Source organism: Seriola dumerili, unplaced genomic scaffold, assembly GCF_002260705.1.
Source record: "Seriola dumerili isolate Sdu_G_001 unplaced genomic scaffold, Sdu_1.0 BDQW01000155.1, whole genome shotgun sequence".
Classification (NCBI taxonomy): Eukaryota; Metazoa; Chordata; class Actinopteri; order Carangiformes; family Carangidae; genus Seriola; species Seriola dumerili.
The window spans coordinates 1,242,588-1,314,676 of record NW_019174410.1 but is presented as its reverse complement, the minus strand read 5'-3'; the positions used below and the strand labels follow the sequence as shown (position 1 = coordinate 1,314,676).

General features: G+C 45.1%; 1 protein-coding gene across 6 annotated transcripts; it reads right to left on the bottom strand.

Annotated features, from left to right (window-relative positions):
• Nucleotides 1-17,896: 17,896 nt before the first annotated feature.
• On the bottom strand, nucleotides 17,897-52,854 carry lnx1 (ligand of numb-protein X 1). 6 transcript variants are annotated; one of them, XM_022751521.1, is made up of 11 exons: nucleotides 52,614-52,853; nucleotides 48,169-48,669; nucleotides 29,968-30,221; nucleotides 27,495-27,650; nucleotides 25,187-25,395; nucleotides 24,669-25,097; nucleotides 23,256-23,390; nucleotides 21,357-21,534; nucleotides 20,203-20,449; nucleotides 19,424-19,582; nucleotides 17,897-19,258 (listed from the first exon to the last, which is right to left on the bottom strand). In XM_022751521.1, exons 2-11 carry the CDS (start codon nucleotides 48,621-48,623, stop codon nucleotides 19,123-19,125), a joined length of 2,358 nt encoding a protein of 785 aa, XP_022607242.1. In that variant the 5' UTR covers nucleotides 48,624-48,669; nucleotides 52,614-52,853; the 3' UTR covers nucleotides 17,897-19,122. The 6 variants fall into 6 exon arrangements, with proteins under 6 accessions (XP_022607242.1, XP_022607243.1, XP_022607244.1 ...); XM_022751522.1 differs by having other exon boundaries at nucleotides 29,974-30,221; XM_022751523.1 differs by lacking the exon at nucleotides 23,256-23,390 and having other exon boundaries at nucleotides 52,614-52,854.
• Nucleotides 52,855-72,089: the final 19,235 nt, after the last annotated feature.

Here is a 72,089-nt window from a genome sequence, read left to right as displayed (position 1 = left end):
GGGCTGTTAGACTGGGCCGGTGGTGCTTTACAGCCCAGTTACAGTCTCCCATCATTTATGTATACACTCATGAGCAGATGCTTGTCATGTTAGTAAATATAGCAACCAGCACTAGCATGCATTTTGTTTCTATTTATGGACCAGGTGCAGTTTGCCTTTGAGCGCTTTTGCCCATGTAAAACCGCATCCTTGCCCTAATTCCCTCCCACTTAGTTGAATGGTTGATGAGGATGGCCACTGGAGGTCCTGACTGTCAGCTGAGGTTGACTGGCAGAACTGGCCACTTAATTAAAGACCCTTGATGATGTTCCCCTCCACTGGCAAGGATGCCCTTCAGGGGAGGTCATGTGGATCTGAGCGCTGTGTGGCATCTCTCTAAGTGACAGAGCTGGATCACAGCAGAACCAGGATGTCACAGACAAATACACACTCACACACTCTATTATCTAGTACATGATGTGTTAAATGGGGCTTCAGCAAACGTCTCATTCTCTGAGACTCAGAAAATGTGATGCTTGTTTAAGGAAGCTCTTGTTGTATTTGTTGATCCGGGTATGATGTTTTCCACTGGTGTTGCCTGCCATGCGATATACTGTAGCTGTCCTTTGGGATGAGGCTGAGATTTAGTCACATTTTTATTCCACTGTTTTAAATAAAAAAATTAAAATTTAAAATGTGTATTTCAGAGTTGAAGTGAGCAAAAGAGACATTAAGGAGCTCCAAGCCCTTCCCTATTGAGACGCCATTAGATATAGTTGTTATTCCTGTTTTCTGTATGTTTTTCTCCACTGTTGATTAAATCCTAGTGACAGAAAGGGGTTAGTGTCCCATCTGTGTGTGTGTGTGTGTGTGTGTGTGTGTGTGTGTGTGTGTGTGTGTGTGTGTGCGCGCGCGCTCAATGGGGGTGGGTTGGTGGGTGAGCGTTGTGGGGGGGCTTAGGACAGTGAAGGGCTGTTTTGTGAGGAAGGCGAGATGACCCAGATAAGGAGGTTTAATGCGTTAATGGACCTGCAGGGGGTTGTAGTAGGGACATAGGGAGTGAGATTAGGACACATTAACGTCCTGTTTTTAAAATTATTATATAAGTGTATCAACATTTAGTTTTGCATGAATGTGATGTAGACTGTTTATCAACAGAGAGTCAAGTGCCACCACTGATCTGACCGGAGGACGACCTGGACCCAGCGGCAGAGTGGAAGGGCACAGTTGTGTCAGTGATGAAGGAAACAATACTCAGGTTGTGTGTGTGTGTGTGTGTGTGTGTGTGTGTTAGAGAGACAAAGACAGACACTGAAGCTATTAATACCTATGTTTACTTTGCAGGTGGTTACTGAGATGTTCCCCAAGGGTTTAATTACTTATCATCTGAACCCTGAACTCAGTTTCAATTCTCTCTTGGCATGGACCACTCCACCACGTAAGTCACCACAGCACAGGGAATAACCAACACACTAATGGTACTTTTATACATGCTCATTCACAATATCCTTAGACTTAATAGGCAAATAGCCATATTCCCTCTCATCTGACGCTATGATCATGAACAGATGAGCTGTCTTTAAGAAGGAGTACAGAGGTTTCAGGTGGAAAGGGTCCCAGCAGGACCCCCTGAGGGCCACATCACGCATCATGCAGCTGCACAAATGACTAATGGCAATCTGTGTGTTTGTAGAAGCCGCAACACGTGTTATAATAAATAATCCTGTGGAGCTGAAGGACAGAGGTGAACATTGGCGAGCGTGTGTGTGTGTGTGTGCGTGTGTGTGTGCGTGCGTGCGTGAGTTACAGAGCATTGTATGGATATATGCCCTCCTGCAGGCAGGTGTCTGCAGTGCCATCCAGGTGTGAGTCTATCAGTGCATCCTGTTGGTCTTTGTAGTGAATCAGACAGAAATCCAGGAAGGCTCCCTGGCTCGAGCGCACAGCAGAGCACATGCCATATCTTCATCTTCAAAGGTTCCAAAATAGAAACGCGGGTTTAGGCCCCCTTCTTACCCCTCACACACCCCCTGCGAGCCCCATACTGCCGAGCGAACCCGTGCCAGAGCTGCTAATACAACCAAAATATCAAACATCCTGCGGACTGCAGCTTTGAACAGTCAACTCCAGCTTTGAAGTGTATTTGCGTAGCTTTTATCTAGGCCACTCCCCTGTCTTTAAGTTATAGGCCTTGCCTCCTTTTGTGATGCAAATGTGTAACATGATAAAAATAGCCCCTGGTAAAAAAAAAAAAGTGCTGGGCCAGCAGATTGTGGCACAAGAAATGTGCTGAACAGGCCGACCTTAGGGAATTGAGCCCAGGGAAAGAAGGGGCTGTTTTAATTTTTTGTTTGTTTTTCAGTCAGGTCACATTAGATGCTAAGTGTGTTTGATAAGTGCAGAATTTGGAGGTGAGCTGTATCATTGCAGGGTTGTACCTGTGTCATCTATCAGTGCAGCACAGTGCACAGTCAAGGTGAGGCTGTCTGCTGCTGTTCGCTGCAGCTAATGCCTTCTACAGCCGGTTAGTAGGTCACTACAGTTTGTATGTGAGTGTCCTTTCATGTGGCATTGATACATTTACTGAAGATCATAGCTGAGCTGATGTGCAATTCTTTCTGACCATGACCATACCATGAACAGATGCCCTCTGATCTGGGCTGTCGATGAGAACTACTGACCTCAGCTCTTATCGTTGCTGGGATCATTTAAATCGAGAAGAGGTATATCAGCGCTCATGCATCTCAAAATATCAAACAATTGTGCACATCTGTCCGTGCATATTTCTGTATCCGAGAGTGCAGGAGACAGTAGCCTTTTCTTCTACTGTAGTGCAGGACGGCAGCATGTGGTCTGATGTGAAATATCAACTCCATCTAAACCCCTCCAGCCTGTAGCTCTGTGAAATATTAGCACGACAGAGAAAGCCACGCAAGCACAATCGGCGGCCATTAGCTCTCGGCCATTAGCTCTCTCATATGCTGCCAAGCATGGAACTCCAGCCCTCATGAAACACTCACTTGAGAACACCACAGGTAGAAACAATTACTCACTCACGCTAACATTGATGACATGTGTCTGGACAAGCTGGTGTTTATTGTGCGTGCACATGTGTGTCTGTTTGTGTAAGCAGTGCGCACTGCGCAGCTATTCCCGAGCACTCTCACTGTGTGGACTGGATGTTTGGGTTTCTAAACTATTTTTGAAACATAACTTTGGTATTTTCAGCTCAGTATTTGATTCTATAAACTGGTTGTCTTGTCTAATGCAATGACTTCATCTGTTTGTTGTCTTAGGTGTTTGCACCAGGTTCCTGATGAATCACACCATTGTCTTTTAGTTTGTTTTCTTGAAAGGAATTGCCTGAAGGCCCGGAGCACAGCACTCTATCAGACTGTTGGAAGTTGATGTGTGTGTGTGTGTGTGTGTGTGTGTGTGTGTGTGTCTTCCCTTGGGTGTGCAGGTGTCTGCGGTATCAAAGGCCTTGTTGGGTCTGTCCTCCATAGTGAGCAGTTCAGGTCCTCTTAACTCTGTGGGACTTGTATTTGAAAGGAAAGGAAGATGTTCTACATTTCACTTACAAAGCAGTGAGCCCAGTCTTTTTTTTTCATATTCAAGTTTCAACTTCCAGCAGCTCTTATTATTCTTCCTCCCGTTTCAACCGTTTTCTGTGTTCTTTATGTCGTTGAGAAACGCTCTGAGCCATTCTCTTGTTACTGTTCATTATGGAAAAAAGAAGGGGATGGTATCCAGATGTGAATGTGTGTTTGTGCCTTTACTCCTCAAAGGACTGTGTGTGTGTGTGTGTGTGTGTGTGTGTGTGTGTGTGTGTGTGTGTGTGTGTGGCTTGTGTGATTTAGAACTGATTGTGTTGCACAGTCACGTAAAATGTGAGCATTATAACAAGTGGGACCATTAACTGTGCATCCAAGCGTTTGACTCGTTCTGTTTTACTGATGGAGGAAAATCAAGTAGAACTTGCTGCATTTTGTTGCTCTGACATTTCGAGGCGAATCTAATTTCTCTACCTCAAAAGTGGCAGTACCATCAATTGTTAGGTTATGTTGGCTTGTGTTCCTGTTATTTGTTCCACATATTAATGCCAATACATTGGTCTTGCCACATTTAATGTGCCATTTAATATTTGCCTATCCATCCAGCTGAAATGGTTTGCTCTAACTGTTGCCCTCAGCTCTGTATTGGCTTTTATTTGTTACGTCTCATGTTAACTATGCTTTAGTCTCATGGTTATCATTGCTAAATGCAATTAGTTTGGGACTTTTTAGGTCTTCAGAGAGTTAAGAGAAAGGCAAATGATTAAAACCTTTGTGTTATGAGAACATTTCATTTGATTTGTATTAAGGAATATGAAACATGTTTTAAATGTGTTATTGATGCTCAAAACCTGTGCCATGTTGCTTCAGCTATAATGTTGCATGGATTTTCATGCACAATCAAAGTAGTTGTATCTACATTCAGATACAAATGATTATTAAACCCTGTTTATTAACTGCTGTATCAGCACCGCAACTGTATTTTTGCTCAGACTGTCCTTAATTTGTTCCTTAAATCGGACCAAACACATCTTGAGCAAAGGCACAAGTCCAGTTTGTCAGCCTGACAACACGGGGAGTTCCTCTCTTGTCACTGCAACCGATGACCAAGTGAAAGATGTCTGATAATACCAAAATGATGTTTTATGTTGTCGAGGCTAACAGTGCAGTTGGCAGTAAAACGACTGCTGCGCATAGAGAATTAAGACATTTCAAACTGGAGAGAAAACAAGGGGAGGAAAAAATATCTTCTCCAGGAAAATAATAATATACGAGGCATTTGTTGCTTGATGGCATTTTAATTGTAGTACAAGCAATGTCTGACACAGCCTCATTATTGTCCATCCAATGACTCCTCACAGATGGTGGTGGTTATACAGTAGTTGTTTGGCACTTTCAATAAAATATAATAAAGAATCAACTGGTTTACATTTTCAGGTTGTGTGTAGCCACATTATTTAAAATCTTAAAAAATATATTTGCATATAAAACAGTGTAAACCTGGTCACTTTCAAGAACCTGACTTGACAGTAATGGTCTTTTCTTTTCGTCCATGCCGCTTTCCTTTCCTTGACCAGGACGTCCTCCTCTCTCCCCCGTGGCCTCTTCGGACAGGTGAGCCCATGATTTCTCTCTCTGCTCTGCATGTAGTGGCTGAGGTGTAGGAGCAGGAAAACCTGCAGGTGGGATGGAGAGAGTGTCAGGAAAACAGTACACCAATGTTTTTTGTTTCAGGGAGGCATGACTCAGGTGCAGTAAGAAACAAATTCAGCAAAAATGAGAGAAGAAAAGAGGAAAAACATTTGTCAGAGAATGGACTGGAGATCATTAATAAAAAAGCTGTATTAGTGCTGAAAATTTAAAACAATAATTGCAGCTGGAAGCAGTTGCCTAATTTCTGAAGCAGACTTGGTGGCTCTCAGTTGACATCAAAGGACAACTTGTGCTTAGGTTTTTTTTTTACTGTTTTTCATTCTGAGCTGGATGGGTTTTAACACTGCACACTGCCTTCTTGCTGATCTTGCAACTGAACCGATGGCCAAATAAGGTAGAAAGCAAGACAGCAACCTTGTTTGTGCCTCCAGTCTCCTGTTTATCAGTATCCAAGGCATCTCCCACTCCCCTCCTCCGATCTATGTCACAACCTGCCAGCAGACTCCCACATTTCTGCTGTAATTTACACTAGATCACTTAGATCACAAGTGGGCCACGTTGTACCCTCGGCTCTCCTGCTTCTTCTTACGTAGCCCTGAATGTAGCTCCACTCCAGTTAAGTTTTTGTTGCTGAGCTTGTTTCCCTTGGATGTTGTCTGTATCCAGCCTGTCTCAAACCATCTCTCTGTTTGTCTGTCTCCTCAGCTTCCTGTCCCTTCATCTTTTTTTCTCTTTTCTCAATCCTTCTCTTTCCCTTTCTCCTAATTTGCTGTGTCTACGTGTGCCTGAATTCACTCAGTACTCTGTCCTAAAAGATGGTTTTTCTCACATCTCAGTCCATCTGCCAAATCCTCACATCCTTCAGGGACTTACTGTTCCAATGAACTCTGCCAGCCATCTCCCGTACGCTTTATGAATCATTTCCTTTTCAACTTCTCTAACACACACATGTGCAGTGTCCACACAGACAGTCCCTGCCTCACTGTTGCTGCTCTGCCTTTCCCTCTGGGTATTTCTGGCATGATCTGGGCCCTGGCTTCCTAAGTTGTGTGGAGCGCCAAGGGCCCATAGGGCTCCCAACATCCATATTTAGTATTTAGTAAAAGTTGTGTTAATGTCCCAATAAAAGATCTTTAATGAGCAATTTTCATGCTGCTGCTGAACATTCATTTTCAGTCCGTCACATTCTCACATTCAGTCTAAAACTTTTTATTTTATTTTAGACTGAATTCAAAAAGAAACACTGAGCACAATCATCACTGTGGATAAGCACTGCTGAACAGCTGATTAATCAAAACCCATTATTACTGTACCTGCAGGTGATTCTCATAGGAAGAACCTTCCTGTGAAAAGAACTGTCCAGGGCTTTTATTGTGACGCAGACACAGGAAGGGTTGAATGTTAATCACTAACAGATGTGTAGTTTTCTTGGGGGGGAATTCAGTTCAGGTCATTTAAAGATCAATATTTGAACATGTTAACTTTTTGGTGGATCAGATTTACACTGTGTGACTGGTCAGATGAAGATCAGACATATCTGGGGTTGCAGCAGTTGTTATACAACTAGTGGAAAGTGGCTTAATCTTGGTGACAGCAAAAATTCTCAATGTCAAACATGTCTGCAGACAAAAACAGAGTAATAACTAACTTTAGTTTAGTTCAGGTTAGTTTCCATTCTGGACTTTGCCACAGTGGAAATAAGTCTGTTCCAATGCAACAGCAGAAATTCACTCAATATTGAAGCACAAAGTTGGAAACAATGACAAACATTGAAATTCAGCTTGAGTTGATTTGAATGACTCTCCTCCAGTTACTTGATGTGATTTATTTGGTCGTGTTCTTTGTTTTAAATGTTTTCCGGGGGGTAATATTTACTTATGGTCTAAACTGAGGGCAGAAGGTTCTGATTTATTTATTTATTCATTTATTTATATGTTTCACTAAAAACCCCTAAGGTTGTAAATCTAGATCAATAGTTCAATACCCTCAACAGGGCATCACAGATCATATGCAGACACCACAGGGTGTGAGCACTGCGTAGTGCAGAGTGCTCTGATGAACCATTACAGTTATTCTCCCTCTGTTTGGGCTTCGCCAGCAGCCACATGCTCATTCACCCAGACTCTCTCTTCCATTCACTCATTCGCTCTCCATTCACAAAGAAGCCTCTCTGCAGCTCTATGTCTCTGTTGCACCAGTGTGCTGATGTAACGCTGGGAGTGATGGACCTGGTTACTGTAGGTTTTATGGCAGCGTGTTTGGACTCACATGTGATGGGAAGCAGCTCCACTGGATGAGCTTCACACACGCCCCGTCCACCTTCGGCCCGCTCGGAAGTTTTTAAACTGGAAGCGGGTGTAGATCCAGGCCACGTGAAGAGGCAGAGGCCGTTCCTCATGCGTTCGTGAGCCTGCGCTGCTCCTTGACAATGAGCCAGTCACTTCAAACACCTGGAGAACACAGCTGTGCATTTGGAAAAGTGCTTTGATCATGTTGTGGACCGGTCCACGTTTGTTTTTTTATTATTATTTCATCAATTCGTCTGTGAATTGTGAATTGTGAATTGTTTGCTCACCTCATTCCTGTTTGGGTTTCTTTAAGCATTAAAGCTGAATTCAGTTACAATAGATAGTTAACAAGTTATTTTACCTTAAAACGTATATGAAAGAATAAAACAACAGCTCTGAAACATTTTTCAACAAATCTGTATGTTGCATGTGACACAGATGATGATAAACATTTTTCAGGTGTTTTATTTTTGTGGTTTAACTTCTTATTAATTTTACTCTGTGTTAAAGTTCTTGCAAACATTGTATTATGAAACCATTTCAATCATATAAACAAAAAACTGACCATATTAACAGGCATTTACAGTGTAGACTTGTAGTTTTACACGAGCTTACAGTGTGTTGACGCCATAATTCTTTATTTATCCTTTTCAGTCGACGCACTAAAGAGTTTGATGATCCCTCATCTTCACTAGACCCGTGTTCATCAGGTAAAAATGTCTGTTTCTTTAAATGACAAACTCCTGAATTCGTAGTCTTTCATAACTGTTTCATAACAGCTTGTGAACTCAATACTACACCATCACGGCTTTACCAGTGATGTGTGTTGCTCCTGAATATTCAGGGTAGATACTGTGTTAATGGATTCCTCCAGTGAAGTCAACCATTCTGGGAATTTCCTCATTCAACACTCCCTCCGACATATTTCTCAACTGATCAGGGTATTGGGAAAACTCAGGACAAAGAAAGTGTGTGATTTGGCCTTGGCAGCCTTTGCACCTCTTATGCACATCAATGTACATTTCAGCCTTTTGAAGGTTTGCTTTGATTGTTTCCAGCTCAGATTTTTATGTAATTCTTTTACTTTCAAAAGAAATCACTTTCGGTACCTGCCCTATATATTCTGTTTGAAGCTCCAGTCTGTGTATGTTCTAAATATGCTCTTTGAAAGAACGTCTGCCCTTTAGAAGCTTCATTAATCATACATAAGCATGTTTTTAGTGGAAAACAATGGCGTAAAGTGGTGCTGGTCTCAATGCAGTAACTTAGTGAATGTGTAGTTTATACACAGAGTAAGTAAAACTGATGTAGTTGCCAGCTGCCGATGTTTACGGTCCTCCCCAGTCATGTGTCTGGCATGGCTCTGTTCTCTCTCTCTCAGGTGTATCATCTTTAATCCCAGCGAGTCTCGTCTACAGCGCTGGAGTGATGAACACTGCCAAAGCCTGGGAATGTGTGGCAAGGTGTGACACAGACAGAGACAGATCCAGAGAGCAGGGCCGTGATAGAGACAGGAAAAGAGACAGCGAGAGCTGTTCCTCTTCACACAACAGGTCGGTCGTAGTGGCTCGAAGCTGTAAATACTCACGATCGGTCCCTAGGTCAGTTTATTTAATGCATGTAATTCTCGAGTCTGTTTCCCTTTTGTATCTTATGTTGACACTGTGCAGCCTTCACACGTCCCTCTGCAGTGGATACATGTAAATGTCTGCTGTGCAGCTGTGGCCCTCTGGATCAGGCAGTATATATATAGGCAGCATATTGGTCCTGGTCCAGATATCCAGTGTATTTTGAGTCTTCAATGTGTGTGTGTGTGTGTGTGTGTGTGTGTGTGTGTGTATGTGTCCATGGCCTCTCTATCTCTCTCTCTCTCTCATACATATGCACACACACATGCTGTAGAGTGATTTTAAACTTTAGAGAAAAGACAAGAGGAGGCGGCTGCACAACAGTCTGTCTGCCAGGTGAGTCAGTAGATGAGTGCAGGGTACGGTGTCGGTGCTGCGTAGTATTTCAGCGTGACTATATAGTGTAGTGTGTGATGGCAGTCTCTGTAGAAGCCTGTGACATACAGACTGCCTCTAATGGCCGAGATCCAAAGTCCTGAAGACACATGGACAAAAGAAAACTGCACTCAGCAACTGAACTAACAGTATAATCCTCTGAAAAATGGAGACTTTACTTTCCGTCTCAGTGTGTGGGCCAGTGTTAGTCTTTGTGGTGCTGAAAAATCAAGTGCTCAACAAGAATGTATGAATTTACCTAAAATGTCTTCATGTAACATCTTGCTCTCGGGCTGTAAGTGGTGTCTCTCTCATATCTCCAGCTGATGGCTGTAATATAAACTGCTGGGACTGTTGTGAAGAAATGCACACTATTGCAAAATACCATAAGACTATTGTGACAGAAATCAAGACTATTGCAAAGCCAGGAGAAATTATTGCCAGCATATGCAGAACTATTTCCGTTGTTCTGGTGCAGTGAGCGGGGGCCAGGGTGCAGGGTAGATGAGGGAATAACTGGCTGCATTTGCCAACTACGGTCAGGAAATAATTGAGCGTGCTCTCCTCTGCATGGAGATTGGGCCATTCCCTCCTGTGGCTCATGGATGATAAGAGCCAATCTGATTTCCACTCCAAATTTCACATAGTGCCCTACTACCCTACTGTCACAGTGACAGCCAGAGTGCTGCCGTATGTGTAGTATGTGCACTCAAATACTAATGCTCACATGCGTGTACAAGCCAAGTCCTGCCCTACATTTCCTCTGCACCCTCCGTGTTGACCAGTAGCCAGTTGTCTATTTAATTATTATTAACTCAGGCAGCTGCCAGCTATAATACACACAGGCACATCTTTCCTCTGCCTCACACACGCCTTCTCCTCAGCTGACCTGAGGCTCATACAGTGTGACAGAGTCACTGTGACATTTCACTGCGACTCCTCACTAAAACATGTACATGTGAAGTATCAGGGATACTCCTGCCGTCCCCTTTGACCGAGGAGCTGGCCTCAGATCAGGAATGGGATTCACTAATTAGACTGTTAAGCAGTACAACTGAAATTTGGACTCAACTACTATAATTTCTTAATCTGTGTCTGTGGTTGCCAAAGCTGTAATTCCTTTGATAACAATGGATTCCTGCGTCAGCTTGTGTTGGAGCTTCGCTGTTGATTAACTTGCATGGAAATAAGTGCAAAATAGCAAAAATGACAAACTGAAGTATCTCTTACTGTACTGTGCACTGTAGAAATATCCTCATACACTGTTCTGCTTTTCAGCATTTCTCCTACTTAGAGCGTTGAGCGTTTGCTGGGGTATTTGTGCTCTTTAGATGCCTGGATTCAGGTTTGTACGCGGTGCTCAGCACAGTCTTGTGGGTCAAACGAGGGAAGTGGGACACGGGGACAGCTGGGAGGCTGCAGGCTAAGTGCAGAAGATCGGAAGTACAGGAATCACATGTGCGTGACACACACACAGGGAATGCACGGGAGGATTTTTTATTCTCACTGTAGATTTGTTCTAATGTCACAGTCACAAAGGACCAGGAGCCTGATGTGTGCTGCTCACACCTTCAGGGCTCTGATGATGCGCTTGCCCTACATTCTGGTCACATGACCTGACTTTACACTGTGCATGTCATACACACACACACACACACATGTGCAGGCTATGTGTTTTCTGTTACATTGATTTATGACTGCGCTCGAGAGTATTTTTAGACTGTAACCAGAGGAATTCATTGTTAGTGTGTGTGGGTAGTGTGTGTGTGTGTGTGTGTGTGTGTGTGTGTGTGTGTGTGTGTGTGTGTGTGTGTGTGTGTGTGTGTGTGTGTGTGTGTGTGTGTGTGTGAAAGACGGAGAAACAGATGGAGCCGTCCAGAGCTTTCTGCTCGCCACCCTCATTGTTCATCAGTGAGTGTTACTTTGCTGCACATTTGTGCTGCTGATGAAGGAGCTGTGCTTGGTAGCCCACATGTCCTGTGCTGAGTCACAGTGTGCCCCCCCCCCGGGCATCAGCTACTGGTTATCAGCTGTGGTTGTGACCGCATGCCTCAGATTTACCACCACTAATAGATTCCATGAGTTTAACACTCACATTTTCTCCTGTGCATTTATTCACAGTGAATGACATAATCCCCCCCCCTCCAAATGTTTGCAGGCCGTATATCTGACTGGTCAACACTCGTCCCCTAACTCTTATCATCACTGATGATGAATGTAGCCCTTGTGTTTTATCTGTCATGTGCAGTAATTAACACATTTGCACAGAACAATATCAACAGCAATATCCACGTTTCGCTTTGGTCCGTTTCTTTGACACAGCATCAGTCCACACGTTCAAAGACACGTAAATCTGATTTAAATACCCCGATCATTGGTTGACAGAAAAGCTTGCATACATAACCCAGTGAAGTCATTGGACATGAAGTCCTAGTATGACGAGGAAAAAATTAAAATGATAATTGTCCTCCAGCTTAAACTGGCACTAACAGCTCCATTAGAAAACGCTATAAGGCCAGTTTCAGCGTTAACAAAGACTCCGAGCATGGAAGAGAAACTGATAATAGAAAAAAGGGCAGCTGTAATACAACGCACTGAAACCAAATTAGGGCTTTGCTAATTCAGAACAGCAAACACAACGCAATAACATTTTACAACCTCTAACAAATTTGCACCAGTCCATGATTACAGCCGAGCGTCATTTGCATAATGCACAATAGAGTGATTTCCTTCACGAGCAGAAAACGTTTGAGGGGAATAACATTTTTCATAAGTTTCATAAAGTCTTTCCTGTAGTTTGGAAGAAGAATCTTCAATTCCACTTTGATGGCAGCGCTGTGATTTGGCACAACGATCCCGTCTGCCTTCCAGGTTTTGTTTCAGATTTAGGAGGAATAGCATGATCCAAATTGCCGCTTCCATTCTACCATCAGACAGGGGCACAGTAAACCCTGCTGTTTACTTGATTCTCCTCAGCTGCTTTTGTGGCTGATGCCACTTTTATCCTGGCTTCAGGGTCTGTCTTGGGGCCCGTACATTCTTCCACCTACATCTGTTCTTATTTTCCCTCTACCCAACTTTTTTTTGTTTGTGCTGAATGTGACATACTTTTTTGTCTTTGTGCATGAAACTAATTTCTTTCCAGAGTCAGTCTCGGGGTCTTGGGGTTCTTCTAACAGTGCTGGTCTGTCCTTGCATTCAACACTACCGTCTGTCTTTATTCTTAAACATACAGCATCACTTCCTGTCTGAACTTTACATACACACAGTAGCTGCGATACGTTCTCCTGCATTAGGTTCTTTTCCTTGCCACTAACAGCCAGCCTCATTGCTTTGCTTGCTTTGTATTTTTTTTAAAGCTCCCTTCCCAAGGGCACCACGCACTGGTTATCTTTTACAAACACGTTTCTTTCTCACACACTCGGCTCCAGTTTCCAATTCTTTTCTTTTGTAGGTTTCCTTTGACCCGAGCCCCCAATTTAGTTTCATTTTTACACTCATGCTCCAGCGGAAATAAGTGCTTCTAAAGGAGTATTGTTGTTCTATCTGGAACAAACTGATCAGTGGCAGTGTTGTTCACGGTTCTGTCAAAGACCTAATTCAATAAGTTAACTCTGGCCATTTGGCCAAATCAAACATTGTGCTAAGAAAACAAGGAGAATATTATATTAGTACATGCATAAAAAATAGAGTTCTGCTCAACCAGCAGTGGTTTCCTTACAAATCCAGGTGTCTGGAAGAGGGAACACAAAGTTTTGTTTTCACAAAACGCAGAAAGTCCTTTATATTTCGAGTTAAAGCATCACTTTTTAATTATTCTACGATCACTCACTTGGATTCTGTGGTGACACCACAACTCGTGACCTGCAGGATTAATTAGTTTCTTCTAATGACTGATGCTGTGGTCAAAACTACTTATGAGTTCTACTCAACCTTGCAGTAATTAAGTGATAAATCCTCAGATCGAACACTAAGATTAGTCGGGCTTTAGTTTCAGAGGAAAACATTTAACCAACAAACATTCTTGTATCAACATGAAAAAAACTGTGATTTACCAAAATCCAGTTGCTGTGCAAAGAATTGAAATGAGGAATGTGGAGAACAGAACAATGGCCACAGCAGCATTTAAAACTTAGCTCTGAGCTTTAATTTCCCTCCTCAATAACTTCTAGGAGGGAAATTAACCAGGGAAGAGTAGATCGAACAGTATCTAGAAACTAGACTAAACGTTTGTGACTGACTGGGGAGAGTGTGGGTGGTTAGTGCGATCGCTCGGCGGCTTCAGGAGTTCATCCTCACCCCTGTGAATAGTCAGGACTTCACCAAACTTCTACAACCAAATATTTCACAAACACGGGTTGATTCATTTTGCTTTATCTCCTTTAGGTGCAACCAGGCCGTAAGAAAGGTGAAACTTGTTTTGATTAGCAGACGTGGGATTCAGTTTGTGACGGTGCAGTTAAGATTTTATTTAATTGAAATCTTAAAAGTTTGTTTTCTGTGTCTTGCACACGCGTCCTTTTTTTTTTTTTTGTGAGACTGGCGTGTGCAGTTGCTGTTAGACACCTAACACCATGGGGTGTGTCAGAGTTACCAAATAAGGTCACATTAATATGTAAATATCATGCATGATTATCTCAGAATAAAGTAGTTCCTGGGAAGATGGGGGAGGAGAGCGAGAGAGAGACATTTAAGCCAAATAAGGTCACATTAAGTTAGTTGGGTTATATTTTTGTGTTGAGTAAAGGTTAGTGTATAACCTCAAGAGAACAAGAAAGTACTGCCACACCGTTAAAGTTACATTTCTTTTGGCAAAGAAAGACCTCGCCATAATCTATCTGAAAACACAACATCATTACATGACACTCTATCGCTCCACTCACAGCTGCTATTTATTTTTGAGGGGTTTTACTTTCATTCTTATTGTGTCCGTTATAAATTGTGTTTTATCTTGGTAGTGAGACTCACTGAATCATCTGGGTCTCTCAGTGAAACGACTGTAGGGACGGACTGGACGAGATTACACTGCAGCTGGCTCGGGCCTTTTATTAAATCTGTGGTACTGCCCGCCCCGACAGGCCTGGCCACTGCTGATGAACAAAATCATAGAATGTGAAAACAAAACCTGAGGCTTCTATGCTATAATTTACTCTTACTAACACTGTCTGCTGGTGAGCTTAATGCTTGTCTTCTTGGTGTTATGTGAGGTTGGTTGTTTTCGTGTTAAAGCTAATGGCTGCGGGCAAGAACAAATTTGAGCCCTGGGTCCTAATCCCTGCTGCTAACAGAAGAGCTGTCTCCAAATATTGAATATATTTAACTTTGTACTCGCAACAGCTCTGCCCCTTCAGGCTCTCTCTCTTTTCTGTGCTGAGCGAGGGAATGGTAATAATTACCCCAGCCATGTGTGAGCTGAGAGTCTACACTCAGGCTGCAGTATCTACTTCTATAGACTTTTTTAGAACAAGATGATACTTATATAGAGGCTGAGGGGAATGCCTTCAGTGCGGTGAGTGGTAAAGGTCAGGTTGATTATGTTAAAACTGCAGACTGCTGTGGAGTCTGGTGCAGTGTTAGTTTGACAGAGAGAGCAGCAGTTGTGTTTTTATCCAGAACATGAGTAAACACAGGTGTTGCTCATAAAAAGGGATGAAAACGTCCTCTGCTCGCCTGCGGAATCGTACATAGGTAACACCTCATGCGTCCTCCATTACTACCCCCCCCACCCCCCCACCCCCCACTGCCACTACAACCCCACACATAAAATACACATGTGCACCCAACATGGATATCTGTCATAAGAAGTAACAAAACACATAACTCTAAGCTTAAATATATGGAATAAAATATTGAACTAGTAATGTCAAGATTAAGTGAAATAATATTAACCACACCGAGAAAAGGAGGTTACCTGTTTTAAGGTAAAGTGAAGCAGGCTGATTGGTAAAAATGCATTTTAGTTTACTTACATTTTAGTTGTCATACAGCCCGCTGGCCCATGTAGGGCTGTTCTGACCAACAGCCCTACATGGGCCAGACAAACCTTTGTCCAAATCAAATATTCAGTTCATTTTGCGCTAACCATAAGCACTTAAATATGATTAATAAATATCTACCAGCATAGTGTACCAGCTGAGCGTGGTGACTGCCTACCGTTTAGACGTGTAGAACTCCGGTTCTCCCTCCATTCCTCCGTTATTTATATTCCTTTAGTCCGTAAGGGTCCACGGGTCACAGAAATCAAAAGGTTTCTTATAAAAGTATTCCAGGTTATCAATATCGTCCTGAGAAGTCCAAAGCAGACGACCGAGCGATTTGTATCCGCTGTTCTTCCCTCACTTCTCCTCTCTCTCCTTCCGTCCGGCTCCATCTTGGCTGTGTTCGCGGGTCTGCTATTGTTTGTTAGCTTTCTAGCTAAAAAAAAATGGCGGCTTCCCTCCCCATAAAGATCCAAACAGATTTCACTTCAGGAGGATCAGCTGAAGACGACAAGCTGTAACAGAGTGTAAGACGTAATGACGTGTTCTCTCTAAAAAAAAACGTGTTTTCTTTCACACTTTTTTAAAGACTCGACTTCTAGAGAGACGTCTCCCCTGACCAATCAGAGCGAACTAGGGGGGCGGGTACTTCAGAGGCAGGGCCAATAGGCTGTGGTCTATCTAACTAACAGATCAGCTCTGTTTTAATGCTTCCAAAAGGTTTCTTAGGCATCAAAATGCTTCATGTTTTCTATTATTTCATATTAAAGAGTTAAAGCACATTTCTCCCAGTTTTCCTTTTAGAGAGGTTCATGGGCGCCAGTGAAAGAGTGAACTATAAAGGCCTATTAAACTAAACTATTAGGCCTAGAGGCTTTGAAGCTTCACAGAGCAGCTTTTGACAAGATGTAGAAGTACTGTGGAGCTTTTTCATTGTTCTTGTATAAAGTATATCCTGTTGGCAGTTATGTAACATGTAGATAATGACTTTTTTTACAGGTGAGGACTGAAAAATACTAAAAAATACCACGTATGAGCTGATGTAGTTTGGGTTGGGTTGTAGTCAGATGTAAAACAAGCACATTTTCAGAAACTAGAATATGTTTCCTTTCAAATGAGTTCTCATAAATGAATTCTGTTATAAGCTTATCGCATTTACAAATACAAATGCAATGCAGATACAGATGCAAATTGGGTTTACAACAGGTGAGCTCTAAGAGTTTCTTAAGGATAAATAACTGATTCTGTTTCTGGTTCAGTCACGAAGATACAACAAGTCTGTTTTGTCTCGAGATGTCTCTTGAGCTTAACTGGCATCACTGCTGGATTTGACAGTTTTCCCTGCAGATGAATCATTCCCGTGTGGAGCAGCTTTCTTCCCCCGTCCATGAACAGCTGTGAGCCACACATCTCTCACAGCACAGACCTCAGTTCTTTTATTCTGCTGCAGGTTTGTTTGACTGTGTTTAGGGCTGAGCAGTATGTCTTTGATTTGAAGTGACAAAATATTTACTGTGTCATAAATATATCTGTATTTCTACATAGAATCCTAAAAGTGTATTGCTGATTACCATGGCAACTGACATCCTTGAACTGTGGTCACAAATCTTAGCTGTGGCATAACTGCATTTTTTAACATGGTGATTTCAGTGTCTGTTGTTTATTAATTTCAGGGCGTGTTTTCGCTGTGAACCACTTCAGTCTTTAGTCTGAACCGTGAGTGTTTGCAGGTGTTCATGATTGGATATTTGAGGTGGAGGTGTTTCAGCCCACCGTCACCTTCCCTCTGCACATGAATATGTTTCTGCACGAGTGTGATGACTGATCGGTCTTGCGGTCTCACAGGACTGCAGTGAATAATAGATTTTGTTTCAGCGTAGAGGATGCTGCGGCGTGTCTGCTTGTCTTTAATGTAAAGGGCATGCTTTGATACTAGTGTTGGGCTCTTTGTTCGGGCCAGAGGGGAGGCTAGAAAAGCTCAGACAAGCAAATAGCAGACACTGTGGTTAAGGTTCTGGTCCCTTGAGTTCTGACTTATCTGTCTCCCAGTGGAGGAGGAGAAAAAAAAACGTCCAGCAGTCTCATTCTTGCGGGCAATGAGCTGTTTTTCCTTCTGTATTATTTCCCAATGTAAAAGCCTCCAGTTTCATCAGTAGCAAATGTGTGTGTTGTTTTTCAGTAGAGAGGATCAAATGAGGCACAGGGACACTATGGAGCGAGGGCACAAACACCAGAGTCTTAAAAGAGTGAGGGGAGAAGGACAGCTCACAGAGAGGAGGCAGAAAAACAAAGGATGGTAAAAACACCACGCAGGTCTAACCGAGACCCGAACACACTCACATACAATATTGAAAAAGGGAATGAAAGGACTGAATTGTTTGAGTGTTTGTCATCTGTGTCCTCGACAGCAGCAGCAGCAGCAGCAGCAGCAGGAGTGGGAGGGAGGATGGTGAGGAGAGGGAGAGTCAGAGCGGACACAAACACAAAAAGACCAAAAGAAATAAGAAGGACGAGGAGACCGACAAGATGTCCTCTGCTGACCCAGAGAGGAAATTAAAATCCGTCTGACTTTTAGTCTCCCAATCTATCTGCTGAGAGACAACGCCCTGTGGCACGCTGTGGGACACTGTGTTAGAAAATGAACTGCATTACAGAATGTATTTAATCCATTAGAGACGCTGAAGATAATTATATGTTGTGTACAATATGCACGTGTTGTATCAGCTTCTCCTGCTGTTCTTGTTGAGTTGAAGGGTTTCAGTTGAAGCTGCGTGAATCCCAGTTAACCGTACTTTAAGAGATGTTCTGACACAGCTGTTTTTCAATGACTTTATTGATCATTAAACCAAATATACCATCAGATATACTACACAGGCCGAAGCGTGACAGACAGAACCACAGTAGACGGGCCCCAGACCATCCACCCACACACAGAAACCAAGTCAGTTTTTTTTCTTAAAAGTAAGAAAATTAGTAAGGCCTCCACAATGTCACCTAATTAAATATTATTTTAACATGTTATGAACACATTGATCCTTTATTTTTTTATATATTTTTCTTGCCAGTGGTTTGATAATTTAGCCATAGCTTCTGAAATAAAAGAAAAGAACCTCAACACAGACGACTACTTGGCAACGTGTCCTCAGGTCAACGGATGAAGATGACAACCACCGTCAGTACAAACAGAATGGAGCCTGTATTTAAAGGCCATACCACAAACAAACAAAACAAACGTATTACAAGTGCTTGGATCAGTACTTTTTTTAGACACCCAACATTTACAGTAAAGAAATGTGAGTCCAACTTAACGCATACCCTAATATATAACTACTGGAATTGGCAACGTGTTGTGTCTCCTCTCGATCCACCCCCCCCCCTTCCTCCCACTCACAGGATGCTGTGCCAGATAACAACAGATAACGCCCAACATCCCAGTCAGAGGCGGCTCAGGCCTGGATTCTCCCAGTTCAGCCTTTCTCGGAGGGGCAAGTTAACCTCTGGTAACAATCCAGTCTTTTGTTTGTCCCTCTCCAAACTCCTGGCAAAGTCTCAGCTGTCCATCAGAAGTGAGACATCCATACAGCTACTGCACTATTCTAAGCTTCTCCCACACAGCAAGCTTAGGGTGGTCAACCGTCCGCGCTCCCCGCTCCAGCTCGGAGCGCTGCTACAGCAGGCTGCCCGGCCAGGAGACGATGGTCAGGGTGATTCTGCCCCGCAGCTCCTTCAGAAGGCGCACCAGTGCCGTGTGGGTCATCCCCCACGTGCTCTTCCCGTTCACCTCGAGCAGGATGTCCCCACACCTGCACAGAGCGAGAGAGAGAGAGAGACGGCCATTGAAAAACTCACCTGAAGACATAGAGCGCCAAGAAATGATTTGACGGCTATAAATGTAAAAAATTGTTCTTGTCGGAGCTGGTCTAAATCATTTTCTTCATGGGAAGTAATAAGTGACGCGGGACATATACCTTATCCTGCCATCGTTGTAGGCCGGCGTCCCCTCCACGATAGAGCGGATAAAAAAAGACTGATTGCAGTTGACCTCCTCCTGACCCCCCACGATGCTGAAGCCCAGGCTGCCCGAAGTGCTCCGCCTCAGGACGATGTCTTTGCAGCAGTAGAGATGCCTGCGTGAGCCAAGAGGGAGATTAAAAACACTAATCTCTCAACTTCATCTCTAAACGACATATTCTGTACATCCACGCTGAGTGTGTTCGCTGAGACCAGCTGCGCTCAGAGGACAAAGGCTGGCAGCTCTTTGAATGAAAGGTGTGACTTTCCCTCCCAGAAGACGTGAAGCAGTACGAATAGTGGGACTTTTCTATCAGTCTCATGCAGATGGCCCAGAGCTGAGTGAAAATGAAATTCAAATCCTTTCAGTTGCACCACTGGTCTAGACTGCATTCCCATGGTGGCTCTGCACTTAGTTTTGACTCCTAATCAATTCACCGCCCGAGGAGAAACACACTTCTATTTAACTTGAAGCAGCAGCAGCAGGTGTTTTTTTGGCTGTCAGCGGACCACTGTCTTGCTGACAACACGTTGTAGTAAGAGAAATTCATATGCTAAAATCTGAGAGGAAGTTCTGCTGATATAATAGTGGTGAATATTTAAGCTGCAAAGTTGGTTTTGAAAGTATAATGAGCATCGTCTCCCACCTGGCTCTGTCAGAATCTCAGCTGGCAGCAGCTGGCAGAGGTCAGAGGGTGTACATTATACTGAAACAGGGAGACTGAAGGCTGCTCACCTGGGTAGCTGCAGCCATGACACCCACAGTGGGGAGTAATCGTCGTTGGGCAGTGGACTCTTGTTGCTGTCTGTGGGGGAGGGGGTGAGGCAGGGCGGCGGTGCGCACTCTTGCAGGCTTTCATCGGGCGGACGCATCTCCAGGACCTTGAGCACAACAGGAGAGGAGGTGTTTTTCAAGTTGGCCACGGCCTCGCCTCGCGTCACCCCCGTCAAGTCCACCCCGTTCACGTTTAGCAAGATGTCACCTGCGGGGGAGAAGGTGGACAGCACAGCTCATCATCCACCCGGGCTCGCTGCCCTGATAATAGCTTTTCAGAAGACCTCACAGGACAGGGACTCATCATCTGCCTATTTAATATTCAACAACCTCCCTGCTGGAACACAAAGGGATGGAGAGCGAGCACCACCTGTGCTTTAAAAAGCCTCGCAGTGATGAAAGTGGTGCAAAGAAAAACAGACGGCACGGTCCAGCTTGCTAGCAAGCAACTGAAAGGACACATTTGCCCTGCGAGCATATGCAAATACAAATGAATAGTCTTATTACAAAACACAAACACGCTTCATCACCACACAAACAGAGACAGCTGTTGCAGCCATGCCTCATATGAATATAGTGTGTAATAACATGTTTATATATATGTATATATGTTTTCACTCCCCCGCCCTCAGCTGGTTTATTACAGGACATCCAGTTATTCGTGTGCGGATCCATGTTTCGCTCCATTTCAGAGCTGACTGATTTCACATCACAAAAATAATTAAGTTCTCCACAAATTCTCCTCTGGAATACAATAATTCCTGAGCACTGTTATGCTAATGTTTGTTTGTGTTTTTGGTTAAGTGTGTTAGAGCCAATTTGTGGAGCACTGAACCACAGCAGCACCACTGGATGAATAACCTTCATAATGAAACACGAGTCCTCAGTGTTCATCAATCAGCCCGTCTGTTTTAAACTAAGTATTTATCACCGAAGCCAAATGCACGACCGTCCTCCCGCCATTACATCAGCTCCACTGCTTTGCACAACAGTCCGTGACAAACACACAAACACAAATGCTCCGTTCACAAAATGAGTCGTTTTCACCGGACGTCACGTTGACAAGATGAGCCACACTGAGTTTAATAAAAACAGACAACAAAGCGCTTCCTCACCTTTGCGGATGGAGCCCTCCTGTCCCACCACTCCGTCAGCGTCCACGTTTGTGACGTAGATGGGGAGGTCCCACCCTCGGCTGGACATGCCCCCCGCCACCGTCATGCCCAGGGAGTCGTACGGTTCCTTGGTCAGAGTAACCGTCTTCTCGTAGCACGCTGGCTTCTGACACGAGTCCTTCAGAGGGGGGAGGGGCACATTAATAACGACCCTCACAACCTCCATGATGTTGTGAGGCCTTGACCTTTATCTGTGAAGTGTTTTTATTTGGCACAAAGTTAAATGTAATTGTTTTGTTTGCTCCAGTGTTTCTGTACATGAAGATATGCGGACGTTGTTTGTCTTCTCATATTCTTATGAACACTATAATTCAAGTCCAAAACACGACATGAAATCAACTTACACACCAAGGGCACCTTCTCTTCACTACATAAACTAATTAGATTCAAAGCAGCTCATTTGCATATTAATGAGGACGGTTGTCTCTGGGACCTGCGATAGCCCCTTAATGGTAAAGAGATTCATATGAAAACCAGCCATGATGTGCTGCGGGAACAAAAGTCAAATGACACAGACGTAGCTGCTGATGAACGAACGACCTCATTAGCATACCTGGTGATGTATAATATATAGTGGTAATGAGGGAGGGACAGGAGGCGGCTCGAGTGCCTCTTCACTGTGTGTCCATGTTTGACACAGAGCAGCTGATTAATTCATAGACGTCATGATGTGCTGTTTGGTGAACGAGGCTGTGTGGGAGATTTTTATATTTATGGCGAGTGTGTGTGTGTGAGTCAGATGGGGGGGGGGGGGGGGGGGGGGGGGGAGTAGTAAATGTGAATAACACATGGACACATTGAGGTTGATGGGATGGAGCTTGTGCTGTGTCACTAATGTGCTGCATTCACACATTTATGCTGCGCTCACAGGAGGAGATCAGTCGTGGTCACGTGACTGACCCCGGGGCTCGGCGCCCGGCACTGCTGTGTGAACACCGTCCACACTTCCTGCCTTCCCCGGGCGATACGCGGCGAGCTGTGTGAGTCATTTATGTAAAAAAAAACCACCTCCATGAGCGAGCGAAGACTCAGCTCATCTACGACACATGAAAAGTTGGTGGTAAAAAACATATTAAAAGGAAGTAGTTGTGCTGGTGCAGTAAGCACAGAATGGTTAGCTTAGCTTAGCATTAAAAACTGGAAGCAGGGGGAAACAGCTAGCTAGTTACAGTGACACAGTATCTCTGGTTTGTTTGCTTTAGAGGTGCGGGGGGGATTTTGCCATCGTTGGACAGAGCTAAGCTGTTTTGCCCCTGCAGCTAGTCTTTATGCTAAGCTAAAGTGAGCGGTTGCTGCTGACTGTAGTGTCGTATTGACTGAACAGACGTGAGAGAGGTATCAATCTTCTCATCGAGCTCTCTGCAAGAAAACAAATAAGCAATATTTACCAAAACCAAAGTGTGTTTTAAGAGGATTAGCCTGACGTGTCTGTAATGTTTTAGTTAATTGCAGGTGCAGTGCATCTGTAGGGAGGATGATGATGATGTACAGACGCAGAGGAAAAGCTTCTGTGGGGAAGGATGACAGAGGATTCTCTGCACCCTGCAGGGCGAAGGGATGGTTTTTTTCTGTGGTGATAAAAAATAAATAAATAAATGAAATAAAAAAAGATGTCTGATGTGAATGCAGCAGCTCTGTGAGAGGAGAAGACTGTCCGCCTCATAATACCTCCATGGATCATTTGCACCTGAAAGGGAATATTTATCAGGGGACGGGGAGACGGTGGAACAAAGCTCTTCTCTGTGTATTGGCACTGTTCTTGTCTCTTGTGTGTGTGTGTGTCTGTGTGTGTGTGTGTGTGTGTGTGTGTGTGTGTGTGTGTGTGTGTGTGTTGCTCACCAGCAGTGTTTGCTCTATATCCACCGGGGAATAAGGTGGGGGGCCGTCCATGCCCCACGGAGCCTCTTGTAAGATGTCTGGGGTAGGCAGGCAGATCTGACGAGACACTATGAAGTGGACACGCTCCTCGCTCGCCTGGAGAACACGGGAGAGACGACAGAAACTCTAGACATGAGTTGCAAATGATACTGAGGCAATAGACCCTTTTTTTTAAGGTTCACCACTCCTGTGTCTGCCTGCCAGCAGCCTGTTAGCTTAGCTTAGCACAGCTGTTTGGCAGATTTCGTTATCCACAGATGGATTCAGGCCGACTGATTTCCCCGTTTCCAGTCCGTATGCTAAGCTACGCTAACGATCATATGAAAACCACCCATGTTGTGCTGCGGGAACACGAGTCAGACGACATCGATGTAGCTGCTAATGAGCGAACGGCCTCATTAGCATACCTGCACACAGGAGGAGGCTCGAGTGCCATGTTTGACACAGAACAGCTGATTCCTTCATGATGTCTTTAATTATATTATATTTATAAATATAAAATATCAAACTCTTCCTGAACTTGTCATCACAGATGGAATTTAATCTCAAAATCTGGACAAATGAAACCGACTGTATATCTAGACAGTAAGTGTGAAAATAATATATAATATAAATGTTCAGTTTGGGTGAACCCGCCCTTTAAGAAGAAACCTGTAGTTTAGATTCTCTGCCACCTTTTCTTTCTTCAGCTCAGTCCTCCTCCTGAGCTGCCAGTCCAGCTTTCATTCACACATTTGCATGAAAATGTTTCAGTAGACACCCAGACTGCTGACTGCCCCCCCGCCCCACCCACCCACCCACCAACCCTCACTTCTCATTCCTCTGAGATTTCCCCTGGTCTCTGTAGCACAGAGCTGACTCCTGAATTAGCCAGTTCAGCCCATTATTGCCTTAGTTGGACTAATTTAATTTCGTCGCTGCCAGTTCTTAATCTCTGACAGAGTGGCTGCGCTGGGAGGCCGTCTCTCGCTCCGCAGAGACCCAGAAGAGCCAGTCAGACTGCTCAGACAGGAACTCCGGGGCCCAGAGACCCCGCGCAGTCAGCCACAAACACGCCACAATTAACCACGATTAACAAAAAACACACCACCATTGACTGGCATCAACCAGGAACCAGAAGCAGCTGCGTGGTCCGGTCCATCAGGGAATCACCACAATTAAATACTATTAACTGCAGTGAGTGCAGACACAACAGCACAGTACAACACAATTAGCCTGAATCACCACAATTATCTTTAATACCTCAGAGAGCGTGAGCATGAACAGAGCCGGTGGTTTATGGTCTGTAACAACATGTGGCCTGAGCTGCTGTCTTAGCTGAATCCATTAGTTTGAAGACACATCTACAGACTCCCCCCCCCCCCGCTGACCCACCTGGATGAGCAGGGCGGCGTGTTCTGGTGCTCCATAACGTAGATCGTGTCCGTTGATGGCCAGCACGCGGTCGCCGACACACAGCTGTCCGTCCCGAGCGGCCAGGCCGCCCTCCAGCAGGTGGAAGATATAGACCCCGTGCTCCTCCGGCCGCCTCACCAGCTTAATGCCCAGCTGCTCCTCTGGGGTGCTTTTATTCAGGACCACGTGGATGCTGTCGTCCCTCAGGGGGTGGTGGGGAAGGCCGTGAGACGGGTGGCCCCCCGCGCCGTCGTGGCCGTGCCCGTGGCCATGCAGGTGGCTGTGCGAGTGCGAGCGGTAGCGGTGGCGCTGTTCTCTGAGCACGGTTAGTCGCAGGAGTTGGCACGGCTGTTTGAGGGTTGCCATGGCGTAGCAGTGGGGGACGTTGCTGATGTCGATGCCGTTCACCTGACGGGGCAACAGAGACGGAAATGTAATTACAACATTGATCTCTCCATCATCGATGCGGGACGCTGCCGATACCGTGTCCGTGATACCTTCAGGATCATGTCCCCAGGCAGCAGGCGTCCGTCCCGTGCAATGACACCTTCCCTGTAGATGTCCTGGATGAGGATGCGAACCAAGGGGGTCTCGTTGCCGCCGACGATGCTGATGGCCAGCGGTTCTGAGGCTTCCACCCGTGTGATCTTAATACTGGTGAGTTCCCCGTCAGGGATCAGGTGATGGAGCTGAGGAAGAGCCAGCACTACAGGAGAGGGCGGGACAGAAGGAAACGGCGGGTTTTAGTTGTACTCCACAATGACAAGAAGAAAAGAAAAAAAGAAAAACAAATTTGAGGAACAGCCAAATAAAACAGGAGAGGAAGTGGGAGAAAGAGAGAGCGCTGCGGAGGGAGAGAGAGTGGTAGAGCGTGTTGGAGAGGTTCAGCAGTGGAACCAGCTGTCTCTACTCCCTCAGGTTAGTAAAAACAAACTCGTACAAGCCAAGAGGGAAAATTTACTTGGCTGATTATCCCGCTCGATGTTTGCATCATTAGTCACTTACATCTGTAGCAGCTCTGCCTGGGAAAACCCGCAATTCCAAATTTCCACAAAGTTATTACTTGGGCGGGGATGTAAGACAATAAATACACACGAGCTTTTTGCACCGTGAAAACGTCCCATTGAGAGAGTTTGTGTTCTCCAGTTTGTCTTGAAGCGAGAGAAAGAAATTTGTCTCAAAACTATCAAAAAAAATTTAAATTTGCAGCAGATTTTTGTTTTCGATCAAAACGCAGAATCGTGACGTAAGAAGAAATTTTATTTTGTATTTCTGTCTTTACAGATCTCACTGTAGAACTTTTTTTTTTTGTCAGTTTCAGCACATTTTATTGCACAAGCCCCCCCCCCCCGAAGAATGACACATCCTGCGCTGGGCCATGTGGAGGTGGGTGGGGATCTTTTTGGTGAATGCTCTGGCCAATAAACGACAGAGATGTATTTCTCATCTCGTTCCTTTTCCTTTGGATATGAAAAACGTCTCTCCCTCTGTCTCCCTCCTCTTCCTCCTCTCCCTCCTCTCCCTCTGTCTCCCTCCTCTTCCTCCTCTCTCTCCTCTTCCTCCTCTTCCTCCTCTCCCTCCTCTCCCTCTGTCTCCCTCCTCTTCCTCCTCTCTCTCCTCTTCCTCCTCTTCCTCCTCTCCCTCCTCTTCCTCCTCTCCCTCCTCTCCTTCCTCTCCCTCCTCTCTCTCCTCTTCCTCCTCTCCCTCGGTGTCTCTGGCTCCACACACTCGTTCTCCTCACGCTGCACTTTCTCCATTCCAAAGTCAATATTTAGTCTTTATCGCAGCAGATTGCTCCGAGGGTGCAGAGCACATTAACACAGGGACCTGCGGCTATTATGTAACCCCTTCCATTTTCTCCATCACACACCCTTTCAACCTCCATCTCTCTTCATCCTGTCATTTCCCATTTATTTTCACCCACTCCCACGTCCACCGGGACATCGCTCCGTCTTTATTTGTTTCCTTATCTGTTGGTTTTTTTTTTTCAGTGTCTGCTCTTCCCTCCGTTTCTTTCTGTATGATCTATCTATACTTCACTCTCCATCCTCTCCGTCTATCTTTGTCTCTCCAGCGGCAGGCAATGAATATTTAATCTATCCTCTCAGCCTCCTCAGTGATGGCCTCAGAGAATAATCTAGTCCCCGATCATTCGTCATCCTTCATTCTTACGCAACACCACATCCCTTCTCCTCTTCCCATCACACTGCCGTTCCACCTCAACATGAAGCTACGTCCTATTTATGTGTCGCCCCCCCCCTTCACCAAACCAAAGGGTCACGCTGTGGATATTACATCACATACATCCAGAGCACATTTTCTTCTCCACGTAACATTTTATGGATCGACCACGTGGAGAACGCGCCTCTCTCCCCGAGGACTGCTCCATCAGGTCGGTGCAAACCTGTTGACCCCCCAGTGTGTGGGGAGGGAGGAGGAGAGGAGGAGGAGAGAGAAGAGATGGAGGAGGTGGATGTCATCAGCCTCAGTGATCCCCTGCACCCCATCCCTGTCCAGACGGCCTGAGCCTGAGCCCCCCCCCCCCCGATCCGTCCCCAGTGAAGCACCTGAGGACTTATGCAATCTGCAGCTGAATTATTAAAGGAACATATGCTCCTGTGACACTGTGGCGTCGCCTCTTCATACAGGAGGGAACATCAACACAAACACACGCTCCGGAGCGGGAAGTGCCGCCGCAGCAGAGACGCCATTCAATCAAGACACATCACAAAATGTACGATTCAAGCACTAAAGCATCCGCCGTAAACAAAGACAAGAGACAGATATATGGACCTTGATCCATACCTTCCTGCGGCACAGTGGAGTTCCTGGCGTTGTCTCTCTCCTCGGACGTCTCGTGGCTCACGGCGTTGCCGCTCTTGGTCCTCCGCAGGACGCTGAACGCCCGGTTCAACCTCCTGAAGGAGCGGCTCCTCACTGAGGACCGGTCAAAGTTTCTGACTGCAACAGAAGGGAGAGGGGAGAAAGGCACTTTAGAGATTAGCTCACACTCAACATGCCCGGACATGTCTGAGTCTGCCGCCTCACAGCCAATCAAAGCTTTAGAGATTCAGACTGAGCTGAAGATCTGTGGTGTGTTGCTGCAGCTTCAGGTAAGAAGATCAAACCCCTGTATGATCCCTGAGGCCCAGAGTGAATCACACAACCAGAGTCACCAGATGCCAAAACAAACATCACAGTGTTTCATGAGGAAATGAAACAACATTTTAAAACTGAAACTGTTTGTTTGTATCCTGCGTGGACAGATTCACGCTCTTCTCCTGACCGTCAGTCTGCAGTAATACAGCTTCCTGCCAAAACCAAGCACCAATCCAGGGACAGCTCTTTTCCCAGAATCTAATTGTGTACATCATCACTGTTTATCATGTATACATCATGTATGTATCATGTGTATATCATGTGTATGGTTGTGTATGGTTGTATATGGTTGTATATGGTTGTGTATGGTTGTATNACAAACATCACAGTGTTTCATGAGGAAATGAAACAACATTTTAAAACTGTTTGTTTGTATCCTGCATGGACAGATTCACGCTCTTCTCCTGACCGTCAGTCTGCAGCCTGACGCAACAATAACAACAATGATACGACTTCCTGCCAAAACCAAGCACCAATCCAGGGACAGCTCTTTTCCCAGAATCTAATTGTGTACATCATCACTGTTTATCATGTATACATCATGTATGTATCATGTGTATATCATGTGTATGGTTGTGTATGGTTGTATATGGTTGTATATGGTTGTGTATGGTTGTATATGGTTGTGTATGGTTGTATATGGTTGTATATGGTTGTGTATGGTTGTATATGGTTGTGTATGGTTGTGTATGGTTGTATATGGTTGTATATGGTTGTGTATGGTTGTATATGGTTGTGTATGGTTGTATATGGTTGTATATGGTTGTGTATGGTTGTATATGGTTGTATATGGTTGTGTATGGTTGTATATGGTTGTGTATGGTTGTATATGGTTGTGTATGGTTGTGTGCAGAGCATCATGAGTCAGCAGCTTCAACTCATCTGTAAGTGACAAAGGAAACAGACGGAGCCACAGAAACTGAGCTGTGTGAGAAGTGGATCGGAGTTAATTCCTAGTAAACACGGATGTAAACAAATGTGTTGTGAAGATGGAAATGTTCTGTTGTGAATCCTCGGGGACACACACATTGTGTTTTGGTGAGAAACTTATCTTTTGTTTGTTTACGAGGAAACTCCAAAAGGAAGAAGTGAAGGTTCAGTTTCCTTCAGTGTTTCTGCTCGTTGCTCCGGTCCAGACGTTTATTTGTTGAGCATCTTTCAACGAGCCCCAGTGAAGCACCTTTTATTCAACCGGTGGCTTTTTAATTAATAATCTTCAATCTCTGCTGAGTTTAGTTTCACGGTTGCGTAACCAGAGCAGTGATGTAACACGCGGCGGACTCTGGTGACCGTGTCCGAAACAGACCGTGTCCGGAGAGACTCTCGTCCGGCACTTTTCTCAGGAACAACACAGAGGAGAGGCAGCAGCCCAGGCCCGGCTGCACCGAGCGCAGGGCGGCAAGCCTCTGCAGCAACCCCCTCCCTCCCCCCCTCCCTCCCTCTGCGGGCCCGGGGAGATGCGAGGGCTCCTGACAGCCACATTATTCTTTAAAAGCGCCAGCCGCTTCTGGAGCTGACAGCTTGTTCAGCAGTAGTGGCGCTCGTGGTGGTGGTGGGCGCTCGGCCGGCCTAAAGTGCTGGTGCAGCGTCATTTGGTGTCCCCACTGCCTTGTGCTCACGTTGGGGGGGGGGGACACACACACACACACACTCACTGACTACTTCCTGGTTTGGACATCAACACAGGTTGGTCATATTTAATAATGTACCTGCCCTCTCTCTCTCTCTCTCTCTCTCTCTGAGATTTTATGGATTGGAGAAAACAACACGGCAGCAGAGCTAATTGGATGATAGGATTTCTATCAGAGACCATTAAGGGAAACAGAGAATGTATCCGGGGTTGAACGAGTGTTTGGGTTTCGCGTCGTGCGTCTGCAGGTGTAAACGTGTGTTTGAACACGGATCAGTGGCGCCTGGTTTTGACCTGGAGACGATGTAACTGTGATTTGAAAGCTCTCGACTCTCTATTGATTTTCAATCTGTCATTCTGGCAGACACGTGCTCTCTCTCTCTCTCTCTCTCTCTCTCTCTCATCAGATAATTTCAGGGTAACATCACGCAGGACTGAACTCCTCCACCACACACACACACACACACAAACCGCCGTTCGCTCACTCACACTCACTCTTCTTGGTGCTGCTGCGTGCGGCCAGGCTGGTCGTGCTCCCTGATTGGCTGTTGTCCTCCATGCTGGGGTCGAAGGCGGGGTTGACCAGACCCGGCTCGTCCGACAGGAGGGCCACGGCGGCGGAGGTGGGGCTGTCGTTGGGCAGCGTGGCAATGGTGAGTTCTGACGTGCTGTCGGTGCACTCGCCCTCCTGCGAGCGCCGCTTCCTGTCCGCCGAGAGCCCATAGTGAGACGCCCCTTTACACCTACACACACACACAGAGGTCAAAGGTCAGTCACCAAGTCAAATGACACAGCTGGCACAGTGCGGTTAATGCTGATGAAATGGCGACAGTGATGGTTTGACATAATGGAGAGCGTGTAATGAGCTACATGTTGAAGCAGCAACCAGCATCTCGTATCACAGGAGACAGGAAGTCAACAAATTCACGTCAGCATCCGAGGAAAAGGTCACACCGTCAAGACTAATGCGAGCAGATTTCAGCGTCTCCTCCGGCCCGAGGCTTTGTGCACGCCGACCTTCGTCTCCTGCTGCGGGGCCGCCTCGCACAAAGACCGCTTATCTGACCTTAACACTCCGCTCTCAGACGCCACACAGCCGCTCAGGGAGAATAAACCAGGGACGTCACATTTAGTCTTTTAAAGGAAAAGAAACACGTTCTGTTGTTCGTACGTCGCCTTTGTGACAAGATCTGGATCATGTGTAGGATGGCTTCTCTCTGAGGCTGAGAGCGTCAGCAAACCCCCGACAGATGATTGAATACAAATGTAAGAAAACACTCATTAGAGGGGGGGTGGGGGTGGGGTGGGGGGGCAAGTGACACAACATCTGAATATAAAACAGATCGTCTGAATGTTCTCGAAAACAAATCTAATTCCCAAGTTTCAGGTGTCGTCTTGCTGTCAACAACAACACGACAACCACAACACATCTGCACACTGCCTCTCTCCCTCCCTCTCTCTCCCTCTCTCTCCCCCTCTCTCTCATGCACACAGACACGCTCATGCACATATTATGCCACATGCCATAAAAGGCTTTTCATGCTGCCAGTATTAGATTGGGAATGTTTGTGTGTGAATTACAGATATCCCTACAGAGCAGGGTATTGTGTGTTGTTGGAGAATTTTTCCTCCATCTGTGAGCCATAAAGGCTTTTGAGCTGACACTCCATCAGAGGCAGGAATAACACAGGCTCGTCTCTCCGGCTGTCTCTGCGGAGCCATCAGCACAAACATTAACTGGGTTTTAATGAGCTGGATCAAACCCAGGCTCTGCTTCGACAGTAGCTCCGAAAAACAAGAGCGGCGGCGGTGGCGGTGGCGGCGGCATCCGTAAGAATCTCCCGCCGCTGATACCGAGCAACAACAGGAGAGGTTCAGGAACAGCGAGGTGAAACGGCGGCCCAGCGTTGCAGAACCGAGATTACAAGAGGGTGAGCCACCGGCCCCCGTAGGACACCCACATCACTGGGAGCAGCGTTTTGTCTCAATAACGGAGCTGTCTGGGCGGGTCGCGCTCGCCGTCCATATTTCACTGGGAAAATCATTTCATCCTGAAGTGGCTTCTACATCTCACTTGTAGCCACGAGCCAGACTCTCAGTTAGAAACAGCGTCACACGAGGCTGAAGCAGCTATTGATCTCACTCTGTGACATCACAGCGTGTGTGTGTGTGTGTGTGTGTGTGTGTGTGTGTGTGTGTGTGTGTGGGCAGCACCACCGTCAGTTATTCTTGTTCATTTAGTGAGTAAATTGAACGCTATCAAGCATGTCCGTGCACCAGGCGCCACGACAGTGAGTGAAGAGGTTCAAGTCACTCATCTCAGGAGAATTATGCAGCTCAAAAAAAACTGTTCTCACACGACTGACTGCAAGTGGCTCCAAAAACTAGTAGTGGCAAAAATCTATAATGATATTATAATAATAATAATATATTATTATTATAATATCACGACACTATGACATCATTGTTCTTATATTTCTGATGACAGCACTTCTACCAAACACACACACACACACACACACACACACACACACACACACACACACACACACACACACAGATGGAACAGCCATCAAAGGCCCGAGGACAGTCCCACACCCGGACCGGAGGAGTCGGGGATCGAACCACCGACCCGCTCTGTCTCCTGAGCCGCGACAGAGAACACTGTGTTCGGGTTGTTCATGCGGACAAACGTCCGTCTCATTCTCGTGGACGTGGCGTCTCACGGACGCCTTGACGGAACTAAAATTCTCAAATTCTTGCACAATCATTCATTAGGACTTAGTGCTCAAAGGTCAAAGGTCAAGATCACGGTGACCTCACAAAATCTCAGTAATTCCTTGAGAGATTTTCCTTTAAATGTGGCACAAACATTCATTAGGACTCAAGGATGAACTGATGAGATTTTGGTGGTCAAAGGTCAAAGGTCAAGGTCGCGGTGACATCACAAAACATGTTTTTGTTTTTCCCCTCTTGAATGTGGTATGTGAAGAACACCTCGAGGGAACCGGTTTAGATTTGGCACAAACATTCAGTTGGACTCAAAGACGAACCGATTGTGACGGAGACACTGCGACTGTGTTCCCTGCGGCTCGGCGGAGGCGTAAACCCGAGAGGCCGTAAATACCATTTATTATTATATTGTTCTATTATTACATCCTGTTAGCAGTTTCATTCTGACTGCACAGTCTATTAATAACTCCACTTTCTTTTTGCACTCTCTCCTACACACACACACACACACACACACACTCTCTCTGCTGGTCCGCTGACTACATGGAACTGAAGCCTTAGACAACATTCCCCCAGTTCGACCAGAGGGAAGAGGAAAATGGAAAACCACAGTCAGTCAGTGGAGACGGGCAAATACAAATACTGCTGAATACAGGTTCATTCAGTGACATAAATCTCACAGACCACCCACAAATTGTAGAAAAATGTCCAAGTCCGAGTATTAATGAACGCACACTACACAAAGAGCTGAGGCCGTCCGGCTGTGGAGGATCTTCGGGGGCTTCATTTCTGTCACACGTGCTGTGGATAAAGAAGATATATGTGTGGAGCCGTCCCACAGAGCAGCAGATACACGCTGTAGTTGTAGAAAGAGTCTCTGAGACGGCAGCACACAGACGTTGTTTAGTGCTCCACTGCTTTATTAGAAGGCTTTGTCTCTCGCTAATTAAAATCTCCTTCCTCCGGGGGATAAGAGTTGCAGCTGCTTAGACTTTGAATGTTTTTGAGTTTTTAATGTTAAAGGGTAAAATATGATGCTGCCTGAGGTTACAGGCAGGGGAGCATGACAGCAGCCCCTTGTCTTCCTCACCAGGGTGGTCTCCAGCTTCAGAGGCCAAGGTAAACGAGCCAATTAAGTCTGCACACCGGAGAGGTGAAGTGCGCTCACACACACACACACACACACACACGCGCGCTTTTCTTTCTGTGGCAAACAAACATTCTTTTATGTTTAATGATGGGAGTGCTTATGCAAAGCTCTCCTTTACTTGTGAAGCGTCATTTTTTCGGGGGGATTATCACTGAGCTTAGAGGATGCTCATTAGCGCCGCGGCGTCCCCGCCTTGGTCAGCGCAGCCTCAGTTATCACATCATCTCTCTAAACCCTGGGATCTGTGGCGAGATAAGGAGCCAAGACACCAAATCATCCTCAGCACTCCTCCCTCCTCCCCCCTCCCTCCCCTCTCTCAAGCGCAATCACAATTACCCATGATGCTTTCAGAGACGCGGTGGTCGTGCTGCTGAAGCGCCCTGGCAGTGACACAAACAGCCTCGTTCTTGTGATGTGAAATAAACACCAGCTCACAACTCATCAAAGCCTGTGAGATTCTCCAATCCTCTTTAGGGTTGAGTGGATTATCCTTACTAACCCAAATACTCTCTCCGCTCGCCGACTGTCACGGACAATCGTGTTGGGCCACACTCCGCACACAGACCAAATTACCTCTGCTGAGGTGACGATTCCAGGTCAGACAGCCAGATACAGAAACTGTGCCGAGTCCCGGCGCATTGTTCCACATGCTGCGGCCGTGTGACACCGCCATCATGCAAACGGCCTGGAACCTAACGCAGAGGTTATTCACAGTCTGTGTGTGTGTGTGTGTGTATGTATGTGTGTGTGTGTGTGTGTGTGTGTGTGTGTGTGTGTGTGTGTGGTGGAGGGGGGGGTACAGTCAGCTGACCTGTGCATGACCCACAGTTTGAGTGACTTTCCTTAGCTAAACTCTTCTTCTCTTCTTCCCACTTCCTTATTAATCTGAAAGCAGCAGCTGCAGCAGTTGTTCCTGACGGGGTTCAGACTCCAGCAGCCGAGTCTCTGAAGCTCCTTAAAAATACACCAGCGACACCTGACGCACCTGAACCCGGGAGGGGAGGGGAGGGGAGGGGAGGGGAGGGAAGGAGCGCCAGTTGCACTCAGAGCCCTGAGGTAGCTTGCAGGTTTTTCCCACGGAAGAAATGTGTGGAATGAGAAAAGAAGTGTGTGTGTGTGTGTGTGTGTGTGTGTGTGTGTGTGTGTGTGAGATACATGGGAGAGGATCTTAAAAGCGACATGCACAGAATATGGGAAACGCAGAGACAACACTCAGTGACTTCTTCTTCTTCTGATCTATTGGTTTCCAGCACAGAAACATTCTCGTCTAAAACAAAAAAAGACCATTTTAATTTTCTACAACTAAATGCCTGCAGACAAAGAACAAATCTAAATTTATATCAAAAAAGCTGAAAATCGTACAAATCATAAGAGAAGCCAGGACGGCACTGTGCAGCCATCTCTCCCGAACGTCTCATCGCTTTCACATTAAAGCCAAATAACGACGAGACAACCATCTTTAAAATCTGTGCCGTGGACCCTGGCAGGGACGGGACTCCGGAGAGAAAATAGTCTGTCGTTAACAGCTTTTGGCTAAGACACATCGAGACGTAACTTTATTTAGACCAGACTGAGCAGGGACAACCCCTCCCTCCCTCCCCCCCACCCCTTCCCCGCTCTGGGGAAGCACCTGTGGCCCCCGAAACACAAAGCAGCTAAATAAGACTCCACTAATTGAATTTATGTTGATAGACGCCTGAATTAAACATTTCTCCTTGATTAGATTAGTAAATCAATTACTCCTTTATCACACACTTGTTTCACATGAAAAACACAAAGTAAAGTTTGATTGGGAGGGAGGAGACAGAATGATGGATGGACATATGGATATATATTTATATTTATAAGTACAGAGGGAGAGAGAGAGAGAGAGAGAGAGACAGAGTAATCCAGTTAATGATGAACTAGAGGAGTGTTAATCAGAGGATGCGCTGGTGTGTTGATTGGATCCGCCTGCTGTGAGGGGTAATCCCATCTGCAGCATGAAGAGGGGGTGAGACCGCAGCTGGGGACACACTCTCTCTCTCTCTCTCTCTCTCTCTCTCTCTCTCTCTCTCTCTGCTGTGGGAGGATATTTTGGCTAAGCTCGTTTCCAAAGACAGATCTGCTAAATTGAAGTAGGAGGCGAGGTTTAGTTGGGTGTGACTCGTTCCAGGCTTTGAAGATGAATGCGTACAGAAACCAAAAGTGAACGCGTCCGGCGGCCCACACGGCACATAAATCCTGCCTTTGTGTGTTCGAATCCGTGTCCCTCCTGTGTGCAGAGAGCAGTGGCTCGGCAGGTTTGGCGTGCCTCGTGCGTCTGTGTGTTTACGGGGGCGGAGGCGGAGGCGGAGGTGGAGGCGAGGCGCTCCAGCCGAGTCAGCCTCCGACAAACAGCCCAAACTCTGACTCAGGCTTTTTACTTTTCTTTTTTTTTTTTTCAGCCAATCAATACGTGCGATCATCCGTCGGGCCCTGACCCCATCATCAGACTGGAAGGATATTTATGCAGAATTTACCGTGTCAGTGTCCGGTTTCAGCCGAGAGGGCGATCTCACACCAGCTCTGTCAACACAGAGGAGCACAGGAAGCACCGCAGCTGATTTATTCACTGCTCTCTGAGCTGGATCTCTGCGCGCTAATGCACCTCACACATGTCCACCTCAACAGTGGCTGCTTTCCAGCCCTGCAGTCAAATACTATGTGTACATTTCTCTCTCTGAGGTGCAGACATCTCTGACTGTAATTCCCTCCGCACTACAGTACATGATCATAGAGAATCCCCTCCAGGCCGCTGTCCCACATCGCTCTTGGCACCTTTTAGCCTATATTTCTCACTCTACGCCACACTAGCCCTTGGCAGTGTCCTGGTTTCTCTACGTCCACGTGCCGCGGTACAACTGCCTGAAACGCAGCCAGCGCCGGTCAGCCCAACCCGACGCCCTGGCACTCAGCAGGGCGCCGTTCACGTGAGAGATTAAGTCGCTGCTGGCTGCCTGCTCTGCGTATGGAAGCCCTCCTGCAGATTAGCCCGCTGCAGACAGGAGACAGTTGAAACTGTTCCATGTTGAACAAGTCGAGCTGCAAAGACCCTAAACAGCAGCCACAGGGAAAAGTGAACAGACACCTATTTTCACAACACACCTGTCTTCAGTGATATGCTTCAGAAAGTAGGGCGCTGGATGTAAACGATGCTGCACAGGTATGACGGTGCACTGCATTGCGGAAACAAATGCAATATATTTAGGTTGCACTGACAATAAAGCACAACATGCAAAGCTCAGTCCCTTCTGGAACACCTGTCCACATCTGGGGGGTGGGGGCCTGCTCAGGTAAACACTCGCTGCTCCCATGAATAAATGAATACATACATAATTCATCTGTTCTTTTGCGACTGTGTATTTACACATGCTTTGTGCACACTTCAATTATACATGGAGAGATGTGTGTTTCGCTGCGTTGTTTCATGCCATTTGTTGAGTGTGAAGTGCAGCGTGTTTGTGAACAGCTCCTCTCTACATGTGTCCTTGCCCCATGTTTCCTTTCATGTTTGATTGTGGATGCAGCGCGCTCCGTCTCACACTCTTGTGTCTTGTAGACTCTGTCTGCTCGTGCATATAAACGTTCCCATGATGGAGCCTCTGGATGTGCTTCGTAGTGTAAATCCCATAATCAAATAATTAAGCTGATTTAATGTTATCTCCTTTCAAGAGCTGTGCGAGTTGTTGAGGAGGGTAGGGTATAGGCTGTTAGCCCGATTTTTATCTCTCAGCCGCTCTCCCCTCGGCCTCCCCCGAGCTTCTGGCCCGCCGCACTGAGACGGGGGAAGCTGCCTCGCTACAGAACAGGGATTAATATTAAATCCAAACAAAAGTCTAATTAGAGAAGCCTGCCCCACACTCGGAGCGGCTGTGAGGCCAAAGAGGGCACGGCACGGCACCGCCTCCGACTCGAGGTGGACCCGGCGTAAACTAATGACTGGTATTGTTCAGATCCAGCGGGTGCGTGCGTGGCAGGCGGGTGGCTAATCCTGTTAGGATGCGTCCATGCTGAAGATGTCCGGAGCGCTGGGACCGCGCGCCGCTCCTTGTGATCAAACACCTCCTAGATGAGGCCTGAAAGGACGGAAGCTAAGCTAATCATAGTGTTTAAGACGTCTCAGCCCAGGCCCCAGAAATGAACATAGATTAATCATTAATGCTCTACAGCACTGCACTGTGATTATCAGGGGAGGCCATGTGGGCTGGGGGCGGGACTAAGCATGGTGTAATGATGTGTGTGTGTGTTAAGTAAGGAGTAAAAAAAATAGGTGCTCCCCTGTGTGTGTGCCAGTGCTGCGTTTCTATTGGCTGTTGCTGACAGGGTAAAATGTCAGTAACTATATTAAGCATTTTATCACAGAGAAACATTTACTCTCCCCCTGCCTTGTTACCCCCCCCCCCAATCTACACCCTGCGTCCAGCCTATATAATTTAAATTATTTATATATTATTATTTTATATAAAATTATAACTCTGTGTATGTGCATTTATATGCGAGTGAGACAGATTGCAGCCACTCTCGTTTTTTCCTCCACACAGTGTAGTAATCACAGATATTGAAAGACGTCGTAGAAAGGAGGAGAGAAGAGACGAGGAGAGAGAGATGGAGAGAGGGAGGAGGGGATAGGGAGAGGTGGTCACACGGGGAGGGGGGGGGGGGGGGGGGGGCGGCTCCTGTCAACAGTATGGATAAAGACAAATGGTGTGCCACTGCTCTCCAGCCAGGCAGAAAAACACCACGTCCGAGTTCGTCTGCTCCTGGTTTCTCTCTGTCATGTCATAATCTGCACCAAAAAACACACACACACACACACACACACACACACACTCTCTCTCTCTCTGCCTGACTATCAATATTTCACACCTGATGGCTTCGGTTAGTGTCAGGGAGGAATCTGAAAGGAACCCCCCCCCCATTGAAATGACCCACACATGCTGTACTGGGCGTGCTGGGTGCCGTCGCCATGGCAGCCGTATGTATGGCCAGATGGAAGGCAAGGCACAGGAAGTGACCTTACACCCTCATGTCCCCTCTCCTCTGCTGTACCGCTCATCCTCACTGCCTCCTTCTCCTCCTCTAACTTCTTCACTCTGCGTCGCCCTCCTCTCCTCTCTCTCCTCTCCTCTCGTCTCCTCTCCTCTCCTCTCCTCTCTCTCCTCTCCTCCTCTCCTCTCTCTCCTCTCTCTCCTCTCCTCCTCTCCTCTCCCTCCCCTCCCCTCCTCTCCTCTCCACTCGTCTTTGGCATCCACGGCGTCCAGTACGAGCTCTTGGAGTCTGCAGGAGCTAAAGCCCCACTCAGTGGAAAGAGCGTACAATGAAATGAGGGGATTTGCGAGGCTCTGCATTGTTCCGTGTATTCATTCTAACTTCTTCTCTCTGCGTCGCCCTCCTCTCCTCTCCTCCTCTCCTCTCCTCTCCTCTCGTCTTTGGCATCCATGGCGTCCAGTACGAGCTCTTGGAGTCTGCAGGAGCTAAAGCCCCACTCAGTGGAAAGAGCGTACAATGAAATGAGGGGATTTGCGAGGCTCTGCATTGTTCCGTGTATTCATGCGGTATAATGGGACATTTCCGTCAGGCTGGTGGAGAGGAGCGGCGGCCGAGCCCAGCTCAGGGATCACAGAGTGCTGGCGTCACATGGAGCTGCTGGTTGGAGTCAACATTAACCCCCCACCACCACCACCACACACACACAAAGAGAGGCTGGGGGCCAGTGCAGAGCAGAAGGAAGAGGGGCCAAGAGCAACGACAGCGGGTAAAAACATCACAGCTGTTCTGTTGGTTCCTGATCAAACAATTGATCAAATATTCAAGTTGACAACAATCGATTTCAATTCAAGTGAAAACACTGAACATCCCCCGAATTCAGCTCCTGACACGTTTCATATCGTTGTAAACTGAATATATTCAGAGCATTTGTCAAAGAAATTTCATATAAAGACGATTATTCTCAGTATTTTCAACATCTTTTAAACTAATATTAAATGTAAAAACAGTCAGCCACGAAAATAATCCTTAGTTGCAGCCCCAGTGTTGAATCACACACACACACAGATAGGAGGTTTGTTTTGGTGACATATTTAATCACCTGACATGCTGTCCACCTGTGTGTTTACATTCACCACTGATTAAATATTCATTAGAGGGGAAGGAGAACGTGTCACCAACAGGTGAGTCTTTATGTGACGTGTCATATTCATATTAAACATCACGAAGCTCCATAACAGATCTCCTGTCTTCTGCTCTGCACTGAACAGATGCAGCCGAGGTGAAAATCTACTCCACAAACACACACACACACACACACACACACCCCCCCCCACCACACACACACCACACACACACACCACACACACACCCCCCCGACCACAGCAGTGGCTTACAACCGTGAGCAAATGCGTGCTGACATTTTTGCTCAGATCAATAGAGACACACTCACACATGGTGCTGGAGAGAGAGAGAGAGAGAGAGAGAGAGAGAGAGAGAGAGAGAGAGAGAGAGAGAGAGAGAGCTGCTGCAGTACTGTTCTGTATCAAAACTGTCCTGAACAGCACAAAGCTCTACCTGCTGCCTCAACCGCAACCCCCCCCACCCCTCACACACACACCCCCCCGACCACAGCACCAGGAAGATATTCTCCAGAGATTTTCACAAACTTCGCGTCACACTTCAACTCTTAAAGTGATGATCGCAGTGTAAACATGGGAACACTCACACACACACACACGAATACGCACGAGTGTGGAAACACAAACACACGGCTGATGATGCACAATAACACACGTTAAACGCTGCACGGGCTGTTGGTGGAGGGGGGAGACGGGGTGATGTTGGTGGAGGGGGGAGATGGGGTGATGTTGGTGGAGGGGGGAGACGGGGTGATGTTGTACTCACAGCTCAGAGTAGAGGATGTGCAGGTTGCCCAGGTTGTCTGTGTAGTTGGCCGGGCTGAGCCAGGGCAGGACCAGCAGCAACAGAGCCTTCATGGTCAACGCTCGGCTCTTCTCCCTCTCTTCCCCCCTTCTTTCTCTCTCCTCTGCACTGAAGCTTTCTCTTCTTCTATTCCCCCCTCCTCCCCCTCCCCCTCCTCCACCTCCAATTCTCCAAACCTGGCCGTGCTGACCCCCCCACCCTCTCCTCCTCGCCTGCCTTCCTTCTCCGAGAGGCGCTCTCGGGTCAGAATTAATCCTTCGCTTCCTACCTTTTCACCCTCTTTCTTTCCTTCCCTTGTTTCCCCCCCACCACCTCCACCACCACCACCACCACCACCCCTCGCTCTCCCTCTATCTCTGCCTGTGTGAGTTTCTTCCTGTGCCTCAGGCTGGCTGCCTGGTCATCTCAGCTGCAGAGGCAAACGGGCCAGTTGCCAGAGGTTGAAGACGGAGCGGAGGAGGAGGAAGAAGCAGCAGCAGAAGCAGGTGCAGAGGAGAAGTCCCGTTGTTGCACAGGAGGAAGAGGAGAAAGTGCAAGAAGAAGAGGAGGAAGGAGCCCCGTGCAAAGGTGGCACATTTGGAATACAATTTGAGATGTGCAGCCCCTTAATCTGCCCCGGGGACTGGCGAGTTGTAAGAGGATTTGCGCTCGTATGCGTGTGTGTGCATGTCTGTTTCCCTCGGTGTGTGTGCGTGTGTGTGTGTGCGCGCATGTGTATGTCAGAGAGAACAGTGCAGCCTGTGACTTATACTGCAGCAGAAACCACTGAGGGGGGAGATGGAGCAGACCAAACAAAGACATGAGGGGGGTGAAGGTAGCTAGTGCTGCTCTGATTGGCTCTGCCCACTTCACATGTGCACACAAACACACAGGCTCAAGACATACACACACACACATACACACACACACACACACACGCACGCACACACACACGCAACCTCTGCATTCACCTCCCACTGCCTGCACATACGTTGGCCCGTGAAGGGGAGGACAGGGGGGGAGGGAGAGAATATGTTGCCTCCAAATCCTCACCCCTCCTCTCCAGCGATGGACTGCTCCCTGTGCTGCAGATTGGTCTGATCGCTCAAAAGAATCTGCCTACATGTGTGGAGGAGAAAAAAAAAGACCAAAACACACCGGCAAATCAATATTCTCTGCAGGGACGGAGGCTTGTTACTGTGGGAGATTTGAAAGAGACAGACGGGTGAAAATAAAATAAACTAAAATAAAAAGAGAAGTCTTTGTTTGTCCAAATGCACATTTCATTCACTCACTCAGTCATTCATCTACACGTTCATTCAATTTCAGAACACACAAAAATACAAAAGGGAGGGGGGGGGTTTAACCCTCCTGCCATCACTACCTGTTGGGACTGGGGGGGGGGGTATGTTGAGTGTGTTGGTGGCTGGCATTGATTTCAGGGTGTGATGCATTTTACTCTCTTAATTGCAATCAGCTCGTTTGAGGCTCGTACAAGATTCTTCTTTCATCCTTTTTCTGTCTCTTTCATCTGACTTCGCTCTGCCGTCCCTCTCTGTAGTAAAGACACGGCAACGGGAGGGAGAGATGGTGGATAAACACCTTTGAATATGAAACACTGCAGCACCTCTAATCTATTTTCATTCCATCCTGTCAAATCTCACTCTTGATCCTTTTTCCTGTATTATTAATTTTAGTCAATTTTATAAATACCCAAATCACAAATTCGTCTCGGCATCGTACAGCGCTCTCCTTCTTCCTGACCTTTGTTTCCATCTTTTCACTTCTTTTCTCCACAGCTTTCTACTTTCCCTCTCCTCGTTTTCCCTCTTCCTACCTTTTTCCCTCTCTGTTATCCGATTTTCAGAGCGCTGAGCCGTCTGCTCCCCTCGAGAAAGACACTTAACTGGTGTAAATACCCTGTCTGAATGAATATTTCATAGATGGAGGTGGTGTGGTTACAGGCTGAATTTGTGTGTGTGTGTGTGCGCATGTGCATGCGTGTGCATGTGACGGCGTGTGTGTTAATGCCTGCATGCGTGCATACTGAGGCATAAGTTGTCCTGCGGTATTTGAACAGTACGCACAGCAACACGACCACAGGGCACGCAGGAAATGGAAATGTAATTGGATTGTGACAGGATGCAGTTTGTGAACAGAAACCAGTCTGCCCCACAGGAGTCGTTTCATACACTAGTGCATTAACTCACACTCACAAAAACAGCATAACACACACACACACACACACATACACACACACACTTATACTCATACTCATACTCTCACACCATTTGTCACAGCTGATGTATGGAACACAGACGGAGACACAAATGCAGACAGGCTGGCGGCGGCGGCGGCGGGGAGGGGGGGCAGGTGAGGTGGCAAAAACTGGTCCCAAACTGGTTCAAAAAGACATTCTATGATCGGGGAGGGTCAGGTGACCGGGACAGGAGGGACGGTCTGGGAGCTGAGGACTGACAGGTGAGCGCAGGGGAGGACTGGGCGACATTAAATGTCCCATATTTTCTTCTTCTGTGTTTTATTTGAAGTGTTGATCCATAAGAAGATATAAAAACCATCTCAGTGTAGTTTTACATCTCCTCTCTCAGGCTTCTCTCTGGAGCTCTAGTAACAACAGGTTGGTGAGCCAATCAGAAGAGAGGAGGCTCTCTTCTGATTGGCTGACTGTTTTCTGAGTGATCCAATAAAAATAAAGCGGATTTCAGGTAAAAACACTCAGAGAAACCAAATCCTGTAAAGGTTTGGATGGTGGGTCCAGGTGGGCGGGGCTTGGTGACTGCTTTGTTGTGACATCACAAAGTTCCAGAAGTCCTGACGGCTGGTTTTAAGGCTCAGTTTCTGAATACAGGCTGTGTGCATTTCTCTGTGGACTGAGGCTTTGATACTTTCACAGTATTAATATAGAAGCTAGAGCTGATCTATAATCACACTACACATGGACACAGACCTTTACACTGGAGGAGCTTTAACTCCTTTTCTCAGGAGCTCAGTTCTCACACTGATATGAAGTTTGTTTGTCCTCCATCCTAAACCACCACATAGGTCGTACATTTGAATAGATCCATAGGAGCCTACCAGCGGTTACCGGACCTCCATCGTCACGGTAACAATAACACGTGGTTGCGGTTGTGGAACGGTCACTGTTTGGTTAGGTGTGGGCATAAAAACGACTTGGTTTGAGTTTCGGAAAAGATCGTGGTTTTGGGTTCAAATGAGTTCTTCCTTAAGGTTAGAGGACCTTTGTCGTCATGGCTACAATAATAAACAGGCAGTTAAGGTTGTGGAACGGTCAGAGAGGTGAAGGAGTAAACAAAACAACACTGACGGCCACCATAACCTCCTCCCAACGCAGACTACACTCAGCTGGCAGTTTATTAGGAACATCGAGCTAAAACTTCCACAGTCTAATAAAACAGTCCTGCAGTAAATCCTGCTTCATGAAGGTTTCAATATTCAGATTTTATTAAAACTGTTTTACAGAGGTGTCAAATCAACTGTGCGATCACTATGGAGGCTTGTTGAATTGTATTGAGTTACAAGTGTTTGTCTGCTCCATTTATATCAATGAAGGGTGAATAACACAAACACCTCTACATGTAGCGCACTAGCTTTACAAGCTACCGATTCCTTCACGCTGGAAGAAGTTGAACTCCAGCAGGAGATAAATCCAGTTCAGTTCACTAAAGCAACATAGAAAATTAATCTAAACTACTTTGTAAACAAATTGACAAAGTACATGTGATACGAAATTATAACAAAATATTATATAAAAAAGTCACATGGACTGTCAGCTCTGGTTTCATATATAATAACTTCAGTATGTTGATGGTGTTTGTGCGTCAGACTGAGATCCAGGAGGTTTATCCATGATGACGTTGTCGCTGTGTGAGCACTGAGCTACACCTGCCCTTGTTTTTTTTTTTTCACCTGCACTACACAAAGGTCAAAGGTCAGGTGTGTGGTAGCGGCCTGACGAGCTCATTGCCTAGTGATGCGGCACTACAGCGGTCGGGGCGGGTCAAAAGAGGTTCAATTACAGTAACGAATAAAATACAATACAATCAATTATTTTACATTATATATTTTTAATATATATTTTTAATTAATTGATATTACTTTGTAGAAATCTGTTTTCATTTTGACGTTAAAGAGTTTTTTATTTTTGTAAATTCTTGTCAAAAAAGTCAAATTATATTGACCATGATTCCATTTATAAAAGGAATAAAAGGGGGAAACATCTAAGGGGGTGGATAGTTTTTATAAGAACTGTGAACATAAAGCGTAATTTATGGCCAAAACTCGTTTGTAGTTTCAGTAGTTAACTACACAAAATTGCATGAAAAGTAGTTCAGTCACTGAGACTAAACTACCTGCAAGTTACTGCTAAACGTAGTTCAACTGCTAGTTTAATTAATCGTAGTTCACTGTGGCCCTTTAATAAAAATCAGCTTAACCACTGTTTTTGTCTTTAGTGTGGTCTGAATTCTTTGTTCCTCTCTCGGTCGTCTCTCACACAAACACACACACAAGCAGCAGGGACACACACAACACTTAAATAACAGAATTAAATTACAGTAACTGTGAGGAATTGTCTTCTTTTTTTCTTTTCCAAATATTCACACAAGCTTTGAAGAATCCCTCTGGGCTTTGACAGTGTACTTGAAAACAAGTACGTTTTCACAAAAAACAAGAAGAAGAAAAAAAGAAAAACACCATCGCGCTCGAGGCAGAACATCAGTGAAACATACAAAAAAGGGAACTCAGAGTAAATCAACTTAACTAATACAAAACGAATCTAGGACTGAGAGGCAGTCGGAGCACAGAGAACCAGTTTTGAGGATTACATGCACATGCAGCTACACGTAACTGGTATGAAACAAAAACAGAAAAGGAGGCACTTTGTGGCTGAATTCTGTGCAAGCCCTCACAGGACACAGGAGTCCCAAAGCCAACAAGACATACCACTAGATCAGATAGTTAAGAGTTTGTTCTTGATTACAGCAGATGTGTCCAGACTAAGAATTCCTCCATCCAGAAGCCAATAAAGGTCACGAGTGATTGGATGAGTATGAAATCAGCTCCTGCCAGATGGTTGGCTGTCTCAGTCATTACAACTCCTGACCCAGTGCCAGATCACAGCACAGGGCAGCACCGAAATACACCCACAGGAAAGTATGATCAGGGAGGAGTGGTGTCACATACAAGTGTCTTTAAAACACACAGGTGAGATGTGGCACTTTGGTTACAGGGCCTTACTGCCATGTTAGCCATCTTACGCTAGCCATCATTTTGAGACATAAAATCCTGTTTGGAACAACAGGCACATCCCAGTAATGTAAAGTCCAACACACACACACACACACACACACACACGTTATGCTACCGATTCTACAATAAAGAAGCATTTCAGTTTATCACACCCTCCCAGTAGTCTCCCTGTTTGCTGGAGAAACTGTGGACACCACTACCACTACCACTACCATGTTTTCTGGGACTGCCGTGTCATCAAAGATGAGAGGAGGAGGATACACACGGCCCTACAAGACATTCTGAGATGCATAATCCCTCTGGACATTACAACTATTATAATTTGGACATTTATCTCAAGACTGGTCAAAGAGAGATAAATATTTAATGAATATCCTGCTGGTGGCTGGTAGGAAGAATCTCACCAAGAAATGGTTTTCACAGGAGAGCCCGACTTTAAACGCATGGATGGAAATTACAATGGACATTCACAGAATGGAGAGAATAACTCAATCATAAATTGGAAGAATTAATTGTTTACTGGAAAAAATGGATTAATTGTGTAACGCCACTAAGGCCTGATTTTATTTTTACAAACACAAAACAAAAACAAACAAAAAACAAACTAAAATAAAAGGAATGTAACTACGCACAAAAAAAAAGCAAAAGACTGATTAGGGAAAGGTCAAAATGACTGTTCTGTTATCACGAGACCTTTGTGGCCATGGTTAAAATAATAACCATTTATTTAAGGGACGATCGTGGTTATAGTTCAAAGAAACCAACGTTGACTAATGTAGATAACGGTCTCTCATGTCGACGTCTGATAGTTGATTGGACCAGACAGAGCAGAGGACGAGGATCTCAGTCTCAGATCAGTCTCACCTCTCCTGAATGAAATGTGTTGGAATAAAAACAGGTTTCGGCGATGGTCAGAGAGAGACAGTGGATTCAGACGGCGGACAGTAGCTCGATGTGAAGGCAATGATATAAAACTCCAAAATCAGTTTACTTCACCCCTAAGTGATCTGTTCCAACACCTACAGATAACACAACATTAAAAGCCAGACAGAGGGAAAAGATTAAAAGAGGCAAGTATCAAACAGCATTTTATTGCAGTGATAGAAAAACACTTGCCTCCTAAAAAAACATAACTCACTACATCTGCAGATTGCTAACAGCTGACACGGCAGGAAATGGGAGCTAAATATAATTACTGAGGGCAGGACTTGGAAGGATATATGTATGATTTACCACAAAGGTGTCAGCAGTCATCTATGGGAGGAATTTGATTGGAAGATAAAACTGAGATCTTTTCAGAGCTCCAGTGATCGTCTGATAAAGGTTCAGCATCAGCTTCATGTTGGAGGAGGAAATGTGGGACGACGGGGATCTTTCACCGGGACTGTCCCGTACTGTAGGGACTTTCAGGGAGTTTGAAATAAATAATAAGAACTGACTGACATCCCGGTGGATCCTGTGTTGTGTTTACTTGGAGAAACGTCCCGAAATGCAACGGGCAAAGACGAAAAGACGGACATGACGCACCGATGGCTGTGCGGCGTGAAAACTGTAAACTGGAGGAAAAGTGCACAATGGAACATATGACAACACAACTGCAAATGAAGATGGATGTTTTCCCACAGAGATGGACTCCAGTGGTGTCGTAGTTAAGGATGTGTGCAGATGTACTTGGAGAGGGAGAAGGAGAGAGAAACACCGTCTGTCAGTTGGCTGTTTAATGGTGTTTTATGTTCCTGAAAATTGAAACAAAGAAAAAAGAATAGAAACGTAGAAATGGGTGTTTCATCGAAATCTTTTTCACATCCGTGCACACACAGTGTAGAGTCGTCTCTGCGGACGCGGCCTCTCACCTCCCACAGTTAACACAGCTGAATCCTTCAGGGAGTCGGCCCTCGGAGCTCCGCACCTCATTATAAGAGTCACACTACACGAGGGAGGAGACTGGGAAACGACGGAGCGATGCAGAAGGAAAAGATAGAGGCAGAAAAATAAAGGTGTAAAAGGAGAAGTTGCAGTAGGTGTAGGTGGTGAAATAAGATCGAGGGAAACTGCTTTTTTTTTTTTTTTGAGGAGTTTTATGCAACTTGAGTTTCTATAAAGTGCAAATGAACAGGAATCACTTGTGTGTGATGTGTGGCGAGATGCACTAATTATCCCAGCGGCCCGTGGGCTCAGGGAGTGTTAATGAGCATTAATGAAAGTGGACTCAGACTGGGAGAGACCAAAGTACTGTCTTTTAATGATATATAAACAGAGGAGCTGGGCCGAGTTTAGATGAAAGGCTGGTTGGAGGAAGAACTCGCCCCTTTGGGACCGGAGCTGTGGGTTAATGACAACGGGCAGAAGAGGGCGGGAAATTAAGAGTGTGTGTTTACTGCAGGTCAGTGTCGTTTTTTAAGAAATAAAGAGGGTAAATAAGAGAGGAAGAGGAACTTCAAAAGTATCTGAAGCTAATGTTCACGTACTTACAAGAGCACTGATTCTATCTCAGTGTCTTTAAGGGAAAAGACACAGTTGAGAGTCTGTAAATGTTTTGAGACACACACTGTTTTGGCAGCGTTGGGATTAACTAACACTCCTACCTGCTCTTGATGTGGTCTTCCAGTTCGCCGCGGGCCAGAACTTCAGTACAATGGTCAGTGAAGGGGCAAGCCACAGTCAGCTTGTCCAGCAGCTTGTGCACCAGCAGGCTGGGCTTCCTGCAGCTCTGCAGCATGAGGGGGGCGCGGCACACGGGGCAGAAGTCGCTCTCCAGCAGGAAGCTGGTGAGGCACTCCTGGCAGTAGGTGTGTCCACAGGGCGTGTCCAGCGGCCTGATGAGCGCCTGCAGGCAGATGTGACACACGAGGTCGTCGTCCACCTCGTCTTTGTAGAGGTACTCGTGGTTCTCCTCCAGCTGGTGGCTGTGGCCACACGCCGCACAAAGGTCAGGAGGCGGAGACAGTAGTCCATAGTCTGAGGGGGAAAGAGGTGGCGCCGATGCTTCGGCCATCGCCATGGCGCCTTCAGGCTGTAAACTCTCCTCCTGGATACTCATTTGGACTCAGCATGTGTTGTAGGATCCGGTGAGGAGGTCATTACATCTGTGGAAGGAACACAGCGTAAGAAAGGCAGTGGTTATTTAGGTTAAAGTTCCAATAGAACAGAGTGTAAATACTCACTTAAACACAAGCACTGAAGTATTACAGTATCAGCTAAAGTATCAAAATAAAAGTAGTGGTCCAGAAGTAAAACATATTATATTTGCATGAATACTGATTCATCAACGTCCAACCCTCACCCAACCGAGGGACCCGGCGCCTCCAAAGATCAGAGGCGTCTTCTGGAGGAGAATGAGTCTTCACTGTAAAGGCTCACAGGCCACGAAGGTTCGGAGTCAGTGATGTGATGTTTAACAGTGTCGAAGAAATGTGAATGTAAACCATCACCTACAGCTGGCAGGTGAATGAAGGGGAGTAAAAGGAGTAGAAGTATAAAGTACTCGAGTACATGTACTTAATGACTTTCCACCACTGTGAACAGGGAGCCAGCATGTCAGCATGTGTGAAGTAAACAGGGTGTGAAAATATTCATCAGCTGTGGGATCTTTTCTATCTCTTTCACACACATGAACAGCAGCAGAGAGTGATGCGTGCAGCAGTCCTCCAAACTTCAGTTTTCCTCCTCCCTGTTTTTATTTATTTATTTATTTCCTCCTCTGGCACCGAGAACAGATATGCGACTACTGAGATTTTCGTCTACGCAGGAACATCAATACCGCTCATCTCAGCAGCAAGTGTAGAGTCAGATACACACAGATAAGTCCTCGGGCCCTCACTCACTGTGATGCATGACAAACACGCATCACTGTTAATCCACTGCGGGATGTGACATGATTTTTTTTTTTTTTTTTTTCTGCCACACAGGTTTACTTTGTGCTCTGTGAGCGTGCCAGCGAACACGTCATACCCCCAAAAAACAGGCAGGCTCCTCCAGCACATGGACACGAACAGATGGACTCAGTCAGACACACGTCACCTTGGCAACAGCCGTCTTGTTGGCTCTCCGCTAGCTTTGTTTCTGGACCCACTGTTGGGTTTTGGCTGCTTAATGAGACACTAGATCTTGTAAAAAAAAAAAATAATAAAAACCAACAAAACAACAACAAAACTTGTGTCTGGAGTCTTCAAAACACAAGTTTAATTGAAGCCGTAATTCTATTTTAATTGGACACATTCCCAGCTCTAAATAAAATCATAGCAAACAATAGACTTTGATGCGGATCCCAAAATGCGGATACATACAAATATGGGCAAGTATATACAAATCCGCAGAGTAATCACCAACTTGTCAAAACAAACAGCCTCTCTTCATTTCTCTCTGTGAAGACGGCGCGTGGTGAGTCGTCACAGCCATAAAAGCTCAGTGTGTTTGGCGTGAGGCTAATAAGAAGAGGCTGAGCAGTCTTAACAAAGACGAACTTTCCCGACGAGAACTTGCGGTAACACGGCTGATTCATCACAGGCTGTGACACCTGCTGTGGCTGAGATCAGGTCTGATCTGTGGAGCAGAGCACTTTCATCCCTGCACACAGGAGAAGAGGTGTAGAGACAGAAAGGAAGAGAAAATACCTGCCAGCAGGGGCTGGAAATAATAAAAAAATATTGTAAAAAAGGTGATTCAATGTTAAAGAAAATGAAAAATGAAGGTGGTTTGATATTCTCTCCTCCTCCTGATCCGAGCAGGATAACATAATCTCCTTTAAGTTTGTTCTCTTCTTTCTCTGAGGAAACTTTTTGGTGTTAAAATATATCTTCACGCCAACAATAAAAATAACAGGATCAGACTGTGCTCAAAACAAAATGGACGACATCTCCAGCACCAGGATACTTACAGCCTGACTGGAACCTATTAACCATAATAATCTGTGATTGGAATGAAGATCACACAAAAAATGCATGCTGAGACATGCATTCGAACACACACACACACACACACACACATACACCTCTACACACCCTCTCACACAGATTCAGGAGGACACACCCCCGACACCTGAGGAACATCAGCTCTCTCTGGCTCAGTCCTAATCCCTGAAGCGACACGACGACACTGCCACAACCGGCCACAGCAGAGATTGGCTGATTGGCTGATTGGCTGATTGGCTGCACTTTAACTACATATTAGTGACGTTTTATTAAAAGCTACGCCTGCAATCCGAGAGCCAAACAAGCATGAGAAATGTTCTGCAAACATTTCGGTTTCGGTTTTGATCACACGGGGCGAAAGAAAAAACAGAGTTTGGACTGTAAATACGAAACAGAGATAAAGTGATTTGTCTGTCTTTGAACCAAAGTCGTGTCAAGCCTCGGCTCAACAAGCCGACCTTCAGCTATTGAGAGCAGGGAGAGTTGTTTATTCAAGATAGCCTACACCTTCTTCCTCACATATTGCACACTTCAGTAAATCAGGCTGTTGATTCACTCTCAGGTTGCTCTCCTGTGATCTGAGATGACTTGACGAGTTAATAATGATACAAGGCTGTGCACAGTCAGCGCCTTTTTCTAATGACTGAGTAAAAAAAAAAAAATTTTAAAAACGACCCTGCGTCAGCACTCTCGCTGAGTTAGCATGTTGCTGTGTACACATCCACTCCTTATGTTCAGCTGGAGAAATCAAATCATATCTGTATGAATCAAACAAACACACCCTCAGAGCTAAAGGCTCCGTCAGACGGATCAGACGGAGAGTGTGTGGCTCGGTAACACAGCCTTCCTTTACACAACTAGTTTGTTAATCATTGAAGATTTTATTTTTTGTGCTGCAACGTTAATGACATGTGTGTAAAGTCTCCAAAGAGTCCAGCTGCAGTTGTATCAGGTGTGGTCTCACAAACCGCTCTTGCTGAAACACACGATCACAGGCCACTAACCCTCACCAACACAATTACAGCACAAAGTGGGAGCAGAAAGTAGATCCTGAACAATATCAGCTCATCATCAACTCATAATAAAAAATATAAGTCCTCGGCTATCAGGATAATCTGCTGATGCCAGATCAGATCAGCGCTGCTGTTCCAAGCAGCTCTATAAACACGGACACACACACAAGCCAACAGAGTCCGCTGTGTTCAGACACGTCCCCGAAACACTGAAAATTCCAGCAAGCTGTTTTTTTTTCCTTTCTCCTTGTGCAGACATCTGCCTCATAACTATGCACAAAAAAACAAAACAAGAAGAATTTCTGGGTAATACACACCCAATCAACAATCTCATTATGAGTCATTGACTCCTACCTGTACCTGCAGGAACCTCTCTGCCTGATACGACTAATGGAATGAAACCGAATGGAGTCTGCGGTTTTCTCTTGTTTGTTCTAATTTATAAATCAAGCTCTCGGGCTTAAGCCACACTCATTAAGAGCTGGACACACACGTAATATTATATAACATAACATAACTGGACATCTAGCACATCTCGTTCCATGTAGAAAGAACATATGGGATGTGGAGCAACAGAGTAATGTAATTCCTGCCCTCTCACTAACCTCTACATAAAGCTCGTGTGTGTGTGTGTGTGTGTGTGTGTGTGTGTGTGTGTGTGTGTGTGTGTGTGTGTGTGTGTGTGTGTGTGTGTGAGCCGGTCTCTCTCTGGGTTCACAACGATCTCCACAGTGAGTCTGAGCCAGACCTGACACCTCAGTCTGGGAGAACAGCTGCAGGCAGATGTGAAGCTCTCTGAAGTGTCTCTAATATCAGAATGGCTAACTAGATCAGCACAGACTGTACTGAACAACCACCACACACATAGGTAACATAACATCTACACGTATATCATCATTATAGTTATCATTTATCTCACACACACACACACACACACACACACACACACACACACACACACACACACACACACACACACAAGGCATAAGTTTTGACGGTGAAAACACACTCGCCCACGGAGCAGCAACAGGCAGCAACTATTGAAATGTTAAAGACAAGTAACAAGCACATTTCTAATGAAAAATCAACTTGTAGTGGAGTACTTACATGACTTCATGAGCAGTGTTCGCTTTCAACAGTGCATTTCACCTGGACAGGTAAAGCCTTGCAGAGGGTGTAACATTAAACCATTCCGTGAGGGGGTGGAGGGGAAGGAAAGGAGAGTTAAATGACTCAGTAAAGAGGACTTTGTCCCAGACACGGAGGCCGCCGATTGGCTGCCGGTCTTCAAGTGAAGAAATTTTATCTGGCTGCCGGTCTCTAGGGGATTCTCCAACCCAAAGTAGGGGAAGGCTGCTCCTGTGTGAACTCAGAACCAGCTCACCTCCAACAGGCCAAGGTGATCAGGAAGTGGCAGAGCAGAGGGGGCGGAGCCAGGGAAAAGGTAAACAAGAGAACTGCCCAAACCTGCTCTGGGAGTTCGGGAGAAACTGGAATTTCCTATAAAGTGGAGCAGACAGAAGATGAAAGAATGGACACTGGTACGACCAGCAAACAAAAGCATTTTTGCAAAAGGTCACCAAATTTTTGAGGTACAAGTTATTCAATAATCCACATAACATTTTATATACCTGGATGATTGATTTCATGCAGAACATTTGCATGAACACAAGCACTGTGCTGTTGTTTAAACAGGAAGCCCATAATCTGAGTAAATGACAACGTGTCTCAGGCTTAGTTAATGCTCCCCTGTTCGGCAACTGTTTTAAACCTGTGTACAACACAGATACTATTATACTTGTTGCTTGTGTAGGGCCTTCTTTTTTTGTTGTGGTTGAGCCTCTCTTGGACAATAGCTGCTTTTGTAAAGCCGTGCGAGTGACTCCGGCTTTGTACAAAAACAGTCGTTATCCTCGTTTTCAGATGTGGTTTTCCTCTCGGCTTTTTCTTGCCTCACACAGCTCTTTAAACCCGGAGACCGTGAGCCACAGGTGCTGCAGACAAACACGACTGCGGACACCAAATGACGGTTCTTCATGAGTCACTCTGTGAGCAGAGCTGACTCATTACTTACCGAATACAGAGAGAACAGTCTCTAGTACCTGCAGCGACAGTATGTGCCATAACTAGTCGTATGTGTAATGCGTATGATTATACTCTGCCACACGATATCAGTGACTCAAGTGCTGCATTACAAATACAATGAGGAGAATTATCCAAACAATTGAAGTGATGGGAACCGTCTTGTATCAGAAATCCTTCTTTAAAATACTGAAAAATGAAATGAAAAAATGCCAAATACATATGAATTGCTTGTCAACAGCAGGATGTATGAGTGTCATGTTTATTTGTTAGAAAGAGCGGTGTCAGTCAGCATCAGCATGCTAACATGCTCTCAGTGACAATGCTAGCATGCTGATGCTACGTAGGTATGATGTTTATTATGTTTACTATTTTAGTTTAGCATGTTAGCATGCTAACATTTGCTATTTAGCACTAAACTAAATGAACAGCTGTAAGTTTGATCTGATAATGGCACTAGATGAAAAGTCAGGGGATCACCAAGTTATTACAATTCATCCTGAAGAGGATATGAATGTGCGTAAGAAGTTTCATTACAGGACATTCAATAGTTGTTGAGATATTTCAGTCTGGACCAGATGTTTTCAAAGTATGAAACTCAACAAAATCAACACACCTGCTCCCTCCTTTCCTCTTCTCTCAGCCTGTATTTCTTTACAAAATAGTTAATGGGGCAGGGGAGAGTTGGAGAGGTGGTACAGAAAACACTGCGTGAGGTGAGAGACACATGCATGTGGTGTTCTGAATACAACAGGAAGTTAGTTATTGTAGTTTGTCCCGCTGATGTGACCCGCTCACCAACACGGTCTGCAGTTGGAGCTGCTGCAGAGTCTGTGACACACAGCTCATGGAGGCAATTTAAGTACTTTGAAACCCTTAGAGCCCCTAATTACCACAATTAGTGGCAGAAATCCCACTCCCTCTTGGACTCAAATCTGAAAACACAGACATAACACATGTTTACATTCAGTGTGACCTACACTTCAGTCATCAGCTTTTTTCAGTCTAATAGCTAATTTGGAATAGTTTAAATTGTGCCAATTTGCCATTACGTAAAGAAATACAGGCTAAAAGACTGAAATATCTCAACTACTATTGGATGTCCTGCAATGAAACTTCTTACACACATTCATATCCTCTTCAGTGATCCCCTGACTTTTCATCTAGTGCCATTATCAGATCAAACTTACAGCTGTTCATTTAGTTTAGTGCTAAATAGCAAACGTTAGCATGCTAATAGTGCCAATAGTAAACATAGTAAACATCATACCTATGTAGCAACAGCATGCTAGCATGTTAGCAGGCTGATGTTAGCATGTAGCTCAAAGCACCATTGTGCATCAGTGCAGCCTCATAGAGACACTTTGATTAAAAATGCTGAAGATGATTTCAGAGGCAACTTGTTTAATTGTGATTTTAAATTCATCTTTTACAAAGATGCAACGTTAAGTTAGTAATTAGTTCAAAGCATTTTTGTTTTCAAGTAGATTTTATTTTAGTTTGTCATTAACAGAATCTCTTGATTCTCCATGTGATTTTTTTTATTTTTTTTATCTGGAAAGTAAAAGGTATTTGTTGTAAAACTTCACACTCACTGAACAATCAGGCTGAGTGCAGCCCCTCCACTGGGTGAGTGAAGGTTGATGAACAAGAAACAGTAGAGTAGTTCCCACTGTGACCTTTACAGCTGTCATATCACTCCCACTTCCTTTCCACATGACTTCTCTTCTCTCCTCTTCTCTTCTCTGATGAACAGCAGGATGGCAGGATATGCTAACTGCTAAGAAATGCCCATGAAATACTGCTTTTGCTAAATTACACGGTGTGTGTTGCCACAGTGATTTGAAGATTTTGAGTTTCTTGAACTCCTCAGTTCTCTTTGAAGTGCTGAGTTGAACCTGCATCCTGTTTCATTTCTGCTGAGTCCTCAGCTCCCTGCTGCTGGAGTTTATCTAAACACCGTGGTGCAGGTGAAACCAATCTCCCCCCGTCTCTCTAGGACACTTTCTCTCCTTCCTCTTATTTCCCTTTCTCTCTCTCACACACACACACACACACACACGTACGCCAAACACACTTTCCGGCTCTCTTTACTTCTTCTCGGCTTAGCTGCAATTCACATTCCTCTGACACACTTTCCTCCGCGGCGACGATTTGAATTCAGTTGGCGGATGAGAATGTAAGGGAACCGGCTGATACAGAGACGGGGGAGGATCTCTTTTAACTCTCTTTTTTGAAATACACTTCATCAGTTTCTTTTTCTACCCGTTCTCACATGTCAGTGAAAGGTCGGTCGTCCCTCTTCCTTTCCACACAGTATCCATATTTCATGGTCCCGGTGCAAATGTTCTTCATAGCATGAATATTGAGGAGAAAAAACAGCAGAAGGAAGGTCATCAAACAGACGCCGTCACCATGGAGATGGCCTCCTTCTTATCTTTCTAATGTGATCTTGGGTGCGGGTGTGAGTCCATAGAGATCCATGCGTTTGAGCACACTTGGGGGTCAATCCAGGGGAAAAGCAATACACTCTCAGCTTTCCTCCTTTTACAAAAGGTCAATAATTTTGACTCAATATGCCTTCACCGACTATATAAAATAAAACTATCTTGAGACATTGCTACACTCAATAATCATTTTCAACTATGGCACGTATAAATGCCACTACAGTTAGTCATTCTGCACTGGAATTGTTTTGACTGTGAAAACAAGAGACAACGAGACAAGGCTGTAAGGGTTGAAGGTGTCCAATCCAACATCTGTACGTGTTATTCTCACAATGTTGTCCATTAATATGTTGGTCATGATAAGAACTTACTCATCAGTTCTGGTGTAGAGGTTTGGGAAATGAAACTTTGGCAAGAATAACATTAATCAGAACAAGGAGGTTGAGCCTTTCTAAAAAAACAATCCTGATTTACTGTAACACAAATCCCTGTAGTTCCGGCACTAATGCAGGCTCAGCTCTTGGTCTACTTGCAGGCTGGTTTACCTGCTGTATTCATACATGCTGGTCTGTTTACTTAACTTACTTAAAACTGTGAGGGTGTGGCTCACTTTCAGTTTAGCTTGTGTGCATACTAGAGAAGCTTAAAAGTGCGATAGCTGCGTTGGTTTATATCCACAAGTTTCAGAACGGATCACATACTGTGACCTGGTTTTGTGTTTCCCAGTTTAGTGCCTCCCGCCTGCCGTGCCACTATGATAGCAACGAGTGAAGCTAAATCAAGGGAACGTTTTATTAATTGGACAACTTATAAATGTTAACGTGTTTTTAAAATGAGCTCGGGATAAACTTAGCAGCATTGTGTAAATAAGCAGCCTGTATTTTCCCCCTCTATGACACTGTGCCAAACTAAAGATTAAACTTCCTGAACCACCGCTGCAGCAGTTCTTTGGTAAAATACAACGTAGCTAGCATAGCGTACACATTTTCAGCTTGCCCCTCCCTCTTGCGGCTTCGCTGGTAGTGCTGTTAGTCACCACTATTCACCTGAACAAAAATAATGACAAATGGTGGAGTTTCCCTTTAATTTGATACGTTAAACCGGACTTGATTCATTATTAATCATTTTGGTGAGTTCAGATTTCCTGTAACTACGTGACAAGATGTGGCTATTTTCAGATTTCACTTGTAGGAGAGATTTACCTCAGGTAAGTTAGGACAATAGGAATACCGAGGTAATGCTTTCAGACTTTTTAGACTTGATCTCTGCGTCATATTCTGTGTAATCATTCAACAACCTGAATGAAAAACACTCAGGCAAATTACACACATTCATACATGACAGAGCAAAACAAACCTCCTCTTTCCTGCACTTCTTCATCTGGTAGTTTACCCTCCGACCACTTCTGATCCTGGTTTTTCTTCTTTCTATTAAACCTCCTCTCAGTTTATTCAATCTCAGAAAAAAAGTGGTGCTGTTTCACCGTGGCTGTTTTTTTTTTCTAATGAATACATTTTTCTGAGTCAATTGCTTTCAACTGGTAATCTTCAGCTACTTGATTCAAGGTGGCATCTGAAATACACAAGTGCCCCTGTCTCATATTGTTTCCCTCAACCCTTCACTCACGGCAGTAATAGAATGAGGCTTTCCATCATTCCCAGAGCCACACATACAAATGCACGCACTTCACTTTCACATATATACACACAAAAACGCCACATATCAAACAGGAGCTCATCCATTAGTCTCTGCCTTGACACGACTGGCCCGCTGCCACCTACCCGAACAACACACACACACACACACACACACACACACACACACACACACACACACACACACACACACACTTCAGTCTGCAGCCACACACTGAGACAAGACGGAGAGAGCGAGTTCTGGAGAGAGTTTTTTATCAAAGTGTTGCACTTCTCTTTTTTTTTATCACTGCTGGTCTCATTTGCACAGAAAGGCGCGGTGATAAAGTAGGGCAGTCGATTTTAATTTTCCCAGCTCTGACAAAATAATATGTGGAAATAATGAAGTATTCAAGAAGTCATTAGTCTAGTGTCAAACGAGGCTCCACGTATGACACAGGGAAAAGTGCCTTATGTAAGTGTGTGTGTGCGGAAACATGCATGTGTGCAGCAGATCTGACACCTGCTCTATAAGCAGTAATCACTGGAGTGAATGTCATCATTCACAGTGCAAGGGATGGATTTGTTATGCTATTTGTCAAATGTCACAGTGACACCGAGCCAGATTGTAAAAAAAAGAAAAAAGAGGGGAGACATTTGCACATGTGAGCTAAGAGGCAGACGCTGAGTAGAATACAGAATCAGAGGCCAGGAAGACACATACTAAAGAGAGAGAGAGCTATGAAGCGACTGTGTCTGACACAGTGTTCAGCGTTGAATCGGAGGGGTGGGGGGGGGTCCTGAGTCTCAGGGGGAACCGGAGCATTTCTGTTCCAGCAGGTAACACAGCTAACATCGGCCCTCAAATGAAGATGAATGTGCTTAATCTCTGTACTGCCAAAACTACACCCCCCCGCTATTGAGACGCACGCTCACTCGCAGACACCTAGATGCCCTCACACACACATTAACCATCAATCTAATACGAGACTCGCTGCTAAAATGTTGGGATTTTACATTCATTTCAATGTTTCTGTCCAACTTTGTTCGTGGCAGCACATAAAATCCTGGATATGTGTGTGTGTGTGTGTGTGTGTGTGTGTGTGTGTGTGTGTGTGTGTGTATGTGTGTCGAAGGAAAACTAGAGCAGGGCCACAGATGCTTGACAGCGGGACAGTCTCATTATCCTGGTCCAGTGTGAGCAGCTACCAGCGACCCCTGCCAACCCCGTATGTCACTCAGAGGTTGCCTTTGGTAACAGCAGATTAGCCTGATTGGCTGCAGGGTACTGCAACAGCAGAGGGCTGATTAAAACGTCTTATAGGGTGAGGACTAACACAGAGAATATATGCAATTAAAACAGAAATGATATGGATTTTATCCTGAAGCAATTAATGCATAGATGACTGGATGATGAATGTGAACATGCAGTATACATGACTTCTTTTGATCGTTTTTTTTTTACAGCTGCAGGTAAACTGTAAAGATCTGTCTCTCCATTTATTGAATCCTGCATATCTCAGTTGCCGACAAGCCCCCGATGTCCCGGCGAGACCTCGTGGCAAACGGAGCACGCCCACATCCTAATTTTCGATGACATTTACATAAGGAAAATCAGCTTTCTCCTATCAGGACAAGCCTCACCTGAAATGTCAAATCTTGCCCTCCAGCTCCTCCATCTTTCATAATGTTAGTAATGCTTATGTAAAAGTCAGGTTATATGGTAGCGTACATTAAAAAGAGGCCTGTTAGGGCCCGTCTTGGTCTTGCTCCAATCATTTCGTTGTATTTTGGAGTGATTAAATTGGGCTTATGATGCAACAGGCCAGATGACCAGGACTTACAAGAATGTGAACAGACGGAGTCATTCATCACAGCCGTAATCCTCTCATCCTTTTATTAGACAGTCACTCTACTCCACTGCCGTGTAACCCTGCACCCACATGCATGAAAACAACAAACAGTCAGTGATGATATAAAATGATCCAGACGTGCACAAACACTGGTACAAAAAGCAAAAACCTGTAAGAGAAGACCTGAAGCTGAGGGCCTGTTTCTGTTCAGTGTTTCTGAAAGCAAACATCCTTTTGGGAAGGACTGTTGAGCGCTGAATGAATTAAGCTTAATAAATATTCACAAATCTCTCCTCCTCTCGCTCTGCCCTACTGTGAGCGCTTAGCTGCACTCCCAAAAAGCCTTCGATTTTTTAGGCATTATCTTCCGAAGGGGCTCTAACAACTTATTAATACAGTGAAACACAACATGTTTATTCGTTGTGAGAAAATATTCATGCATTCAGAACGAGACACGAAACCTTGCCCCGAACGTGCTGCACAAAAATTACATTAAACGAAAAATCATAATTATGAGATCAGTGTAATTGCTCTTGTCTGGGTGTTCTGACATCCATTTGCGACGGTCATTATTTCCATCCGTCTGTTGCTATGGAAATAGGTTTTCTAATTTCATGCTTCCTGGCACAATCCACATGCTTGTTGTTAACACACTGAAACCCAGTGCAGGTTTTGCGTTCTGCTCGCCTGTCGTCTGACCGACGCGTTTTGCATGTCTGTGAAGCCCTGGCGTCCCTTCGTGCTGCTGCAGTACGTCTGTGCTGTATTGATTTTCACTGTACACTGCCTGTCTCCCTGTGTTGCTACAGAGGAGTCTGATGTGCTCCAGTCACAGCAGCTGCTCTGCTCTTAAGCCGGCCACCGGTGGAGTCCCTCAGTCTTTGATGTGAGGCATCTTGATGGCTCTCATTCAGCCTCGGGGCTTAGCTTTACAGCTTCACCGTGACCCGGGCAACAGCCACGTCAAAGAAATAACGCAGGGATAATAACATCATACCTGTATGTGTCAGGTCGACTGAACACTGCATCATATATACCTGTATTACTACTGCTTTTAATATGCTCGTATTAAGTGTTTTCATTGACAAAATCATAGAACTAAGGCGGGAACCAACATACTATCACGCTTCAACCAAGCCCGATTACACAACCCTTTAAAATGTGACTGAAGGAAAAGAGTAACTAGACTGTTATCTTTGCAATGATGGGAATTCAGATCCTCTATTTAAAGAAAATGGGAAATACTCTTATTTGCTCTTGATAAATTTAAGGTTAGAGTCAGCGGCCGCTTAGCTTGGCCTATAGCATGAAGACTGAAAGCAAGGGGAAACAGCTAGCCTGGCTATGTCCAATATAACAAAATCCACCAACTAGTAGCAACTCTTAAGCTCAATAATGATGATTTTTTTTTTTAATTCATACAAAAACTGAAGTGAAAAACTTTGTTTTGATTTGTTGTGGTTTTACAGGGGGTTATGGGCAGGACTATTTCTTGGTTTCTAGCAGAAACTGAAAACAAGACCAGAGGTGAGCATTAACGTTAGCATTAGGCTCTTTAGCTGCTAAATGCTGCACTATGTTCATTGGCTAGTTGCTAACTCTGTCTGTCTGCTGTTTGGTGCAGAGGAGGAAACATACGATTGGTTTTCAGAGGCTTTGAGAGACGTGAGGGTGAATCTTAGAAAGAAAATCAACATATTTCCTAAAACTATTCTTTTTAACACAGTACTTATATAATACTAAATGTATTTATGTTACGCTAATGAATGTAGGTTTGGAGGCTTCACATTACATCAAGCCCCTGTGAGGATGATCTATTAACTATATTACCTAATGTGTAACTTGGCTGCCCTGTGAAAATCTTGCCCTCTTTTTCTACAGTGTACAACTTATTGCAAAAAAAAGTGTCTTTGTCTTCTTGTGTGTCCCTTTCAGTACAGTGTGTGCCGTATTACCAGTATCTGGGAGACACAGTTGGCGGATATGGTTGTCATAACCTAAGGGTGACATAAGATATTCAAGCAGTGCTGCCCAAGCTTCTGAGAAAAGCTTAGCAGAAACAGGGTCAGAGCCAGATAAAGAAAAACAGCATTTGAATCTGAAGTTATTATAATGTGGGAGAGACTGAGGAGGAGAGCTGCTGTGTAAAAACTGAAAGAGAGCTTTCACATCACAGAGCAGAGAGAAAGCCGACATGGCTAATGAAGGCGGGCGGGGAGGACGGGGGGAGCAGCAGGAGACCGAAGGCTTTTAAGCCGAAACGCTGGTTGACGGAGTCGAGGAAGGAGAGAGGAGATGGTGAGATGAATGTGAGGAGCCGCAGATTAATACATGTGTGTAAAATGAGACTCCACCAGCAGGAGAAGGCCAGGAGTGACACCGAGGTCACACTTGGAGCTGTGCCTCTCTTTCTGTTTCCTCCCTCTCCTGTATTCTCTCCTTCCACGTCTCCCCTCCTCATCTATTTCCCTCTGGTCCCTGTTCCCTCTCCTCCCTCCCTCCCCTCCCTCGACCTCCCCTGCGGCTGTCCTGTGACGTTAAGCAGACGTGGAGGTTAGCATCACTGAGAGGATGGAGGGGAAGACGCAAAAGGGGGGCTGAAAGTGGGAGGGGGCTCGGACATAAATAGAAACTGACCTATCATGAACACACACCCGCAGTTGCCAAACATTAACGCACAGACAGGCGGAATTTAACCATCACATTTCTGTTTTAGCAAAGGTTACATGCTGCATTAACATAATCTGTTTTCTGTGTATTTTCGCAGGAGGATTAAAATAAAACGCCAACTACTGTATAAGCCTGACAGAGTCTGATGTCCCCGATGATTCAGGGAACTCATGTCCTCAGTGGGCGACAAGTAGAGGTGTAATCAGACATCTCAGGTTTGCCCAGCACGGCTGTACCCGCCTTTATCTGCCAACAGTCCTGTTCTGCACAGTGACAGATCAAGGTGGGTACAGAAGAAAAAAAAACTGTTTAGCCAAACACACGCTCATACGTAAGAGATGGATGAAGGAGGGACGGCATTAGATTTTGAGCTGTTTCGTGTGTTTGAAGCCACCGCATGTTGAATTGGAATTTAAAGTGGTCTATTAATTTCAGAGTGGGTGAAAGAGTGAATAACAAAGGGGTCCTTGGACTGGTGGTAATCCCATTTAGTTGTTCCCTAATCCTGTAGTATAGATGGCCTGAGCTGGGTAGGCTGTACTAGATGCTAATTACGAAGCGTATTGACTGTGACAGAGGCCTATTTTTAAACTGAAATTGTTACATAATTAAGAGCGTGATCGATAAGTCAATTGAAGGAGAAGAAAAAAAAAAAGAACAGTGACATAGACCACATATACACATGTTAACAACCCCCGAGGGAGCCGTGTGCATGTACTCTCTTTTCACCACCATAAACCCGCTGCTTTCCCTCTTTCACACTCACACACACACACACACACACACACATATGCAGACACTAATGAAAACAAACATTATCCAGAACCCCCTACTTATTAGCATCATGCACTGAGCAGCCAGAGAAATGAAGGGTAACTACAGTTTGTGCATCCAAATATTCACCGGGTGCTCACAGCAACACAAGACAGAGCAGGGAAGTGGCCTCGGACCAATAAAGGAGACACGGTGAACTGGTGAGGTGGGAAATTAGGTACAGATTGAATTAATTTCATTGTCTTTTGTCATTTTTATTATGAGAAAAAAAAAATCTGTGTTTAGTCATTACACACATTATGCAAAATTATTCAAATGAAAGCAATGAGCAGCTCCAGTTTGGCTGTGTAGTTCTCCGTTTCATGCATTTGGAAATGAAGTGTTTCTGACAGTGTTGGTCCAATGAAACTGTGATTATGTAAGAGCGGTGGTGGTGAAAAGGTAACACCTCACAGACAGTTGTAACAGAGCGTGCAGTTAGTTAGAGGTGCACAGTCTCATTGCCTGATATTGATCTGAGTTGCTCTGCTGTAAGTGAAGCTGTAGAGGTTTCTGATGCAGTAAAAATGGATTTGAGTTTCTGTGAGCCCCAATTCAGCCTTGGTGTCACTGTGACAGTATCCAGTCAGCTAATACACTGTCATTTGCTGTATTTTCATTGAGTATATTTCATATATGTTCACACTTTGGGAGATACACTTAGTAATGAATTTGTGCAAAGCAAAGCTAGTTAGCTCGGGCTGGAAAGCTAGCCTAGCTCCGTTCAGAAGCAAAGACTGTAAATGTCTGTAAAGATGGACGACATGACAGCTCTGCAAAAGTGAAGCCAAAACGAAAGTCAGAAACCCCGCTCCCGCCTTGTTAACGGACGGGACGTGAGCCAAACTAGCAATGGTCAAATTTATTTCTTATCTTATGATGTATGTTCAAGTGTTCATCTTTCTGGTGTTTGCTTTTATTTAGTTATCTTCATGCAGCCCGCTGGCCCATGAATGGGCCGTTAGAAGGTTCTGAAAGTGTTCTGACTGAGTAAACCTTGTTAATATAAACAGACTGCACCTGGTTAGATCGGTTAGAGCCTCGGGAATTCAAATATTCAGTTCATTTTGCGCTAACCATAAGCACTTAAATATGATTTATAAATATCTACCAGCATCGTGTACCAGCTGAGCGTGGTGACTGCCTACCGTTTAGACGTGTAGAACTCCGGTTCTCCCTCCATTCCTCCGTTATTTATATTCCTTTAGTCCGTAAGGGTCCACGGGTCACAGAAATCAAAAGGGTTCCTTATAAAAGTATTCCAGGTTATCAATATCGTCCTGAGAAGTCCAAAGCAGACGACCGAGCGATTTGTATCCGCTGTTCTTCCCTCACTTCTCCTCTCTCTCCTTCCGTCCGGCTCCATCTTGGCTGTGTTCGCGGGTCTGCTATTGTTTGTTAGCTTTCTGGCTAAAAAAAAAATGGCGGCTTCCCTCCCCGTAAAGATCCAAACAGATTTCACTTCAGGAGGATCAGCTGAAGACGACAAGCTGTAACAGAGTGTAAGACGTAACGACGTGTTCTCTCCGTTGGAAAAAGCCGTTTTTTTTCACACTTTTTTTAATTACTCCTGCTTGTAGATAGACGTCTCCCCTGACCAATCAGAGCGAACTAGGGGGGCGGGCACTTCAGAGGCAGGGCCAATAGGCTGTGGTCTATCTAACTAACAGCTCAACTCTGTTTTAATCCTTCCAAAAGGTTTCTTAGGCATCAAAATGCTTCATGTTTTCTATTATTTCATATTAAAGAGTTAAAGCACATTTCTCCCAGTTTTCCTTTTAGAGAGGTTCATGGGCGCCAGTGAAAGAGTGAACTATAAAGGCCTATTAAACTAAACTATTAGAAGTATTGTGGAGCTTTTTCATTGTTCTTGTATAAAATATATCCTGTTGGTAGTTATGTAATACCTCTTATTTTACATGCAAGGACTGAAAAATACAAAAAAAATACCATGTATGAGCTGATGTAGTTTGGGTTGGGTTGTAGTCACGTTCAAAACAAGCACATTTTCAGAAACTAGAATATATTTCCTTTCAAATTAGTTCTCATAAATGAATCTTGGCCTCACAGCTCTTCTGTTATAAGCTTATTAGATGTACAAATGCAAATGGAAGAAAATTAGGTTTAAAACAGGTGGGCTGTATTGTTGCTATAAAAAAAAAAGGGGGGGGTGTGACATCATGATTGACAGCTGTGATTGACCCACTTGATTGGGTCAGGCGGGTGAATGGGTGGGACCTCGATACCGCGGACACACCACCCGATCATTAGTGTTAAGGCTCTGGCTCCCAGTGACATCACCAGCGCAAATCTGTGAGCACTTTGGTTGTAAGCGTGACCTTGCTTGGTCTTAGGTGTCCGCTGGTTGCCTGGCAACTGCTCAGAGTCAAGAAGTAGTCCATCATACAAGCCCCCATATAGTCTAAAATGGCTGGTTTATTATTACATTACACCCTGTAAAACAAACAGGATATAATGTGTTAATTAATGAGCTTTGGAGGTGCTGGCTAACTGTTTCCCCCTGTTTCCAGTCTTTGTGCTAAGCTAACTGTCTGCCGTAGCCTTTCATTTGATGTACACACATGTCAAAATTACTCCTTCAAGATACAAAAATAAAAGCACATCATGCTCATGTTTCCACATTCATGCTCATGTGCACCCACATGCATGCACACACAGCCCCACATGTGATGTTTACATTGTACAGATGTCACAGCTATATGTTCTTAAACCCTCAGCAGAGACTCAGCTCTCTAGGACACTTTTTAAGTGTGATCTGAAAATGGCAATAATAACAACAACTGCATCTGAAACATAATGGCTCGGGCTGGGATTAGCTTGCAGACAGAATACTGTAGGTCTGATGGTGGCTCTACACATTTAATACCTCAAATCAAATCATATATTCATGTTAAATGAGCCAGCTGATGAATTTTTGATAACAAACGGAGAATACATGTAGAATTGTTGATTTCTCTGCAGCAGCTCTCAGTGTGACTTGTGTGAAAATGAAGTTTGTGCCTTTAAAAATCAGCCGTGTCAGGCGGCTGCCATCGCCCCAGACTGATGGAGTTAGGACAGAATGGTAGTGTACTGCTGCTGCAGTCATCAAGATGCAACTACAGCCAGCACACAGTATTTAGCTCTAATGAGCCTCTGACTTTGAGGCACATCAATGAAGCGCCTCATTCATAATAAAGAGGCTCTGTCCCGCGGGCAGCAGCTAAATGAACTGGGACCGAATGCAGGCAAACAGTTTAGCCTGCTCCCTCAGCTCTGTGAGCGTCGGCTGTGATAATTAACCACACAGCTAAAATCCAGAGAGGTCTGATACCGCAGGTACCAGAGAAACACACACAAACGTGAACATCCGACGCAGGAAAATTGGGAAAGGAAATGACTTGTCTATGTCACATTAAGAGCCTGTGAGTCAAACTCATATCAAAAGAGATATAAATAAACAAAAAACCTCCCTATCCCTTCCCTTCCCTTCCCATCATCCCTGTGAGTAAGAAACAACTGATTACATCTCGCCATCAAGCTGAGGATTCAACCCTCAAGATGCAAGGAATAATAATGCAACAGAAGACATGTGGGAGACAAAGTCAGGATTAATTAAACATGCAGCGATTTCAAAAAAATTATCTTACACAACAGACAATTTATATACAATGCCCTGTGGATCCCGAAATAAATTCATCGTTTTGTCGCACTCTCTCTCCAAATCCCCTGAGAAATGATCAATGGATCAACTCTGCAATTCTAATACCCAGAACAAAGCGCACAGGGGGATTAGCAGTGTTTATCATCATTATCCTAATAGTCCCCATCCAAATGAAATGAATTTTAGGAGCCCATCTTTTGCCTCACAGTGTTTGGGTGTATGGCATATGGCAACTGAAGAGGCCATCACAAACACCTCAGAAGCAGCCGTGATGGATGGCATGCGTACAGGTCATCGCCGACGGTGATTGATCAGCCCTCTGAGGCCGGCGATCTGAGACACAGCCGATGTGACAGCGATGGGGGGGGGGGTTGTACGTGGACGAGCCAGGGAGGTGCACGACAGAGCATCCATCATGCAGCAGCTACATTAGAAATGCAGGTTTTTAATGCCACATTTATTCTTCTTTCCCTCACTTCTACTCTGGGTTTGTGGAGCAACGTAATGACTTTGAGTTGCAGGAGATCATCAGCATGAAACGAAGGTCAAATAAGAGATAATACAGCGTTTCAGATCACACAGCCTTCTTTTAAAAAGTAAAAACCTCATTGCAAAAGACTTACCTCCGCTCCTCGTCGACCAGCTGAGGAGACATTTTACAGGCACCGTGAAGGGGCCAGCGCAGATTGTACTGCTCCAGGGCGACACTGCTGCTGAATAAACTACCACCAAATGTTACGCTGACAAAGTCACAAAGTTGCAGAACTGGGCACATGCTGCTCCTGTAAATGTGAGTCCTCCGTGACAGTATCCAAAGCGGTTACATTCAGCCAGGAGGGAGAACATACCATCAGCGGCCTTGTTCCCTGCTGACACCAGTTAACATGAAGGACACGTTGTTTAATTAAAAGTTATAATTCTAAAGATTTTATGAAATCAAAACCTGTTTTTTGATTTTTTTCATTGCCATTAGATGTATTTATGATGTTTTAATTACCTTTCTATACAGATGTTTTAATTGCAACATGATGCAATGTAATCCAGCATTGCTGTTTGTCATGTTATCTCACTGATGTCAGCCTCAGTGTTAACTGTTCGCTGTCCTGCAGCAGTGCAGTTACTGCTGATGCAAACTGAACATTTCCCACTGCTGCACGTTCAACTGACAAAACACATGGCTTTTATTGTGAAGCTGTCACAGGAAACACAAACGTATTTGTCACCGTGGTTACTTAGCGCCGACAGGCAGGCGTTCATCAAAAAACGTGACCACAAAACAAGACGGCATCACTCGTCTGGAGACAGATTCAGCTGCTGCTGTGTTTCAGTAAGGTTGTATAACTGCACATTCAACATCTTGCATAAGCAATCAAAACTTTTCTTTCTTCACTTTTATTGTCATCCTCACCCACCTGAGCTCTTAACCACGGTGACTAAGAACCCAAAACCGAAGCCCTACGTTGACTCACTGATTGACCGCATTGTATTTTTCTCGGAAGCGAGGTAAAATTACTCCTTTAACGGCTCCAGAAGTGGTGACCCTGCTGTGGTTACTGTTATTTAGCACAGTAAAAGGGCTCGCAATTTAGTGCAACTACAGACTTTTAAAAGTTGTGTTTCTCTGACCCTCTCAGTGCGAGTGATTCATGAATCAGAGTGGAAACAAGTTTAACTTTGGTCCTGGTTGTACCCCACTGTGATGTCTTGATGTATTAATAGTTAAATACATACAAACTCTCAAAGAGGACCTCCTGCCTGTGTATGAAAAGGATAAAAATGTAATGAGCTGGTTGTGATAGCAATATTAAGCTTTGGTGAACAGAGGTTCAGTAGCTTTTAAAAATGACTCCGAGTGGACGTGTTGTTGGACGAGGCTCCAACGGCTGGAGAGGAGTTTTAGTTGACGTGGAGGGAATAGTAAGAGACCTGGAGTTTGGTTATGGGATTTATTCGGATCTACAAGGATAAGGTGTAAAGTTTATATAATTCATACTGTATAAGTATGATCGTTTCACTGATTCACAGAATCAGTTTTAACCAAAGACACTATGACAGAGACACTTTAACACCGGGGAACTCAGCTGCCATATAATCAGCAATCAGGTAATACTTAAAGATCCATGTTTTCTTCTTCTGTGTTTTATTTGAAGTGTTGATCCATCAGAAGATATAAAAACCATCTCAGTGTAGTTTTACATCTCCTCTCTCAGGCTTCTCTCTGGAGCTCTAGTAACAACAGGTCTTTGAGCCAATCAGAAGAGAGGAGGCTCTGAGCCTCTCTTCTGATTGGCTGACTGTTTTCTAAGTGATCCAATAAAAATATAGCAGATTTCAGGTAAAAACACTCAGAGAAACCAAATCCTGTAAAGGTTTGGATGGTGGGTCCAGGTGGGCGGGGCTTGGTGACTGCTTTGTTGTGACATCACAAAGTTCCAGAAGTCCTGACGGCTGGTTTTAAGGCTCAGTTTCTGAATACAGGCTGTGTGCATTTCTCTGTGGACTGAGGCTTTGATACTTTCACAGTATTAATATAGAAGCTAGACCTGATCTATAATCACACTACACATGGACACAGACCTTTACACTGGAGGAGCTTTAACATAGTTCATCTCCAATTGGATGATGTCTCTACACCGGTAAATGTTGGATTGAAAAGAGAAATACTTACTCAATCAATCTCGAGCAAGAACAAAGGAAGCTCAGAGGAAGTAAGAAGAACAGCTCATGCAAATTTACTCAAAGCTTGTTCTCAATTTGGATTTCACTGCCCACGGCCGGATTAACCCACAACAAGGCCCTGAGGCGGTAACGAGCCACAGGCCCCAATTCAAAGCACCAAATTCCCAACCCCAGGTTTGCCTGTTTATAATTTGATTAAATTCAGATTTATGTAAGAGTAAGAACAGTGTTAACACAACTTGAGCTGCAATTATAAAGACAACAAAACTACGTTTGAACAGTGGGGACCTCCAGTAGACCGGGGGGGGGGCATGTTATGTAACTGTCTGCAGCTGTAACACAAGACAGAAACAAACCGATAGATAAAAGTTGAGGTACAACATTTGTTATTATTCTTTAGCAGTCGCAGTAAAGAGTAAAGATGTGAGCATTAGCTACAGAGATGGAAGAAAAAAACTATCTTTATTTTTTCACAACATTTACCATGAAATATTTACAATAAGCCACAGGTTGTAATATGATCAGTGTTTACCTCTCTGTACCACTTTAGTTTAGTGTGTTAGCAACATTAGCAAAGCACAGCTGAGGGTGAAGGGAATGTAATTAGTTTGCGAACGTTCAGGCCTTATCACTTCAGTTTATATCTGCGTCGTTGGAGCATATGAGCAAACAAATGTGCAATTAATAAAAATACCACAAAATAACGAGACCTTTGAGGCCTCAGTACACGTAAGGTGATGTAAGGTGTAATAAAATTTATATTGGTAAAGACATAAATTGTCTTAATAGCCTAAGGTTTAATTATATCTCAGTTAACTCAGTTACACACATTGCTGATGTTTCCTTCAGCTGTATTCATACTTTCTATATTAATCTAATTTCTTTACATGCTTCTTGCTAATTAGAGAGAGCCACACAGGCATGAATGCATGTGATGCTAGCACACAGACACTCATTAGTATGTGACCCAGCTGCTGTGACCTGGTACACTACTGTTCTGGTATTGTAAACTTCCTCTGTCAGGATGATCTGGAACATTTGGGGACACGAGGCTGAGAGATTCAGGTCAGGTCTGCCGACTCAATAAGGAGGTCTGAGTCTGAAACACACTGGCCTCAAAGAAACAGAGAGAAACGCTCGGGTTGTGCTCGCCTGAAATAAACCAGTCAAGTCATCCTCACTGCAAAACCCACCTGTGATAAACCCCCTTCTTTTATTCCAGCTCATGTTCCTGGACTGGTTTTCTTAATTTTTCTTATCATACACAGTCTGAAGCCTCACACATGTGTACATGACATGTGCACATATGAAGTCCTCCCACTTCCTCTGCTCGGCTGCACCAGCCATCTATTCTCTTATAATTATCTTGACATTTAAGCTAAAGCACAAAAGGCCTCTCTCTGCTTCAGTGTAATAAATAACAGATAAATGTATTACTGTAATAACTCCATGGATGAATGAGATTGCCTCTGTGTATTTCCCTCTCTGCCTCTCTCTCTCTCTCTCTTTCCGTCCCCCACACAAACACTCTCAGTATTTGACTCACTTGATTAACCCTGAGTGGAGGACACCGTGTCTCTGACGAGGGGCGGATAAGACTTACAGAAAGAGAAACACACAATTACAGTCGGGTCTCTGAGGCCACTTAGGCCTGAAATAGCATGAACTAGGCAGCGCTGGGAGATTTATGGAGCCCAGAGCCTTCACCTTCCTCCGGGCTGGGAGCACAGAGCGAGTCCCAGTCACAAAGGCTTGTCAGTGGGATGATGATGCCCAGAGGCCCAGGGGACCATCAGCCGGAGCACTGGACAGCAGTGGTTCATTAGGCTGTGATGTTGGTATGTATATCCGATGCAAGGTCAGCCCTCATCCTGCCAGCAGCTCACATGTATAAACGCAGTGTGTGCTACTTTACTTTGTCTTTTCAAAATAAAGTTTTGTGCCCCCCCCCCCCCGACGCCACAGAATGAATAATTCTATTTTTATTTACTCGTCTGGCTTTTATCTCGGTGAGACGTATGAATCACCCTGGGCCCGTGTCCCTGAGCGAGTGTGTTTTTATCTGCCTGTTGTTCTTACTTTTCCTGAATTTTCTCCCTCTCTCTCTCTCCTGGTCTGTAATCTCTCTCATCAGTGTTCCCGCTCTCGTCTTCCTCCCAGTTGCAGCCATCCCCATTAAGTCTAAGCACTGCTGGTAGCACTAGGTATTTCAGGGCCGTCTCTCCCTTCCCTCCCTTCTTCAAATGTCATCCTCTCATGTTGTCACGTGGCATTTGGAGCGAGTCCTCCGGGGGGGCCGGGCCGTTTGAAGTATTGATTGAAGTGCCTTCGTCCCCTGAGCGCCGTTACGTAACAGAGATGCAAAAAATCCACAAAGTCACAGAGAGGGAGGGACAGAGGGAGAGTAAAGTGAGATAGAGGAAAGCCGGGAGGGAAGGAGAAAATGCAAAGGGAGCACAAAAGAGATGGATGGAGGAGAAGGAGATTGAGGGATTGAGAGGAAAGGCACTGAAGAGAGGTGGAGAAGTGTCAACTGTGGATAGGAGGAAGGCAATCACTGAATCTGTGGATCATCTGTCAGGACATGGTGGAAACCTGGACAACTGCAAATGAGTGTCATAGATCAAGCGGCTGAAAATAGGCCAGTGAAGGAAGCTATCTTTACTCCATCATTACGGTTGTGTCTCATCACGGGATCACAGAGATCCTTGTGTCGCACGGAGACGCAGAAGAAGAAGAAG

Excerpts from the sequence above, each read along its gene's own strand:
- lnx1 (XM_022751521.1), bottom strand. The coding sequence starts at position 48,623 with ATGAGTATCCAGGAGGAGAGTTTACAGCCTGAAGGCGCCATGGCGATG. Across the intron at positions 30,222-48,168 it reads GAAGACCACATCAAGAGCAG|GTGTAAAGGGGCGTCTCACT; the intron begins GTAGGAGTGTTA and ends GTGTGTGTGTAG. Across the intron at positions 20,450-21,356 it reads GGAGGGCTCCATCCGCAAAG|GTGACATCTTGCTAAACGTG; the intron begins GTGAGGAAGCGC and ends TCTCCCCCGCAG.